Source organism: Humulus lupulus, chromosome 4 (assembly GCF_963169125.1).
Source record: "Humulus lupulus chromosome 4, drHumLupu1.1, whole genome shotgun sequence".
In the NCBI taxonomy this organism is placed as follows: domain Eukaryota; kingdom Viridiplantae; phylum Streptophyta; class Magnoliopsida; order Rosales; family Cannabaceae; genus Humulus; species Humulus lupulus.
In genome coordinates, this window is record NC_084796.1 from 189724814 (window position 1) to 189796902 (window position 72089).

General features: G+C 40.6%; 3 protein-coding genes across 4 annotated transcripts; 2 read left to right on the plus strand and 1 right to left on the minus strand.

Moving 5' to 3' along the window:
- Positions 1-25045: 25045 nt before the first annotated feature.
- LOC133831058 (DEAD-box ATP-dependent RNA helicase 57-like) lies at positions 25046-30031 on the plus strand. Its single transcript, XM_062261225.1, has 12 exons — positions 25046-25333; positions 25517-25658; positions 25758-25882; positions 25984-26075; positions 26575-26671; positions 27346-27426; positions 27497-27729; positions 28042-28236; positions 28327-28417; positions 28733-28855; positions 29300-29450; positions 29653-30031. Exons 1-12 carry the CDS (start codon positions 25253-25255, stop codon positions 29868-29870), a joined length of 1629 nt encoding a protein of 542 aa, XP_062117209.1. The 5' UTR covers positions 25046-25252; the 3' UTR covers positions 29871-30031.
- Positions 30032-30168: 137 nt separating this feature from the next.
- LOC133831057 (pentatricopeptide repeat-containing protein At3g53360, mitochondrial-like) lies at positions 30169-33035 on the minus strand. 2 transcript variants are annotated; one of them, XM_062261224.1, is made up of 2 exons: positions 30516-33035; positions 30169-30290 (listed from the first exon to the last, which is right to left on the minus strand). In XM_062261224.1, exon 1 carries the CDS (start codon positions 32945-32947, stop codon positions 30674-30676), a length of 2274 nt encoding a protein of 757 aa, XP_062117208.1. In that variant the 5' UTR covers positions 32948-33035; the 3' UTR covers positions 30169-30290; positions 30516-30673. The 2 variants fall into 2 exon arrangements, with proteins under 2 accessions (XP_062117208.1, XP_062117207.1); XM_062261223.1 differs by having other exon boundaries at positions 30496-33035.
- Positions 33036-34038: 1003 nt separating this feature from the next.
- LOC133831060 (beta-1,4-xylosyltransferase IRX9-like) lies at positions 34039-36882 on the plus strand. The gene is made up of 3 exons (XM_062261226.1): positions 34039-34943; positions 35507-35741; positions 36393-36882. The coding sequence occupies exons 1-3, from the start codon at positions 34219-34221 to the stop codon at positions 36564-36566; spliced, it is 1134 nt and encodes a 377-aa protein (XP_062117210.1). The 5' UTR covers positions 34039-34218; the 3' UTR covers positions 36567-36882.
- Positions 36883-72089: the final 35207 nt, after the last annotated feature.

A 72089-nucleotide genomic window follows, 5' to 3' on the forward strand; every position in this document is an offset into this window, starting at 1 on the left:
AAACCTTCAGTGTAAATATCACCGCTGCTAACTCCAAATCATGGGTAGGATACCGCTGCTCATACTCCTTCAGCTGTCGTGACGCATAAGCTATAACCTTCTCGTTCTGCATCAACACATAGCCCAAACCCAACCTAGATGCATCATAGTAAACAACAAACTTCCTTTCCTCCGAAGGAAGACTTAACACAGGTGCAGTAATCAGTTGCGGCTTCAATTCTTGAAAGTTGTTCTCTCACTTATCTGACCAGATGAACTTCAAATTCTTTCGTGTCAATTCTACCATCGGTGCCACTATCTTTGAGAAGCCTTCCACAAACCGCCTGTAGTAACCTACCAAACCGAGAAAATCCGAACCTCCAAGGCGTTCCTTGGCCTTGGCCAATCCCTAACCACCTCCACCTTAGATGGATCCACCTTAATCCCATCCGCTCCAACAATATGTCCAAGAAATGTCACTTTTTGTAGCCAAAACTCGCATTTCTTAAACTTGGCGTACAACTGGTGCTCTCTCAACCTCTGTAGAACCTGTCGAAGATGAAACTTGTGCTCTACCTCTGCCCGAGTACAGTAAGATTTTGTCGATGAAGACAATAACGAACTGATCCAAAAAGTCCTTGAACATCTTGTTCATTAGGTCCATGAAGGTTGCTGGGGCATTGGTCAAACCAAATAACATGACCAGAAACTCATAGTGCCCATACCGCGTTCGGAAGGCCATCTTCGGAATATCCTCATCCTTGATCCTCAACTGGTGATAACCAGATCGAAGATCAATCTTTGAGAACACCATCTTACCCTGCAGCTGATCGAACAAGTCGTCAATCCTTGGTAGTGGATACTTATTCTTGATAGTCAACTTGTTCAATTCCCTGTAGTCTATACACATTCTCAAAGTCCCATCCTTCTTCCTCACAAAAAAAACTGGAGCACCCCATGGCGAGTAACTAGGCCTGATGAACCCCAAATCCAGAAGCTCCTGTAACTGTATCTTCAACTCCTTCAGTTTTGCTGGTGTCATTCTATATGGTGCTCTTGACACTGGCTCTGTCCCTAGTGCCAACTCAATGACGAACTGAATCTCCCTGTGCAGTGGCAGCCCTGGTAAGTCCTCAGGGAATACATCTAAGAATTCACAAACCAATCTAGTCTCTCCAGGCCATGCTAGCAGTTCTCTTGTGGTTTCTACCACACTACCTAGGAAACCTATACACCCTCCCTGTAATAGGTCCCCTAGCTCTTAGCGCTGAAATCATAGGTATGCGGGGTCCACATACCGCTCCCACGAAGACAAAGGGATCATCTCCCTCTGGCTCAAACGTCACCATCTTCTTTCTACAGTCAATAGTATCCCCATATCTGACAGCCAATCCATTCCTAGAATCATATCGAAGCCCTCCATATCTAGCTCAATCAAATCTACTGAAAGTTCTCTACCGTCAACTATCACTGGCAGTGCTCTAATCCATCTCCTAGAAACTACCAGTTCCCCTGTAGGCAATATAGTCCCAAACCCCGCAGTACGATACTCACTAGGTCTACATAATCTATCAATCACCTTACTAGAAGCAAAGGAATGTGTAGCACCAGAGTCAATCAATACGGTAAAAGGAAATCCAGCACTAAAAAGCTGACCTGTCACTACCGAGGAACTAGCCTCGGCCTCTGCCTGCGTCAAGGTGAACACTCGAGCTGGAGTCAAGCTATCCACCTTCCCTTCATCTGCTTTCTTCACTGTCAGGCAGTCTTTCTTGAGGTGTCCTACCACCCCGCACACATAACAGGCCTTAGCCCGACATTCGCCCGGATGGCGTCTTCTGCACCTCGTGCACTCAAGATAGCTTCTCCATGAATCATCGCCTCCCTCACGGCCACCTTGAGTACCCCGACCTCTCCTATCAGGACCAGGAGCAGTCGAAGTATCAGGGGTCTTCCTCTTCAGATCACTGGGGCCTCCGCCCCTACCAGACCCAGAATATGAAGGCACCACCCTGCGGCCTTCCCATCTTACTGCACTCTCCCTCTAGATCTTATTCTCCGCTTCCTCAGCGGTAAGAGCCTTCTCCACAGCCTGGGCATAAGTTGTCCCCCCAGGAACTGTTGTAATCCTTACATCTCGGGCCATCATAGCATTAAGCCCTCTGATAAATTTGTCCTGCCTAGATGCATCATTAGGCACAAGATCTAGTGCGAACTTCGCAAGTCTGTCAAACTTCAGGGCATATTCTATAACTGTCATGCTGCCCTGAACTAGCCCCACAAACTCATATACCTTCGCTGCCCTGATGGCAACATTGTAATACTTCTAACTGAATAATTCCTTGAATCCTTCCCAAGTCAATGTAGTAACATCTCTGGTCTATGATGTCACTTCCCACTAGATGCGGGCATCCTCTCTCAGCATATATTTGGCACAAGCCACTCTGTCATGTCCTTCTATCCTCATGAAATCCAAGATAGTAGTAATCATAGTCATCCACTGTTCGCCCTTCAGTGGATCAAGTCCTCCCTCAAAGATTGGGGCCTGCTGCTTCCTAAATTTCTCATACAACGGCTCCTATCTATTCCCAGCCTCTACTGGCTGTACAACTGGTACCACTGCAGGTGGTACAAAAGGGGCAGCACTCCCTGATGGAGCCTGCTGTCGCAGAATTTGGATCTGCTCGTCCTGGCTCTGTAGCCGTGCTTTCATGTCTGCCATAAGTTGCTGCCAGTTCTCAGGGACTGGCGGAGGAGTCTGGCCCTGGTCATCATCTCTAGTCTCAGACCTGGTGTCGGCTAGTCGCGTAGATTTCCTTGGTGCATAGTTATCCAAGTTAATCTGCAATCAATGACTCGGCAATCAGACTATGATGACAGGGTAATAATCCTTCCATGATCCACCATTGGAACTCAAACATTCACAAACAATCAAGATATAACAGTTTATCCAAGTATTCATCCATATATTCATTCACATGCATAGAAATGCTTATAAGCATGCCTCAATATCATCACACAATAGTCAAACAGGCCCTATCAATATCCCATGCTTCCTATTATCATACAGATATCAGCATTCATTCCTTTTTAATCATTTAAGCATATAATCATGTATACACAATTACCAAACCCTGAGTAGAGCTTGTCTTTTGCGGCGAATGTACATGTCTAGCCAGTCTTCAAGAACCCTTAAACATAGGACACTCTGATACCAAGTTGTAATGCCCTCGATAGCTAAGACCGTTACACTGTGTGTTTATAAAGGTGCAAGACTTTCTAATCAAGTCATTTAGTTGGAAACGTGTTACTGAAACTATAATTGAACTAGGGTTAAAAGGTTTTGGTCACAAAAGTTACATTTCATATAATTAAACACTTTGTACATGGGATCCCAAAAGTAATAACGTTTAAGAGACAGTTTACAAAATTTTAGGATAAAAATACAGTTCCTAGCCACTCTAAGGGCAAAACAGACATTTAGGCTTTTCCCGTCCTGTAATACTCTTCAGCCGTGGCGGCCATTAGCTGACTATGTACATTCAGCCCAAAGCTCTCCAACTCAAGACTGGTCCACTTTGCCCTTGCCTTTCCCTGCACCACGTAGCACCCGTGAGCCAAGACCCAGCAAAAAAACACAATAACAGATCATAATCAACAATCAAACAATTAGATAACTCGTACAGTATAACCATATACTCAACAATCCAAACCATTCACATAACCAGGCATTCATCATATTAAGCTCATCAATTCACATTAGTAACCAATTCACATATAATAACCAGGGTCGACACCCTTAGGTCACATCCCCTAATCATCCCACTGACTCCAACCCGCTTAAACCGAGCTCAGTGAATATTAAGCTAATCTCAGCTACCAGTGGTCGAGTCGCGCCCTATGCGCAAATATTGATTCCGGCATTCTTAGGCCGTTTATCATATGTCCCATGGCATAATACCATCTATGACATCATACATATATAGGGAGCTCTTAGTCCCATCATTAACACATAACTGGGTGTAGTTTCTTACCTTTAGGTTCTGATAGCTTAATTAGTGAAACCAACCCTCAAGCACGATCCAATCCGAGCCCTAGCGTACACCTAGTCACAACCATAAATTAATATCATCATCAAACTTCAATTCCAAAACCTAGCCTCGGGACTAATCCCGAGCCCTCGGGAAGCTCTAATTCCACCAGAGCCCCCGGGAAAAAACCCTAAGAAATAACCCAAAAACCCTCTTCTGGAAAAAGGGTAGCGCTACAACGCTACAAAGAGGGCGCTATAGCACCAAAAGCAGAGCCAAAAAGCACCCAAACCACTAGGCCTAGCGCTGTAGCGCCCAAAGGCTAGTGCTACAGCGCTAGTCTCAGCACAGCCAAACCCTGGTTTTCTTCCTTCGATTTTCCCCGAGCCAAACCTCTACAAAATCCTTCCAAACTTCAAACAAACACCAAAACAAGCCTATCATAATCTATAACTCACCCCATATGACCCAACCATATGGAACTTAAGCACATGCACCCCAAAATGAAGAAAATGACATGATTGAGCTTGAAGCTCAAACTCAACAAAACACCAAAATTTTAGAATTTTAAAGCTACAATTTAATACCTTTGATGAAGAATTTTGACCTAGGTTATCTCTTGTATCCTTTCAGCTGCAAGCCCTCCACTTCCTCAAGCTTATCCCCCTTGATTCCATCCAAAACTCAAGTTTAGAAAACCATTTCAGCTAAAATCAGAAACTTAAGAAAAGAACCTTAAAACTTACCTCAATTGGACTGAATTCCAGTAGGACCTCCTAGTTTCACCAAGAACCTCAAGTGTTAAACTTGACCTAATCCTCCTCTGAACCATAGCTCCAAGAATTCACAAGAAATGGTGCAAGAAGAATAATAAACCGAGAGAGAGAATAAAGGTAACTTAGGAATTCTGTTTTCCTCTCTTTTCTTTGTCTCTTTCCCTTTTTCTTTCAGCTTCTAACATTCTCTAAACATTCCACTGAGTGTATAAAGGTTGAATATGACTTATCCTATTACTAACCAAATGACCATATTGCCCTCCCAATAAATCCTAAACCTTTAAGTCATTCTAAGGGCATTTTGGTCATTACTCCCAATTCCCGCTAATTCCTTGAGTGTTCCTAACAATTACCGCTTAAATCCCGACACCTAACTAATCACCAATTATATTCATCAATGTCAAATAGTCTCCACTATATTTCCTAAATTCCCATAAATACCCCCAGACTCACCCTGAGCCGGGTATAAATCCCCGCTGTGACTTTTCTGCTAAACCGCTCACTATGATCGCCTTGAATCACAAGCTGCAGATATATCCACATAATAATGTGGTCTCAACAATTTATCACAATGAATTACATTTATGCCCTCAACGGACCAAAATTACTAATATGCCCTTGTAACCTAATCAGGGCCTACATGCATACTAGTACACATAGTCATGCATCACATTTATCCAAGTAATCATATAAGCATGCTTAGCACATCATCATCCATTTAATCATTTAAATCACACATAATCCAGTTATGCCCCCCCCCCCAGCACACTAATCAAGGCCCTTAAGCCTTATTAGTAATTCTGGGTCGTTACATCCAAGCACTCCAGCAGCTTGATCGCGAGTGTTAAGAAAAACTCTTGTAAGTACCAGATCTCCCACATTAAACTTTCTTTCACATACTTTAGAGTTGAAATACCGGGCGACATTTTGCCGGTAAGCTGCTACTCGAAGTTGGGCTTGCTCGCGCCTTTCGTCGACCAAATCCAAAGATTCCATCAATAATTGACTATTGGAGACTTGATCGTATGCCATCCTTCGATGCGATGGCTGATCTAATTCAACAGGAAACATAGCTTCATATCCATAAGCCAAGGAAAATAGAGTATGACCTGTTTCTGTTCGATGGGATGTTCTATACGACCAGAGAACTTTAGGCAACTGCTCTGGCCATGCCCCCTTCACCTTTTCAAGCCTTTTCTTCAGAGTATCCTTTAGTGTCTTGTTGATAGCCTCAACTTGTCCATTTGCTTGTGGATGAGCTACTGAAGAAAAGCTTTTGATAAACCCACGCCATTCACAAAAATTCATGAAAAAATCACTATCAAACTGTGTGTCGTTGTCTGAGACAATTTTTCTTGGCAATCCAAACACACTATGTTCTTAACCACAAAATCCAGCACTTTTTTCGTTGTTATGGTTGCAAGTGGCTCAGCTTCGGCCCACTTCGTTAAGAATTCAACAGCAAGCACAACATACTTGACGTTGCCTTTTCCTGTGGGCAAAGACCCAATCAAATTTATTCCCCACACTGCGAATGGCCACGACCTTTGCATCTGCTTCAGCTCATTAGGGGATGCTCGCAAAATCTTGGAGAATCTTTGACACTTCGAACAAAATCCACAGAGTCTTCATTCATTGTTGGCCAGAAGTATCCTTGCCTTAGGATCTTTTTTGATAAACTCTGCCCCCCAGCGTGATCCCCGCAGAAACCTTCATGGACTTCTCGCATTAATTCTTTGGTCTTTTCTTTTGAAACACACCTTAGGAGTGGCATTTAGTACCCCCTTCTGTATAGAATTCTGTCGACCAGGATAAACCGAGCAGATTGCCTCTGGAGGGCTCTTGATTTGTTCCTATCTATTGGCAGTACTCCATGCGTCAAGTACTCAATGAAGGGTGCCATCCATGTGTCTGCTGCCTGAATTACTAGAGAGGTTTCTTCTACTTTGATGCTTGGTGCAGTCAGCCGTTCAACAGACACTATATTCAAGGTGTCAGCATCCTTTGCACTTGCTAATTTGGCCAAAGCATCAACATTTGAGTTCTAGTCGCGAGGTACTTGTTGGAGAGTATATTTTTCAAATAGCGGCAAATCCTTTTCTTTGTTCAAGTAAGCAACCATCTTCTGACCCCGGGCTTGATAATCTCTAGTAATTTGATTAACCACCAACTGGGAGTCACTATAGATTTCAAGTGACTTTATGTTCATGTCCCTGGCTAATCTTAACCCTGCGAGCAGCGCTTCGTACTCGGCTTTGTTATTGGATGCTGTGAAGTCAAATCTGATTGCGCAGTGGAATCGATGTCCTTCAGGCGTTACCAAAATCACACCTGCTCCAGCGTGGTGCTCGTTAGAAGAGCCATCTGTGAACAACTTCCAAGAGGGAGTTCGGCTATGAGGCTCAGGCTCTTCTATCTGTTCATTGTCTGGAAGCCCAGTGAGCTCTGCGACAAAGTCTGTTAGTGCTTGTCCCTTTACTGCTGCTTGTGGCGAATAAGAAATATCAAACTATCCAAGCTCAACCGCCCTTTTCAATAATCAACCAACGACTTCTGGTTTCTACAGGACTTGCCGTAGGGGCTGGTTAGTGAGTACTGCAATGGGGTGATCTTGGAAGTATGTGTAACGCCCTAGTACCCCAAGACTGTTACAGTGAACGTTGAACCGTGAATTTAACTCGCTACCTGAGTTCTTTGGTTAAAAACGTGCTTCTAGGTGTTATTAATAGGTTAAGGTGGAAAACCAATCAAAATGGAAAGGATATATTTTATTTTAAACATAAAACTATTCATGGGCCCATCAAAACATTTACAAATTATTTACAACTCAAAATGGTCATTAAAGTTTAAATTTACAACCCGCCGACCAAAGCGGCAAAAATAGGGTAAACCCCCTAGTTCCTCTAAGAACTCCTTGGCCGTGGTGGTCGAGCGGCCGCATATGTACACAGCACCTCCTAAGCTCTCCACTCAAGGTTGGGTGAGCTTATCTTTCCCTTTACCTGCACCACATAGCACCCATGAGCCAAAGCCCAGCAAGAAAACACAATATTGCATGAATATAATATCAACAGTGATCGTAATAATCATTCAGGACTTTCAGTTGTAAAAGTCACTAAAGTGGGTTCCGTTCCCATTAGCCATGTGACGATAGGGTCACCTGGGCTTTACAAATAAGTGATCCTTTCACTATCTTATCAAGATATGTGTTTGATGAACTAGTCACCAACATAACCTACCGCATGACTATAGAGTCACAACCATGGGATTTTGCTCCCTAGCCACGTGACAAACAGTCACCTAGGCCTTTGGCCCTGGCTCTAAGTAACTAGTCTTAGACTAGTCAAGCGCTTATAATTTTCATCGACCTTAGGGTCGGTCCCGAATTAATGCTCCTAGAGTCATTCAACGCTGACATCGATTAGATATAATCTTTAATCGGCTCTGCGTTCTTGACGCTTATGCTGTTTCTGACTCTCAGGTCAGTAATACGCGACCAGTGCCGATTCTGAATAGTTGGTCCCATACACAAGTAAGCAAGATTTGCTAAGCATTTCATATGCGATCAATGTTCACATTTAATAACCAACATGCCTCAACAACAACCACGCATGTCATATACACAGGGTGTAATTTTCTTACCTCTGATTCGAGCGAGAATGAGTAAAAGAACGACCCTTGAGAACGATCTAACTTTTAGTCCTTTAACGGTCACCTAGTCATAACCAAATATGGGATTCCATCAATAAAATGAATAACAAAGGTTCCTGAACCAAGATCTAGCCTTCGGGACATCGAACCCCACTAAACTGGGTAGTAGGAACGATCCCAAGGCCTCAAATTGAGTTCCCATGATCAAAACATCCATTTGGCCTCAAAAACCCTCATGAGTCGCGGCCCCAAAACTTTGAGCCGGCCCCTAGCCAAACCAGGAGCACGCGCCGTGGTGCCCCTTACCTAGTGCCGCGGCCCCCAGCACGCACAAACTTCACCTCCTACAGCATCGAGCTTGGGCCGCGACGCCCAAGAACAAGGTCGCGGCCCCCACCTAGGAACCTACCATAACTCCGTTTTTCCACATTCTAAACCATCCAAAAACATACCTAAACATCTCCAAATCCAAAAATCAAAGTTCCCAAACTTCCCAATGATCCAAAATCATCAAATCCTAAGGCTCAAACGAATCAAAAACTCATCGATACACAAAATCCAAATCAAAGCTTAGAAACTCTAAAACTCAAAACTTAAAGCTTGAATTACCTTTGATTGGGTTGTTTCTCACTAAATCCTTTGATCAAGAAGCTTCTAATCTTTCCTAGGATCGCTATGCCTCAATCCTCGCGTGATTCTGACTCCTAAAACTCAAGATTTCTTCAAAATTGCAACGAATGGTCACAAAGGTTAACGGGAGAGAGAGAAAGTGTTTTTAACGTACGGTTCTTTCTGCAGACTACTTCAGGCTTAAGTAACCTCAAATAAAACCTAATGCTTGGGGTCCCAAAAACACCCTCGGGGAAAAAATAGTCAAAACTCCCAGAATTTCCTCTTGATTTCAATAACTCCCAATATATCATCACATAAACATTCTCATTATCCAATATCCCAATAATTGACCCCGTTATGACAAAACCGCTAATTTGCAACATAGGACCGTCTCATGCCGAATAGCTCGAATATATCCCCATAATAATGGGATCTCATCCATAAATCACAATATGCATCAAAATACACAAATATGCCCTCAACGGGCCAAATTACCAAAATACCCTAATAATCAAATGTGGACCCACATGCATGCATTTAACATCATATTATAATATAATTCACATAAACATGTATATAATCATTTAATGGCATAATTAAACAATTATGGCCCTCCCCGCCAACTAATCCAGCCATTAACCCGCATTAGGGATTTTTGGGCATTATAGTATGGTCGCAGCTTTCTGGAGGCTAAAATCAAGCAGTAGGCTAATTTCTCAATGGGTGGATACCGCAGTTCTGCCCCTATTAGCCTTTTGCTTATATAATATACAACTTTTTGCACATGTTCCTCCTCTCGTACTAAGACAGCACTAGCAGCATATTCTGTGACCGCCAAATAGATGAACAAAGTTTCTTTTTCAACTGGCTTAGATAGGATCGGTGGCTGCAACATATGAGACTTTAGAGCCTGGAAAGCCTACTCACACTCTTCCGTCCACTTGAATTTTTTATTGCCCCTAAGTAGATTGAAAAATGGGACACACTTGTCTGTGGATTTAGAAATAAATCTACTTAGAGCGGCAATTCTCTCGGTTAAACTTTGAACATCTTTTATCTTTGTTGGCGATTTCATATCGACCAGGGCTTTGATCTTTTCAGGATTAGCCTCGATACCTCGTGAGTTTACTATAAATCCCAAAAACTTCCCTGATCCAACTCCGAAGGAAAACTTAAGGGGATTTAGCTTCATCTAATATTTATTCAAGACGTTGAAGCACTCTTGCAAGTCCCCAATGTGTTCTTCTGCCTTCTTCAACTTAACCAGCATATCATCAACATACACCTTCATGTTTACACCGATCAGCTCTTTAAACATGTGATTGACCAATCACTGGTAAGTCGCAGCAACGTTTTTCAAATCGAAAGGCATTACTTTGTAACAGTAAAGTCCTATATCAGTCCAAAAGCTAGTGTGATCCTCATCAGGTGGGTGCATACTGATCTAATTATATCTAGAGTACACATCCATGAATGATAGGATCTCGTGCCCTGTAGCGGTATCGACCAGCTGGTCGATTCTGGGGAGCGGGAAACAATCTTTAGGGCAAGCTTTCTTAAGGTCTGTGAAATCTACGCATGTGCTCCATTTTCCATTTGGCTTGGGAACTAGTACGGGATTAGAGACCCATGATGGATAAAATGCTACCCTGATGAATCCATTCTCCTTCAGCTTCTCGACTTCTTCCATTAGAGCCTTAGATATGTCTTTGTCGAGCAGCCTTCTTTTCTGTTGTACTGGTGAAAAACTTTTATCTATGTTCAAGACATGGCTGATAATTGACGGGTCAATTCCAACCATATCTTTATGCGACCAGGAAAAGACTTCCTGGTTCTTCTTCAAAAATTCCACCAACTTTTGTTTTGTTGTTATCTCTATATTTTTACTGACTTTCACAACCCTGGTCGGATTTGCCTCATCGAGCTGGACCTCTTTAAGGTCCTCGACTGGTCCTACTTCCTCATCACAATCCCCAAAGTGAGGATCTAAATCCCTATCCTCACTTTGGGCAACACCCTATTTGGTGACGCGTTCACCTGATTGGGCTTGTATTTCATTGGCCAACTGCAACTCTTTTCCGGTGACTTCCCTCGATCCAACCCTCTTTGCCTTAGTAATCGAGGAATTATAGCATTCCCTTGCTTCTCACTAGTTTCCCAACATGCATCCTACCCCTGCGTCAATTGGGAACTTCATGGAAAGGTGTCAGACCAAGGTTACAGTTCCAATCACACATTGTACGCGGAAGGGCAATCAACTACTATAAAAGTCGTGAGTAATGTCCTGTTCGTAGGTGCAGTTCCTGCTGTAACCAACAGCCTAATAGACCCTGTTGGTGCGAGCCCTTCGCCAGAAAAACCATAAATGGTTTGGTTGCATGGCTCCAGGTCCTTCACTGACAACTTCATTCTTTCCAGTGAAGACTTGTATAAGATGTTTACTATGCTCCCTGTGTCAACTAACACCCTCTTAACCATCATGTTGGCTATCTGGACGTCCATGACCAGAGGGTCCGAATGAGGGAATCAGACATGCTGAGCATCAAGCTCAGAGAAAGTTATTAGCTCTTCCTCTATTCGAGCTTTTTTGGGAGTTCGCTCCTCCACATTCAGCATTTTGATGTCCTGGTCGTGGCGTAAGGTCCGAGCATATTGCTCCCTTGCCTTCCCATTATCTCCTGCAAGGTGTGGGCTGCCACAGATGGTTAGCAATGTACCTGCCACAGGAGCTGGCTATAAAGGTGGCGAGCGTTGGCGTACAGGCGCCTGCTTGTTGCCTCCTTGGGCCTCTCATTAAGAACCTCCAGTGGCTCGCACGTATCAACTCAAGTGTCCTTGTTTGATGAGGAAATCAATCTCATCTTTCAACTGGTTATACTCATTAGTGTCATGACCATAGTCATTGTGGAAACGACAAAACTTCGTTGTATCTCTCTTGGAGATATCCTTCCTTATAGGCGCTGGTCGCTTGTAAGAGACATTGGAGCTGGTCGCCTGGTATACCTCCGCTCTGCTTTCAACAATGGTCGTATAGTTGGTGAACCTTGGCTCGTACCTGTTGCCCTTAGGGCGCTTGTTCTCGGATGTCGATGGCTCATCATTAGCCCTCTTTCCACCATTTTTACGGCTCCCGTTGGCGGCTTTAGCAGGGTCTTCCTTTGGTCCCTTGTCTTTCGTAGGTGACTTCCCTTCGTTGACAATTGCCTCTTCGAGCTTAATGTACCAGTCTGCTCGATCAAGGAATTCCTGGGTACTCTTCACCCCATTCTTCCTTAAACTGTTCCACAAGGGAGAGTGGCGCCTCACTCCAGCAGTAAGGGCCATCATTTTCCCTTCATCACCAACTGTTTTAGCTCTAGTTGATGCTCGCATAAAATGTTGGACATACTCCTTTAAGGATTCTCCCTCCTTCTGGCGTATCTCGACCAGCTAGTATGCTTCAGTTAGGTGCACTCGACCAGCATAGAATTGCCCATAGAATTCCTTCATGAACATCTCCCATGACACTATGCTAGTAGGAGGGAATTTAAAAAACCACTCCTGAGCGGTGTCAGATAGGGTGGCCGGAAAGATTCTGCAGCGAGCATCATCTGACACCTTCTGGATGTCCATCTGTATCTCGAACTTATTCACGTGAGATACTGGGTCCCCATATCCATCAAAGATGGGCAATACTAGCATCTTGAATTTGATGGGGGTTTCTACCACGACTATTCTTTGTATGAATGGAGTGCCTCTTCTCCGATCATACTCGATGTGGGATGTCCGGCTCCCCACCAGCTGCTGGACGCCCTGGTTTAGTGCATCGATCTGAGCTTGCACGGCGTCTGGGATCGTTGGGGCGACTAGTGCCGGAGGAGCATACTCATCGTGCCTTTCGCGCCTATCATTGAGCACATCCCTCAAGTCATCATCTCTGCGCCTTTGCTCGCTAGCGCCCAACCGATCAAAAATGTTAGGTTGCCTAGGCTGCCCCCCAGCGTTTTGGCTCGCATTCCCTTGGCCAGAATCAACTTCATCATAGTCATGGCCATCCCTGAAATGCGACTGACTGTGGCGCGATCAACTAGTCGCACTATTCCCTCCTCTTGCTGGCATCTCCCGAGCACTAGAAGGAGGCTTGCGTTGGTCGGTGGGCCCCTGGGCATTATTATGTCATGGGGGGCCCCTGACCGCAGAGCCTGATTTAGCATGCCTTCTGTTAGCAGAAGAGCGTTGTCCCCTGCTCGGAGGATTTGGTTCCTCAGCAGTTTGGCATCTAGGACTTCGGGGAAGCTGCCCAACCCTACTCTGCCTTTGATGGTGGGGATTATCATGACCAGCACGAGAAGGTGGCTGCTACTCAAGATTTTGGAATGGAATATCCTGTTGAGCAGTAGGATGTTGCTCCGGCCTCTGAGGGCTTGCCGGCTGAAGTGGAGGGCTTGGGTCTAGGCCTTGTTGTGGTGGTGCACTTGGTGGCTGATCTAGCTGAGAAGTTGGCGCAAGTCGTCCCCATGCCAACTGGATGCCTACCTCCAGGGCGACGGTGGCATCTCTTTATCGGCGGTCCATGTCAGTCTGCCTCTCATTCAACTCTTGACGTTGATGGTCAATTTCCCTTTGTTGCAACGCCATCGTCTCAGCCACATTCTCCTGATTGGCCCTCAGATTGCCCAACTCCTCTTGCAACACACTCAGTATTGTCCTCAAGGTCTCAGAATCCATCTCCTCCTCCTCAAAATCCAATTGTGGTTCATCTTCGGCCACATTTGGTGGAGGAGGTTGGGTGGATGCAGCACCAGAAGTCTGTCCCGCCTTTCTGGATGTTTTTGCCTTTTGATTTCTTTGGAAGTCTCGAATTCGAACACTCTCAATGAGAGCACCAAAATGTTGACCCTCGATTTAGTCAACGACATGGAGTTAGATAAATGATATAAAATGAGATGAAAATAAGAAAAAATTCAAATGGAAAAGTAAACGACACAAACGATTTATAGTGGTTCGGCCCCAATTGGATGGTAATGACCTACGTCCACATAGTGTTCTTATTGATGTAGGATCCCAACACTGTGATCAATGAACTAAGGGTTCACGAGTTTCACCAGCTTTAGGATGATTACAATTTCGGTGAATAGTAACACTATAACCTTCTCTCTGAATTCTCCCCCTCCAAAAGTCCCCTCCCTTGAGCCTTTTGATTCTTATTTATAGGCTTCAGGAAAGTTACATGGGCCAATGGGCCTTAATTACAATTATGACTTGCGTATCTTAGTAATAATAGAAATTACAAGATTGCATGAATAAAGGAAATAAATGGATGTCTACGACCAGGCTGGTCGCACATAAGTATGATGCTTGATAAACCAACAGTCTTCTGGTCGATGGCCAAGCAGGATACACTTACTAAAAATAGCCACGTGCCTCCCACGTGTAGACTAACCCTGCCACGTCATCAGAGGCCGTTTTTGGGTAAACAAATGCATGAAGCGGTACTGTATAACAAAATTATACCAAGCTAAAAAAACATCACATTTTTATTCTAGTATTCTTTGGATTCCCAAAAATGCCCCTATCATAAATTTCCCTATCTTTTTCTCCCATTGTCTTCTCCCTCTCTATCTCTCACATTTTCACTCTATATCTCTCAAGCTCTCGTACACAAAAAAAATAAGGCAGCTTAATCTATACAAATTTTCGAACTTGGATTTCAAGGCAAGTTGTGAATCCTTTCACGGAAAGGACTTCGTTTTGGATTTCGGATAAAAATCGTATAGGTAAGTATATATTTGTTATATGTAGTAAGGAAACTTGTTTATCAACATTGATTTTGCTATTTCAAACAGATTTGTGTATGCCTTCATGTTTTATTGTAATTTTTCACTGTCAGAATGGATTTTCGTTCCTTTCTTGGTGTTTTTTCTGGGTTTTTTGTCTGCCTCGATAGGACTCGACGATCCTCGATGGACCTCGATAAACCCCTCATATGTTTATATTATTTGTCTACCTCGATATGCCTCGATGAGACTCGATGGTCCTCGATGGACCTCGATAGAGGCATAGAACTTAATTTATGTAGTGTACGCCTCGATGGGACTTGATTGGACTTTATGGGACTCGATGGATTGACCTCGATAGTTTGATAGTTTGACCTCGATAGGTTGACCTCGATATGAATCGATTTTTTGCTGTTTGATGTTATAGTAATAATTTTTTACCTATTTTTTTGTTTTTTGATACAAATTCGTCTGTTTCCATATTTGTTGCATTCAATGGTGTTTGGGAATTGGAAAATAAGGATTGGATTTTCAGGGATGCTGAAAATCAAGTTTTGCCTTTGGAGAAGGGTGTGACGTATGAGCAACTGCTTGACATTCTGTTCGATGAGCTTGAAGTGGATAAATGTGTGCATGACTTGAAAATTGAGGTCCCGTACACATGCCTATCACAATCCGTCAAACCTACCGTTATAAAAAATGATAGGCATGTGCGTGCATTCATTGGGTTAGCATCGAAATCTGTAGAGAAGCTGATTCCTCTATGTGTGACATTGATTAAGAAGGGAGGTATAAGAAATACATCGGCCTCTCCCAGCGTTAATAAAGAAGTTTGATTTGAAGAGAACATTTCTCCTCCATGTCATGGTTTCAAAGGAACTCAAAGTGAGGTTGGAACATTTGTTCCCGAGACAAATCCAGACGTCATAATCCATGATGATATCCCGGTTAGAGATCCGCCATATTTGCATGACACGGCGGAGTACGATCCCTATGGCTATGATCCTTATATCAATGATGATCCTGTTGTTGATGCAACAGATCTTGGTTGGTCAGATATTAGGGCAGATTTGCCAACACAGAGTTAAGATGTTATGGTAGCTGAGGAGCGCAGAATAGAAGATCGACAAACACCTCGGACCAACAGTAGTCGTCCAGGTCCAAGTGGAACAAATGATAGTATTAGATGGAGTTCTCCATTGGACTTAGGTGAAGATCGTAGAACATGGAGTGCTCCCATGTTCACCAAAGAGGATATAGAGGCCTCACATCAACATCATTCCTCAACTAGCAAAGTTTCAGGAGAATTGCACCTTGGCAAGTTCTTTCAGAACAAGCTTGAATTGAAAACCAAAGCATCCATATTTGCGATGAAGAATAATTTTGAGTTTATGGTGAGGAAATCTGGGACTGATGTGTGGTACATTACCTGCAAGGATCTTGATTGTGGTTGGAGATTGAGGGGTAAGAAAAAAATGCGATCTGAAATGTTTGAGATTACTGTATACAATGAGTACACACTTGCTCACAAGAAATTCGAGATAAGGACCACCATCAAGCATCACCGTGGGTTGTTGGGCACCTAATCAAGAGGAAATTTGCTACTGATGGTACTCGGTACATGGAAAACAACATAAGGGAGGACATGAAGCACCATTTTGGGGTCGAAAAGAGCTATGAGAAGGCGTTGAGATGCAGAGAAGAGGCTTTTATGTATGTCAGAGGGACACCTGAGGAATCATACTCCAAGTTACCTAGATACCTGTGTCATTTGGAGCATAAGAACCCAGATACAATTACTGGTTTTGTAGCAGAAGATGGTCGTTTCTTATACTGCTTATTTTCCCTCGGTGTTTCTAGGCGTGGTTTCTAGTACTGTTGTCCTGTAATTTGTGTGGATGGCACATTCTTAAAGAATAAGTATGGCAGCCACATGCTCTATGTTGTTGCATTGGATGCAAACAACTAGTTATTTCCAATTGTGTTTGCATTGGTGGACAGTGAGAACCATAACTCTTGGACTTATTTCATGAGAAATTGAAGGAAGCAATAGGGGGCGTTGAGAACCTTGCTTTTTGTATTGGATAGGCATAAAATCATTAATCATGCTTTGGAGCTTGTGTTCCCAGATGCCTATCACGGTGCATGTTACCATCACATCTGTATGAATGTGGTGGCAAAATTCAAAACTGACCACTGTCAAGACATCATGGGGTGTGCAGCGTACGCATTTCGAAGAACAGAATTTCACAAGTTCTTTGACAAGATTAAGGTAATTTATTCGCCCATTGCTCAATATCTTAAGGGAATTGGTTTTGAAAGGTGGAGTAACGCTTATTTTCCTCGTAACCGATACAATATCATGACGAGTAACTACGCAGAAAGCTTTAACAATAAAACCAAGGAGGCAAGGAGCTTTCCAATTGCCACTTTTCTTGAATTCATAAGATTCACTCTTCAGTCTTGGTTTGTAGATAGACGTGAAAGAGCTGCAAAAGCAACAACTGTGTTATCACCTGAGATGGAAAATGATTTGAAGAAAATAGGTGATAAAGAAATTTTTCTGGATGTCCAAGTCCTTGGTCGTCATGAATTTCTTGTGGTCGATGGTAATGGTGATGGTAATCATGCTCTTGTTGCATGTTCCAAACCATTGTGATACCCTGTGTACATGCTTTTTCTCCAACCAGAAAAAGAAGCATAAACATTTACTCATTATGTTCCCCTTACTATAGAATCGAGGAATTGAAGGACACTTATAAAGATATTATTTACCCTGTTGGGAACGAGGATGAATGGGTAATCCCTGATCACATCAGAGATACGGTTGTCGGCGTCCCCATTGAGAAAACCCCTGTAGGAAGGCATACCCAAAACGGGTATGTTTTAAATATTTATAACTCGCAAGCGCACGGATCGTATATGAAATATAGCGTTCGTGTAAGCACGAGATCGAACCCAAAGGAGTTGTCTAAAATAAAAAATAAAACTAGTTTAAACCAAAATTAATAAATTCTAACCTAGCTCCAAAGATTGATGAGAATTTTGTATAATGAAAATAAAATAAAAGATAATAATAAAGATATTAAAGATAATATATATAACTCAATTAATAATTTTAAACAAGATAGTAAAATAAAGATTATTAAGATAATAGAATCCACAAAATATAAGTTCAATAATATTTAAAAGTACATTGATTCCCAAGTTTTAGTAATAGTAGAAATTAATCAAATCATCACTTATTCAAATTAGATATTCTATTTAAGCACAAGTTTTTATAAAAATATAGGATCTATCTTCACTTTTAAAAATTATAATTTCAAAGCATTTAGTGTAAATCAATTTAATGAAATAACAAATAAATCAATGAACATTATTTATAAGGCAAAACATAATATTTTTGTTCTAAGCATTGGATGTGTACAATTTAATGACACATCTTACACAAAGAATATTATGTTTTTGCACTAATGAAGAACAAAGTGTAAATATGTGCTAACAATCCAAAATACATGATATTTAAGATGAAAGAAGATATTTGAACAAGAAAAATCCATAAACTTTGTTGCACAAAATGGAAAATCAACATACAAAATAAACACTATCTAGTTGCATATTGTTTCATCATCACCTTAATAATCTTAAAAAGATTAGAAACTCATAACTAAAATAGCAAATACAAACTAAAAATTACAAACATAAATAGGAAAATTTGGAGGAGAAACGCACAAATTTTTCCTCTAAAAACTCATAGGAAAAATGACCAAAAAGAAGAAAAAGATTAAGAGAATTGAGAGGTTTTGAAAGTGTAGAACTTGTGGTATGGTAACCCTCTCTCAAAATTAACTACTCCCAAATGGTCTTGAAAATTCCCTATTTATAGCCAAAATGAGAGTATTAAAATAATTAATTTAAATTAATTATAATATGGCAAATATGGGTAAATTGTAGGTTGTAATGATATTTTTTGGGTAAAATGTGTAGAAAGTAGGGTAAAAATGTGGCATTTTTAGACAAAGGGGACAAAGGTACATTGTTGGGCTCAAGACACAAAGGGAGCTGGCTGGAACCGTGGGCTGGCTGGGCAGAGTTCAGTTGAGGCGTGGTGGAGCTTCGGGAGTGCCAGGAGCTGTTTTGGGCCTGGGCCCGTGGAGCTTTGGGTGTTGGGAGCTTGAGGAGGCGTGGCTGGGTTTTGTGTTGGGCCGAAAGTTGGCTGGAGGGAGAGCTTTGAGGAGGCACGACTGGGGCACGTGAAGGTGGCAGCAGGTGCACGAATGGAGGTTGTTGGATTGCTGGCTGGTGATGCAAACGGGCCATTGGTGGGAAGGTTGGCCCAATCGTGGCTTGCTGCTAGGAGCTGAACCGAATGGCTGGGAGAGGATGAAGGGAACAACTAGGTTGGAGGAGAGATCGTGGGCTTCAGCTGGGCTTGGAGCTTGAGGTGCAGATTGGGCCTAAGTTGCTGGTGGCATTGGCTTGGCATGCTGATGGTATTTCAATAATACCATTTTTCCTTTCTTTTCTTGTTTTCTATCTTTTTTTCCAAACAAAAAAATACCACAAATTCCTTAACAAAATAAACATAAAATAAATCATAATAAAATATTTTCACTATAAAACAAATCAAGTTAATTCTTTGAAAATATTAATTATAACTTAATTTATATTTAACATTTAAATTCAATATTACAACATTTCTTTTTACCTCAAATTAAACAATAATAATTCAAGTAATTAACTACAACTTTTTACAACAAAATAATTATAAAAACACACAAAAATATAGAAAATCAAAATAAACCTAATAAATTCAAAATTACTTAAAAACTTAATAAATTAATTAAAAACTCAAGAATTAAGCAACAATTAGCACATAAAAAGTGGTAAAATAACTCTATTTTGTAGAGTTATCAAAGACCCAGGAAGCCAAAAGTGGGTAGGCGAAAGACAAACCGCTATGCTTCACGCGGGAAAAAGATCGTCATGCCACGTAAGTGTAGCAGATGTGGTGGTAGTGGGCACAATAAGAAGTCATGTAAGGCTAGGATTTAAAAATTTGTGTTATGTAATTATTCAATTGATTTTGCTGCATTTATTATATTTAGTACTTCTTCTAATACTTTGTTGGTTTTGATCTAAATATATGCATTTATTATTATGACTCTATCGAGGCCTATCGAGGCATATTTGGTTAGTATTATTTTTTAGCTATCGAGGCAGTTCGTTTGACCCATCGAGTTTTGTCGAGGCATACACATTATGTGAATTTAGTAGTTTTTTATTTCATAACTTTTTCAAAAAATAATGTTTGATAAAAAAAACTGTTGACTGCGTTTTTAGCCAACGACGTGAGAACGTCAAATACGACAAACCTTCAAGAGAATGTAAACGACAACAGACGGTATAAACAAGAAAAGTAAATAACACACAGGATTTTTATAGTGGTTCAGCCCCGATTGTCGGTAATAGCCTAATCCACTTAGAGTTGTGATTTATAGACCTATACTCAAGATCAGATGGACTGAGCCAACTGAGTTTCTTCAGTATAGATTGTGAAAATACAAGAGTTCTCTCAAATATCAGCGCTTTCTCTCTCTAGAATACTCAGACCCAATTTTCTCTCTCTAGAATACTCAGACCCAACTTTCTCTCTCTAGAAAGAAGAAGCAGAAGAACCCCTCTCTCATCCCATAAGCCCTCTATTTATAGGTCTGGGATCCTTAACTGACATCCCCTTTCGATAGGGATATTTTATTATTCATCTTATATTTATATTACAATAAATGTTTAAAATACAACTGATTCCTCAATTTGAGTGAGGAATGAGAGATTCTAGGGTGCCTAGACCAATTCTTGCTAGAGTCATTCTAGGGACTTTGACGTAGTCTCACATGCATGTTGATTACTCCTTCAAGCTTTTCTTGGACCAAGGTGATACAAGCTTGGCTCTCCTCGGACCAAGGTGGTCCGAGCCAACTCCCTTGTTTCTCTCCTCGGACAAGTCCGAGCATACCTCTTCCATTCAAGGTCCCTTCGGACCTTGTGACCTTCTCCTCGGACCAAGGTGGTCCGAGGCATCCTCCTTGGCATCTCACCTTGGACAAGTCTGAGGCACTCTCCTTGGCATCTCACCTTGGACAAGTCTGAGGCACTCTCCTTGTCAAAATCTAAGTCTCCATTCTTGACTTGCATGGGACTCCTCCTCCTTAGCTACTTACCTTGGACACGTTCGAGCCAACACTTAGGAAACCTTAGGAGGTTTACTTTGGACACACCCTTGGGGTCTCCTAGGATCACTCTCTTGGGGCCTCCTAGGACCACATCCTCCTTGGGGTCTCCTAGGACCACATCCTCCTTGGGGTCTCCTAGGACCACTTTCTTGAGTTCTCCTCGGACCTCATCCTTAGCTCTCCTAGGATACACTCCCCTTAGCTCTCCTAGGATGCACTCCCCTTTGCCTCCTAGGATGCATTCTCCTTAGCCTCCTAGGACCAAGGTGCACTTGGCTTGGTTATGACATCTTTCAAGCAGTCCAAATTCTTTGTCAGTCTACCGGGTCACTTTATCACAACTCTGAGGAGTCAATGTATTTATTGACTATTAACGTGTCTTTTACTGACCATGCACTGCCATTTTTCACATTTATTGCCACGTCCTTGATCTCCAATTTTTGGGTATAACAAAAACAATATACAAAACTAACTATATGATATACTATACAAGAGGTGTATCAAGAAAATGTAAAGAGCATCACGGGGACAAATTCTGATAGAATATGTCCCACACCACTTGGTCCTGAAATGTTGGATGTTCTCATTGATAACGATATCGAGTGGTAGCCTGGCAACCAAATGCTCAATATGTTTGATGGCAAACATACCACAATCCCCACTGCATATAATCGATTTTGTGTCAATAGAAGACAAAAATAACTTTAATATTCAGATTTCAAAATACACTAATTAAATAGGGGAATACCTTGTCTTAGTCTGAGGACACTCCTCAGGAGGAATACGACAATATGAAAAAGGCTTTGCGTTCTGCTCAGGATATGTATGGAGGTCGTCATGGTCGTCAAACATGCCAAAACACCACAACAACGAAGGCAACAATAAGCACCAAGGCTTGATCACTTCCTCCAATAGAGTCGGACTAAGCATGCTATGGTTGGAATCATAAATGTTGATGCACCACGTTGGAATGGAGACTTCAATGGCAATCCAATGTGCGACTTTCTCGACGTGCAAGGAAAAATATATTTCACTCATATTTTGCCAGGATACGAGGAATTGATTATCATCACCCTTCAACATTTTCAGCACATCGTCGTCCCATGTATACTTAGTGCCGGTCTCTCTGAAATGATTCCAATGACCTAGGCACACTTGGGGGAAGGTGGTGTTCATGATCGCAACATCTTGCCGAAATGCAGCATGATAAAAGTGGCGTCGGCGGCGTAGCATGTGCAAAGCGGCATCAATATGCTGAAAAAACATGAAAATTTGTTAGTACCATCAATATATTTTAAGATTGAATTGAAAACATAAATGTAATTTACATACCGAATCCCAAAGTCAAGTCTAGATTGTGTGCAACTGCAAGAACCATGCCACACTGTGTGTCCCAGTATGGACGTTTCGATCTCTCTTGTTGTCGATCTTCTCGATGATCCACTTATGGAAGCTCTTCTCCTGCTGCGGGTCACACTTCCTCAAAGGTTCAGCAACTAGCCCCTGTTTATCTACTCTCATCCTCTTCGTTGGGTCGGTGAAGTCATCAAAACGCTTGGGCCTGCGTTTCTTCCTGACAACTTCAAGGCTAGCTGCCTCCTCAGGTTGTAATACTCATACACTGGGACTGTCGACATCACTGGCAACTACAGATGTCTGGGCCTGTGGAGTGGAGGGTGGATCACCGGGCTCATAGTCCTCAGGCAAGATATCAGACTCTGTATCTGATTTTACGTGGGTGGATCGACCTGAGACCACTGAAAGCAGCTGCGCCAACTGAGCCATGATCGTAGTTTGATTCTAAAGTAAGGTTGCCTGGCCCTCCTTAACCCTCTTGAGCCTCTGCATCAATTGCTCATAATCAAGCTGGGCAACCTGACTAGAGGAAGGTGCACAGGCTTGTGAAGTGCCCTCCTCAACCCTCGGGACATCCTCGTAAAAAATGGAGGCTTCCTTTGCAACCTCTGCCAGCTTCTCTGCCTCCTTCTCAGGCACTACTTCCTCCGCTGCAATCCCAGCCTCCCCCACAGTTGATTCCAACTCAGGGAATAACCTGGAATCAACTTGGGAGGCTATTGTAGTAGACTACCTCACCGGGACGTGACTTCAGCATGGAAAATACCACTAACTGCATTGTTGAATAACATGTGTCAGAAAAACTTTAATAAAATAAATCGTTAATCAATTAATTTGTGACATTTAACAAGATAAAATGGAACTTACTCGACGATTGTCAAATATAGGAACAAACTGAGCTGTCGAAATAATGATATTGGTCTTCGTAGCCCAGCTAAGCATCCTTGGAATCTGATTCCCACTGTTCTCACCGAACTTACTCCCGAGAGTTGGCATGGCCTCAAAAGCCCAGCAAAGAAGTACGAGTGCATAGCCATTGGAACTATACTTCGCCTCCTTCTGTTTTTTGCTCGAACCCTCTTTCTTCTTTGCCTCGTAATGCTTCAATTGCTTCTGCATGTCCTTGTGAACTCCTCTAATAACCTTCTTGAAGGACAACTTCCCCCACGGATACTTGAAAAAGTAGTCAAGATCCTCAACCATCTTCAGGGAATCACCCCATATCGTCGTTGTCTTCTCTGGGGCATTCAGTACCCCCCCTATCAAATAGCACAAACCCATCTTAAATGCATCTTCTGGGTTTGTCGAGGCCTTCAAAGCATCTTCCAACTGACCGAAACTAACCTTCGAATCACCATTACAGTATTCATGGATGATCCGATCACTTGAAAGATGCTTTCTCAACTCGTCTGGGGACGGGGTGTTCCCAAAATTCAGCCCAGTGACTAGGGCAAACTCTGCAATCCCAAATTGCAAAGAATGTTGCCCAGTAGAAGTGGCCCTCTTCAGCCTTCTTGCTTTCCACCTTTCACAACATAAGCTGATGCAGCAGAACCCCAAAAAAACTAAACGACTTGGCCTTGAAGAACTGTCCCAACGGGCATGCCTGTGCCTGTTCAATTAGATCGTGCCTCTTAAATTGCTCTATAAGGGTTTCTAAGTAAGCACTACCCCTATAGGTTACACGACCAGGAAAGTGCTTCTCCAATGACACAATCAATTCAGGCATCTGAAAAAAAAAACAAAAAAAAAATGTTAAAAATGTAAAACAATCTGGTAACTATCGAGTCCTATTGAGACAGGTGCTAAAATCAGCCATATGCCTAATATCATTGAGTCCTATCGAGGCAGATGCTAAAATTAGCCATATGCCAAATATCATCGAGTCTTATCGAGGCAGGTGCTAAAATTAGCCACAAGTCTAATATCATCGAGTCTTATCGAGGTATATGCTAAAAAATTTCTATATGCCTAAAATATCATCGAGTCCTATCGAGTCTCATCGAGGCCTATCGAGGTACAATCAAATCCAGAACCTAACATATACTATCGATTTCTATCAATGTGCATAAAAAATCTCGAAAAAAAACCCAGATTTCTTCATTCCCCAGCCCCGATTTATCCTATGAACAAAAAATTAACAAATAAAGCAGACCTAGACAATTTATTGCATAATAAATAAGTAAATCCCTCACATTTTTCTATTTCGGGGTTGTTTCGTTGATCTCTTGGGTTTTCTCGCCTACCCGCCTACTCCGGTCGAGATTTCTTGCCACTGATGTGCGGTCGTGGTCATGGAAGACAATGCCTACAGATTCGACAGTGAATGCGAAAGGAGAGTGAGCAATTTTGAGGATTTTGATATCGGAACCGAGAGAGTGAGGGAGAGAATAGAGAGCGTCCGAGAGAGTAGAGTGAGAAAGCGGGAAACAAATGACAAGGGTATTTTTGGAACTAAGGAAAATACTAAGATAAAATGTACATATATATAGTAGAAGAGTATCTTTGTTATGGTACCACTATTTAATGCACTAAAAGTCAAATTTCCCCATTTAAATTAACCCTAGATTGTCTCTTGATGTAAACGACGTGTCGTTCAATAAGATTTGGTACTTGTGTTGGGAGTAAGAACAGGGTTTAAGCGCAGGGTCTAAGAACGCTCTCACAAAACACAGATTTCAGTTTCACCATCGTCGCCATCAACCTTTTCCTTCCTTCCACTGCAATTCAATCCTAGTCTGTTGCTTTTTTGATAATCACACACACACACACACACACACACAAATATATATATATATATATATATATATATAACGGTACACGGTGTGAGAAGGAGACGACATTCATCGTCTTCAACTATGGAAAAAGGCACTTCTTTTTTGTTCGCTGGAATCCATTTTAATAAGAAGAAATTCTCCAGAGACTTTTCCAGATTCCAGGTACCATTTTATTTAAATTGGGTATTTGCTTTCGTTTTTCTTCTGCATGGTCTGGGTAGTTTTCAAAATTTCTAGTTTCGTTTCAACAAAACACAATCTGGGTATTTCTGTTTGGTTCTCGGGAAAGCTTCATATAATTCTTTCTGATACTAAAATCTAGTGTTGTAATTTTGGGTTGTTTAGGAGAAGAGGGAAAATGATGAATTGGTTGAGAATTTGAGCTTGAACGAAAATAGAGAATTAGAAGAAGATGAAGAAGAGAAAGTAGAGGAGAAAGTACGTGTGAAGAAGAGGAAGAGAAAGGCAGTTGGTTCTGGACCTTCTGGTAGTTATTGGTTTTGCCATTGTTTATTGTTCAATATGTGTGCAATTAAAAGGTATAATAAGCTTTACTTTGAAAATTGTCTTAATAATGCTAAAACAGAATCTGTGGAGGGATTCAACATTTTCAAGAGTTCAAAATCAGTTGAAGCTATCGTGAAAGAAGAGAATGAGAAAACTGAGAAAAAACTCTCCCAAGAGAAAAAGAAATTTTATCAGCAACAAGAGGTTCTTTCAGCTTTCCCTCTTCTTTTTTTTTTTAAAGAAGATTTTGTTTTTGTGTTGGTGCTTTTTTGGTTTCTGCTTTAACATCTTTGGTATTTTCTCAGCGGGATGCACTTTTCAGGAAGGAGCATAACATCCACGTTTCTGGGAATAATATCCCATCTCCACTTACAGATTTCGCAGAGTTAAGCTCGAGGTATGTCATTTTGCTTAGGGGTCTGTTGTTTAAAAAATTGTAAACATATTCTGAGTTGTCTATATTTGTGCTCTTGAGAAACTCTTTTGCACTATGTAGTTTCCCTCTAGCAATTCACAAGTGATTACTTAATGGTTTGGTTATTCTTGTATTTTTTTTATAAGACCTGGAGATCAACTTTTTATGTGTACTGTATTCTTCCTGGATTTTCTGTTATGCTTGGTTCTGTCCAAATGGCCATGATTTCCCCTTATCCCGTAAATGCTGAAGAAAATCAGAGAATTTAGTTGTTCACAATTTCATTTTGTGGCATTTGAGTTCTTCCTCTTTGCTGTATTTGTCATCTTTCTTTGCTTTGCTTTCAAAATACATTGTTGTCTGCTTGAACCTGAAGCTTTTTTTCCTCCTTTCTGAAAGCTGCTGATTCTTAATTCTAGTTGATGTTAATCTCCTGTTGTTATTAATTAAAACTAAGAATCTATCTTGATTGCTCTTATAGATATGGATGTGAGGCGAAATTATTACGTAATTTGGCAGAACTTGGAATTAAAGAGCCAACACCAATCCAAAGGCAGGCTATACCAATCCTCTTATCTGTATGGACTTCCATTTAAGCTATCTTATGGTCTTTATTTTCTTTCACTTTGTATTTATTTCTTTTGTTGTGATTGAAACGAGAAAAAAAAATTATTAATTCAATTTCAACCAATCAGAATTGACCATGAAATATTTAGTTTCAGCTGCACTATTTTGTATATATATATATAGAAATTCTACAATAGGGTCGCCACTTTTGCCCCTACTGCGATAGGGGCGATTCTATTTTCGGCACGTGGAGAAATTATAATTAAATTTTTTTTATATGATGATGTACTATGTAGTTATAGTAGACATCCCACCAATTTTCGGGAAATTTTGAATAATTTATTATGCTAAAAAATAGAGTCCAAAATAAAAAGTTTCACATGAATAAAAAAACCAGGCATGCATGACTGACTGACGGTTTGAACTATATTTTTGGCATCTCAAAAACTAGTGAGATGTCTATTATAACTACAATGTACACTGTTATATAAAAAAAATTGGGTTATAATTTCTGAACGTGTCGAAAACAAACGTTTCTATCGGTAGGGGCATAAGTATTGTCCTTATTATAGGAGAAGTATTGTCCTTATTATAGAATTCTCCTATATATATAAAATATGAATAAAATCAAATCACCATAATTTTTTTACACTACATGATGTTAGTTCTGATCATTTTTTCTTAGGGACGGGAATGCTTTGCCTGTGCTCCAACTGGGTCTGGCAAAACCTTGGCTTTTGTTTGTCCCATGCTTATGAAACTTAAGGTATTCTGTTAGTGAATTGAATTATGTTTGGTTCTTGAATTTTGCTGATTTTCTCTTTCCGTGTAACCAGCCTGCTTCTAAAGATGGTGTTGGAGCTGTAATACTTTGCCCTACACGTGAATTGGCATCTCAAACAATTAGAGAGTGTAAAAAGTTTGCCGAGGGAAGTAAATTTCGTATAAAGCTGATGACTAAACAGCTTATACGAAAAGCTGACTTATCAAAGTTCTCTTGTGATATACTAGTATCCACTCCACTTCGGTTAAAGTTGGCTATTCGAAAGAAAAAGTTGAATTTAAGCAGGCAAGTAATTATTTTCAATGTTTTGAACTTATAAATGATGAGAGCAACATGAAAAAAATTATGTTAGCTTGCTGCAATTTATATCTATTCGGTAGTCAAATAACAATGGTATAGCAATAATAGATATCTATATTTTAAGATCACTTAGATTTTGCTGTTATTTGTAATAGGTGAATTCTGTTATTCCCACTTCATAATTATATCTTTTAAAAGTTGCGAAATCTCAATTTTAGTGATCAATGCAATGGTGTTAGATGAATACCGAGCATTTAAGGATTTGCAATGAACTCATGAATTTCTGGTGTTATGCAGGGTTCAATATCTTGTATTGGATGAATCTGATAAGCTATTTGAGCTTGGCTTGCTAAAGCAGATTGATTGCATAGTCAAAGCATGCTCAAATCCTTCAATAGTACGCTCATTGTTTAGTGCTACTTTACCTGATTTTGTCGAGGAGCTTGCACGTACAATAATGCATGATGCTGTTCGAGTTATTATTGGCAGAAAGTAAGCTTCATGAATCTATTGCAAACCAGAGTTTGACATGTGTTACATGTTGACAAATAAACTGATGTATATCATTTTGATTCTAAACAGGAATACGGCTTCCGAAAATGTCAAGCAAAAGTTGGTTTTTGCTGGAAGTGAAGAAGGGAAACTTTTAGCACTTCGTCAAAGCTTTGCAGAGGTACATTTTGCAGATATGCACCACAGGAAGAATTTTTGCTATAATTTTCTATGTTTGACTAAGATGTGGAAGCTTTCTTTCTCTCTCTCCCCCTCATAGAGGATAATAAGACCAAGGAGATAAAATATGGAAATTATTTTCATTATGATTTGAAGAGTCTGGTTAATAATAGCATATGGTTTCCATTGGGAGAAATGAATCAACATGCTTGTTTGTTGTGCAATATTATTATTATATCACATCAGTATTTTCAATTGGAGCATCTTAATATTCTTCCAACTCATCCTTTATTGTTTTTCTTGTACTTGTCAGTAGAGTCTGAATCCGCCTGTGTTAATCTTCGTCCAAAGCAAGGACAGAGCTAAGGAACTGTATGGAGAACTGTTAGTTGACAACATTAGAGTTGATGTCATCCATTCTGATCTGACACAGGAACAGGCAAGTTCTTGTTATCTTTTACATACATTAGTTCAATTGATTATGGCAAAGAAAAAAAAATTCTAGTGATACCTACAGGATCCTTTTCTCCTTCATAATTCTCACCAATCACCATCCGATTTAAGCAATTTGACAGAAATTGAAACAAAATCCAGAATAATCGAGTTGGGTAACTTTTGGACACTCTTTATTATGTCATTGTTGAAGTTGCTTTTCTTAATATTACTGTAGTGGTAATGGGAAAGTGCCTAAGAATTGGGATTTTGAACATGGTAGAGTTTTGTATGGAAATATTTAGGACTACATCCGTGTGCTAGGTCATTTGGAACTTTATTTTTCTTTTGTGAACTCTCTATGGAGTTGTGCTCATGTGCTCAAGTAACTGCTTTTGAGTTTATTTTTTACATGAACTACAACAAACTACTGTTGTTAAATGGCATACAGCGAGACAGTGCTGTTGATAACTTCAGAGCTGGCAAAACATGGGTTTTAATCGCCACTGATGTTATTGCCCGAGGTATGGATTTCAAAGCAATCAACTGCGTGATCAATTATGATTTTCCAGATTCTACTTCTGCATACATTCACAGGATTGGTATGTCATTCAAACTCTTCTAGCATGTGTTTGAGACCCTAATCATGAAATATAGAATTGAACTTTTAATTTATTGTTTTCAAAGGTGCCTTGCAAATTTATATTCCATACCACATTAGTATTATTAAAAAAAACTGCTTGCCCCTGGTTTCTTTGAAATGAACCTAACCTCTGAGACCATGTTTGCTATTGTTCTATGAAGGTCGATCTGGCCGAGCAGGAAGGAGTGGGCAAGCCATTACTTTATACACAGAGGAGGACATTCCATTTTTGCGAAACATAGCCAACGAGATGAAAAGCTCTGGCTCTGTGTTTCCATCTTGGGCTCTTGGCTTGCAGAAAAAGAAGTGGAAGAAACACCGGCCTCGAAGAGATACAATCTCAACAACCCCTCAAGATAAGGGAGAAAAAAAGAAATAAACAATAAGTTTTCCCAGTTATCAGTTTTAGACTACATTGTATCTGTTTTAATTTATTTGGCTATAGGCTACAAAATTTTGCACACCTGAAATGTTCTAGGATGATTATTGCTGTGTTTTGGTCTAATGCTCAATATCAAGCTGGTTTACTTTTGAATGAAATTTCTGCGGTTATACCAATAATAATGTGATTGAATACAACATGCTTCCATATTCTTTTGAAGTAAATGAACAAAAGAATTGTAATCTCAACTTGTTTTGAACAGCTTTAACATACTAAACAGCAAGTGATTCCTTGAATTAGATAGTAGACTTACTCCACTGAGGATTTTGAACCAATTCCTTTAGTGATTGAACATTTTCTGACCATGGTTGCAGCAAACATTGAACCCCTTGAACGAATTCCAGATCAGGTAAGCACCTGAGGAAAGGGGAAAAAAATGAATAAACATCTCTAAAGATAGATAACTATCTAATCTATTTCTGTTTTAACTCGGTTTGAACTCATATGAATCAAGCAAACTTCGAGCATCCAATTGGGTTGGGTTCATTGACAATTTCACATTAGAACATATCAAAAGACAGCCAAATTTGGACTAAATGTACATAAATTATCATTTGAACACCTCAAAATCAAGAAGCAAACCCGAGATGATCATAGCCAGAGGCAAGAGGCAGTTTAGTTTCCTTGAGGCTGGTACTCAGTCAGTGCACAAGTGGCTTTGGGCTTTCAGTGAAATTCGAAAGGGTATGCATATTCATTCCACAGAATCAACCAGGAAAACCTCTTTTGTTATAAAAAGCCTATGTCTCGAGTGGATCACAACCTTCATCCAACATCTGGAACCACAACTCCTCAAGCTTTTCATATACTTTGTCCCTCTCTGGATGGAAAGTATCATCAGCCAAAAAGACATGGGTTCTACCCTTAACTTCAATCCAGCTCTGACCTGGAACTTTTCTCACCCCCCTTTCTTTCATCAAGCTCCTTAATCTAGATACTTCTGCCCAATGGCCAGAAGAAGCGTGTATGTTGCAAAGTAACACATGAGCAGCAGAATTAGAGGGATCGATTTTTATAATGTTCTCTGCTGCCCATTTTCCTATATCAGTATTCCCATGAGTTTTGCAGGCAGCTAAGAGAGTCTTCCACACCACAATGTCAGGCTCGAATGCCATTTGCTGGATGAAGTCCTCTGCTTCGTGTAAGCGTCCAGCACGAGCAAGCAAGTCCACCATACAAGAACAGTGCTCTCTTGTTGGTACAATCCCATGTTCAATTTCAATTGTTCTATAGATTTTTTGTCCTTCTTCTACTAGTCCAACGTGACTGCAAGCAGTAAGGACCCCTACAAATGTAACTTCGTTTGGCTTTACTCGCAAACTTTTCATTTTTCTGAAGAGTTCAAGAGCTTCCTTTCCATATCCAAACTGAGCATAACCCACAATCAAACTACTCCATGAGACTACATCAGGACTTTCCATTAAGATAAAGAGCTTTGTAGCAGTTCCAAGTGAACCACACTTTGTATACATGTCAATCAATCCATTGGAGACAGAAGCATTTAGTACAAGCCCACTTTTCATAGAAAAGCAATGAACTTGATTCCCTACCTCCAGAGATGCAATTACAGCACAACCTGTAATTACATTACTTAAAGTGATATGATCAGGTCTCATTTGAGAACAAAGCATCAGTCTAAACAATCTGAAAACCTCTCCAGCTTCATTGTGCTGTGTGCACGCTGTTAAAATGGCATTCCAAGATACCAAATCAGCACTGCTTTCTATATCTTCAAAAACTTTAAAGGCATCATAGAGAGCTGAACACTTTGCATACATAGACAGCAAAGTGTTGTGCACAGGAACATTTGAATCAAAACCCATTTTAATTGTATAAGAGTGGACTTGCCTACCCTGCTGGATTGTCCAGGAGCTTATGCAAGCAGAAAACAATGACAGAACAGTCACATCATTGGGTTTAAGCCCTATACATCTCATCTTATTAAAATGTGATATGCCTTCATTAGTGTCTCCACTATTCGCAAACCCTGAGATTATCGCATTCCAAGAAACTAAATCTGGCCTGTCTATATTATTGAAAGCAGTTTTTGCAGACTCTAAGAAGCCACATTTCGCATACATATCACAAAGTGAGCATCCCGCAAAAATATCTCTTCCTAAACCAAATTTTATACACATCCCATGAATCTGTCTCCCATATTCAGGCACAGAGAGGCTGCTACAAGCGCTGAAAGCACTTCCAAAAAAGAACTCATTCGGCTGGTAAGCACCCTGGCATAACATTTCCTTGAAATGAAGCAAAGCTTCTAACTCATAGCCAAGTTGAGAAAATCCTGCAATAATCGAACCCCATGATATCAAATCCTTTGTTACAATACGTGAAAACACAAGGGAAGCATCAGCAATCAGACCAACTTTAGTGTACATTGCAATAAGAGCATTTTGCGCGATAAGTTGATCACCACTTTCTGATTTAACAACATGAGCATGCAATTGCTTCCCCAACCAAGCATCACTACGCCCTGAACAAGCTTTCACTACACTCCCAAACGTGAACTGATCAGGCATATGTCCTAACCTTCGCATTTGACAATACAATTCAATAGCATCATTATATTGACCATTTTGTGAGCACCCAGATATGACTGAAGTCCAAGAAATAACATTTCGTTGAGGCATTACGTCGAATACCTTCATGGCATCCTTAACTGACCCACATTTCCCATACATATTCAAAATACGATTCTGAAGAACGATGTCCTGTTGAAAATTCGACGTCAAAATAAGATTATTATGGATTCTCTTACCATGTTCGAGAGACCTTAGAGAAGAGCAAGCAGAGACCAAGTGAGAGTAAGCACTGGGGCATATCCTAAAAGATGTAGTTTTCTCTATCAAGTCAAACACCTCAAGAGCTTCTTTGTAACGTTTTTGCAAGCACAAGTGCTTCATATACTCATTGCTAGACTGTTCAGTTCTCAAGTTGGGTAAGTTCCATGGATGAAAACTTGGCTTGTTATGAGGTTTGAGCTTGGTTATCATCATGGCTGTCATATTACTCAGGTTTGAGTAATGTACAAGACAATATATGTATATGCATGTGTGTGTGTATTTTGCTCAGATTTTTACTTGAAAAACTAACGAGGAGAATGAATGCCTCTCTTTTCAAAGACTTTCATATATCCAACTATTCTACTATAAACGACATGTCGTTTTCTTGTCATGTTCTAGAATAGTGTGTGTATCCACTATATAGCTCATGTTCGAGCTTTACAAAAGAGTAGCTGTTACTCCACATCAGGACAGATGAAGAAAGGAGAAAAAAAAAAAGTTACCTTGCAAAGTTTTGTTCTTTGAAATTAAAATTTGTGTTGAGAAGAAATTGAAATTGAATCAAAATAAATAAATAAATAAACTTGTGTTATGTTACAAACCAGTACTAATTAAAATAAGGTGTAATCGTGCAATTGTTTGCTTAAAATGTTCGAAAGTTAGTTGTATATGACATGATTAGAGAGAGACAGAGAGAATCCTTCATTTTTATTTTATTTTATTTTTCTTGAGTTTAAACTTATGAATCATCCATTAAAAAGAAACCCATATCAATAATCATCATAAAAAAAAGGTATAATTCCCCAAAAGAGCCCTTGATGTGCAAGTTAATTTCACACTTTTTTTTGGTATAAAAATAGGACCCCACTCAAAAACAAAAATGTCCATGTGATACATACATATATAAGTCTCTCTACACATTATTTTACTTTATTATAAGTCATGTCTTGATTCACGACCAAATTAATCAGCAATTGTTGTCCTCAATTGTCAATGTAATTTTTTTTAATCACCATAATAATTGTATCATGGAGGAGAAGTTAAGACCTCAATATCTTTTTGTTTATTATTATTATTATTATTATTATTATTAAACTACACTTACTGACTTCACACCCCCAAAAATTAAACCAATGAGAATTATATTTAATATTAATTAGTTGATGGGTTTCAATCCCCAACAAACAATATATTGATACCAATCACCAAACTCATCAAAGCTTTCACTACCATTTTCCTTTGACTTAAAGGGACAACAAAGCCCAAAACCATACAAACAAAAACACACACACACCAATCCAATTTGAGTTTCCAAGTACCAATCGCATACCCTCCTCTCCTTACTTTATATATAAAATATATATTCAAATAAGGTTGTCACCTTTCTATCTCTCTCTCTCTCTCTCTCTATTTATATACTATGATACCCAGATTCTGATTTAACAAGTTTTCATATCAAAAACTTGAATTTTGAGGAGAAAGAAAGGTAAGGTATGGGGTCAGTTGAAAGATCAAAAAAGAGAGTCCATGTATGGAAAAAAGCCATAGTTCATTTCTGTTTATGCTTTGTTATGGGGTTCTTCACTGGCTTTTTCCCAACCGGTAAGTCTTCACTTTTCTCCTACGACAATTTCAACTATGTCGTTTCTTCATCAACAAGTAATAAGCAAGAGTTCTCCCCTCAGCCTATTGAAACAACCTCTCACCGAGAAACGACAATTCGTTTTACCACTACTACTGGGTCTACTACTACTAATGTTAATGTTTCAGAAGAAGCAATTGTTCCCATGCCTCATGAGCGTCCCCAAAGAATGAAATTATCAGAACAAGAAGAGGAAGAAGAGAAACGACAACTACCACCACCAAGAAAGCTAGTGATAATAGTGACACCAACAAGCACAAACGACAACAAGTTTCAAGGGGTGCTTTTGAGAAGGCTGGCTAACTCTCTACGCTTGGCTAAACCACCATTGCTTTGGATTGTCGTTGAGGGACAAAGTGAGTCAAACGACGTGTCGCAGATACTAAGGAAGACAGGTATTATGTATAGACATTTGGTGTTCAAAGAGAATTTCACTGACATTGAAGCCGAGCTTGATCATCAAAGGAATGTTGCTCTCAAACACATTGAACATCATAAGCTTAGTGGGATTGTTCACTTTGCTTCCCTTTCCAATGTTTATGATCTTGAATTCTTCGATGAGCTTCGAAAAATTGAGTAAGCAAATCTTTAATCTCTCTTTGTTCTTCTTAATTTCAAAATTTTCTTGTTTTAAAAAAAATAAATAAGCAAAATCTTTTTGAATGTTGCTTGAGATAGTGTTTTTTCTTTAATATTTGTTGTGCCTACTATCTTTGATTCCCAAAGGTTGTTTGATTTGTACAAGTAGACAAGAAGAATTAGTTCAATGATTTTGCCTCTTAACCACTTTAGATTATTATTATTATTATTATTATTATTATTATTATTATTATTATTATTATTATTATTATTATTATTATTATTATTAAATTATAGAATAAATAAAATACAGATCACGATAGGTAGTTTTAATATATATGGTTGTGATATGATTGTATTGCTAAAATTTTACTTAAAGACTCATGGTATGTTTCATATGTCATAATTGTATCACCATTATATATGGTACTATTTTAGTGTCTTTAATGTGTTCCAAGTAGGCTTTAGATGTCTCCTATTTAAATATAAATAATATAAATATAAATATATATATATAATGATGTAAATAGTACTTATTTTGGGGACTTAAATGTATGTAGAGCTTTTGGGACATGGCCAATGGCATTACTAGCAGCAAACAGGCAGAAGGTGATGATAGAAGGACCTGTATGTGATTCTTCACAAGTCATGGGATGGCATCTAAGAAAAATGAATAATGAAACTGATGATGACTCCAAACCTCCGATTCAAATTTCAAGTTTTGGCTTCAATAGCTCTATCCTTTGGGACCCCGAAAGATGGGGTCGTACTTCCCCCGTTCAAACCACATCTCAGGTATTTAAATATACGAATATATGTATTGTTATGTATATTTTAAGGTGTCCAATATTACATGATGAAAAATATTAATTAATTTGTATAATTTAATATTGAGTCCCAATATTAAATTGCACTTATCACTATATGCCGCAGTATATAGGTGGACCATGTGTCTCGTAACAATATTCTTAATATAAATACATATATATTAAGTTTGAAAACTCAAAATTGTTAATCAATTGTTTTGTTAATTATTTACGTGGAAATACAACAATTTCATTTTCTAAACCGAACATGATATAAAAATGTTCCATACCATAAAAATTAACATATAACTTCATTAATTATTTGTTAAAGTATAGATCTTGAATTTATACTTTAATATTTTTTTTAATACCAAACCTAATATTTGTATGTTTTTCCACCTTTATGGTTAGCAAGTAAGGTTGAGCAGAGGTTTGGCCAACCTACAAATATTATATAATAAGATTTGACAGACTTGCAAACATTAGTTAATTATTATTATTATTATTATTATTAGGTGAGACTATAATGAAATTTTTTAACTTAGTTAACTAATTAAGTTTATTCTTCTGCAAAAGAGTTAATTAGATGTACTTAATTATTATTTAACTAATTATTTATTTATCATTATTTCTGAAATAGGATTCAATCAAATTTGTGAAGCAAGTGGTTCTTGAAGATGAGACTGAAATAAAGGGTATCCCACCAGATGGGTGCTCTAAGATCATGCTTTGGCGTCTTAATTTTCCATTTCAATCATCACCAAATAATGTTGTTCCACCTCTAAGTACAGCAATTGATAATAGTCAAAGATAAAAATAATTAAAAATTGAGATACCCAAAAGTAATTGTTACAATGTCAAATTTACAAAAAAAAAAAAATTTATATAAATACCCGAGGATATGATTTTTCTTTCCCTTATACTTTTTCTTTTTTTAATTTTGTAATTTTATTGATTCATATTTTTCTTTTACAATTGAAGTTTTGTAATGACTTGTAACACAATGATTGTTCAAATATGTAGCATAAAATAATGAGGAATTTATCTTTATCACCTTTTTTTGTAGAAATAATATCATTTGTATGCTCTTTTTATTTTTTATTTTTTTTATGTTACGTGTTTAGTATATATTTGGTATAGGTTCTCTATTTAATTCAAAACTTATATTTTTAAAAATTCAAGATTTTATTTTAGAAAGAAAATAAAAATATAATACCATAAAAAATAATAAAAAGAACTTAAAAAATTCATTTTATGTTTGATATATGTTTCGTGTTTGATTCAAAAATTGTGTTTTGAAAAAAAAAAAACCAACAATAAGATGAGAAATTAAAAATTAATATAATGTGAAATCCCTAAAATAATTCACCAAAAACTATTATTTTACTAACTATTCTTTAATGGGATAATTTGAGAGTACTAGTTTTAAGATTAATTAACCAAAATTAGCCACTAAATACATTTAGTTTAATATTACTTTTTTTTATTATCACATTTCTCATAGTACCACTTCAAAAATATAGTTTAGTTATGAGTGTTTGAGCAAAAAAAATGCTATAGCAGGAATAGTAACTAAAATACTAGTATAATTTAAAAAAATAAAAATATGACTAGAAATGAGAGAGAGAATTTAAAATGGAAATCCTTACTAATTTTTTGTTCTCTTTTTCTTTAATAGAGATATCATATTAGAACTGGGCTGGGTACATTTGAATTCTGGACTTGGCCCAATAAGCCTTGCATGTGTTAAACTTGGCAAACGAAAGTTTTCATAACTATGCACCATTATAATATTTACAAATATACCTGATTTTAAATGATTTAAATTGACATTAGACTCCATAATTTACTCTCCTAATATAACAACTTTCCTAAAATATCTTAAATTTATTATTAATTGATTTATTAAGTTTTTTTTACTTAATTTGAAATACAGAGAATCATATATATATATCACACGTACGTTTCTATTATTATTATTATTATTATTATTATTATTATGTTACTTGTATTTAACTACCAAATAGTATTTTATTTTTAAAAAAATTAAAATTTTAGAAACATTACACATGTACAAATGAATATGGATATCATATAAATTTTTTTGGTGTCCATATACTTTCGAATACATTCCAACTAGTATATCTCTTATATATAAAAAAATGTATAGATAAAGACTTTTTTGGTTGGGTTTCTTTTATTAATTTTAATGAAATATTATAAATATTTAACGGAATTTAATTTTAAAACTAATTAAAAATATATATTTATTAATTATATTAATATAAATTCAAATATTATAAAATATCATTATTATAATAATATTTAATATAATATTAATGTTACACCTAAATTTTGAGATTAAATAAATAGTCTTGAAATGTAGGCTTGTAAATAGTAAGCTCGAGAATAACAAGTGTTAGCAGTACACTTGTACAAATTGACAAACAATTTTAGATCTGCCATCAGCGTTCGAGCATGAGTTGCAGGCTCAAAGATACCAACATTCTCCGAGGGATGAGTTTGATCGACTCAGTGAGAGAGGGGGAGGTAACAACTGGAATGGTGATCTCGAAGTTTGGTTGATCTCGAAAGCGCATTAAAGTGATGATCGAGCTCGATGGCGCATTATCACACGGAAAAGCTGTTAGGAAATCTCTATTTCTTTGGAATTCGTTAAAACTGTGTGGTAAATCCCTATTTTCACGGGATAATTATTTAATTAATGCATTTGATTTGTATTATTAATTTAGATATTTATTTGAGTTTAAATATTTGATTGTAACTTCCTTGAATTGGGGGAAAGATATTCCTACAATCAGGTTTATAAATAGCATGGATTAGGTCATTTGTACACACGCACAATTTAGTACTAAGGAGAGACTGCCAAATTGCTTTCATCCAAAGCTTTTACAAAGTGTTCCTAATAATAGTGACTCATGGACGTAGGAAGATTTTAACTGCTGAACCATGTTAAAAATTTATGGTTTCTTTATTGCTCTACATAATTAAGTTGACAAAAAACGTCATCAATAATTTGGTACTTTCATTGAGAGCAGTAAGCAATTCTTTGTATTGTTTAGTAAAAACTTCTTGCACAACATCAATGACCGCCTTGGACATCCTCAGAACTAGTATATTTATATATATTACTAGAAAATATAGTCACACTCGCGCGATCATTTATAATAACTAAAAACTATATATAGTTAGAGTTCTTTTATATTTGTATAGTTAATTATATTTTTGTAGCTGTTAAATATTTGTGATAAATGAGTGACATAATAAAAAGTATGATGTTGTGTTTTGATAATCATTTATTTTCTAAAAGACTTTTTGATGCTTTTAAAAGTTGAATAAATGAAATACATTATTATTGTTAGATCCTTTTAAATAGTGTCGAAGCAAAAAAAATATTTCACTGGAGCTAATTCTGAATAAAAGAATTTAGGGAGGTATTATTATTATTATTATTTAAAATTTAATATTATCATTTTTTTTTACTAATTTAACATAAAGAAATACAAAGGTAACAAAAAATTAAGCAGTATCCCATAAATCATAAAGGCGCTTTATATACCATTTGTTGTCCGTATTTTTGCCTCCGACATGTGACAACTCATAATGACTGGCTCGGACGGTCATAGACGTCTTCAGAGTATGTTACTCCCCGATGACTCTACTTGAGGCGAAGATCCTTTTAGGTGAGGTCACCTGTCTCTGCCGGTGGGTAGGCCATGGATACCTTAAAGGTAGATTACTCTCCGAGATTTGCCCTCGGAGCCGGAGGTTCTCTAGCTCAAGTAATTAAGACGAGGGCTCTCCTTCCCCCAGTTGTCTCCCAGGTCCGAGGTTTCGGTTCTCAGACCTAAGATAAGGTGCCACGTGCCAGCCAATGCAGGTTTACAACATTAGAGGGGCACTTGACAACCTTTTAGGCGATTCGCCTACTGTGTTGTCGATTGTACGACACGAAAATTTGCACTCCCACTACGCCGTCTGACACGGAAATACGTACAGCATGCCCTGACAGTACTAGGGGCATGTTCCCCATAAAGTAAGTACCTTTCTGCAGTGGGCCCCGCAGATCTCGCTTGGGCTGTGGTCTCTATTCAATGCAACCCAATGCATTGAATTGATATTAATCCCCCAATAACGGGAACAATGTATATTAATTACGAATGATTAGTATTAATTACCCTAGCTTCTATAAATAGAGCTAGGAGTCTCATTATAAAGGGTGGGTTTTCGATAGAGAGAAAACACCTTGTACTCAGAGCAATCTAAATGCTGCTTGAGAATACACCATTGGAACTTGCCTCAACAAGCTTCCAATCCACTTAATACCAGAGACTCGTGGACTAGGGTTCTTTTATAACCTATACCACGTAAAAACCTTTATGTTCTTGATTGTTCATTTCTTTAATCTCTAGATTAAGGTTGATCACGAAAAAGGCAGTCAACATTTTGGTGCTTTCGTTGAGAGCCTGAAGAAAGCATTTGTGTAATGCCCTGGATAACCAAGACCGTTACACTATGTGTTTTAAAATAGTGCAAGACTTGCTAATCATGTCGTTTGAACAATAATGTGATCCTAAGGTCAATTATCAGGTTAGGTTTAAAAGATTTTGAACATAAACGGTTAATTTTCATTAAAATATATGTTTGGTACATGGGATCCCAAAAACAGGGTTTAAGAGACAATTTACAATTTCCAAAAATTATATACAACCAGTGGCCACTCTAATAGAAAAATACACATTTTAGGCTCTATCCCTATATTTTTCCTCGGCCGTGGTGGACGAGCAGCTGACAATGTACACCTTGCCCCCAGAGCTCTCAAACTCATGGTTGGTCCAGCTTACAATTGCCTTTACCTGCACCACACAGCACCCGTGAGCCAAGGCCCAGCAAGAAAACCATAACAACAAATACATAATCAGTAATTACAACCAATCAATCAAAAGGCAGGTATCCATAAATTTAATAGGTCATAGGTATCAAACTAATAACAGTAAACATGTACGTTCAGCAATAAATCTCAATCAATATGCAAATGCTCAGGGTCAGCACCCTTAGGCTGAGCCCTCTATTTACTTTACTGACTCCGGCTTGCTTAAGCCCAGTCTAGTGTTTATCTAGCTGACCCCGTCTCATAGTGGTCGAGCCGCGTTCTGCGTGCAAGACATCAGCCCCGGCTCTCTTAGGCCGATCATTTCATGTTCGCATAACAATATCATAGTTATACAACACATATACTTAGATACAGGGAATCTTAGTCCCAACACAACCACGCAAGGGTGCAGTTTTCTTACCTCGAATCCCAAGTGGAGGATGCAGAATGGTATCAAGCACGATTCTCAGTCCCGAGCCTTGGCGATAAACCTAGTCACAGTGGCCAATGGGTAATTATCAATTTCTAATCCAAATAAATACTTAGGAGATAAAAACTAGCCTTCAGAACCTCGATTTCTACTAAACCAGGCAGTAGAAATCATCCCAAACACTTAGGTTCGAACCCCCGAGCCTCACCAATTCTAGAAACCATCTTAAGGAAATAACCCCTAGGCGGGCTGCGACCTGACCCTAAGGGCCGTGACGCACCCCCAAGTCAGAAACCAAATCCTCAAGGGAGGCGGGCCGCGACTTGCCCCCTAGGGTTGTAGCGTGCCTTCAAGTCAGAGAGCCACCCAGGGCCCTCTGGGCATGCGGGCCGTGGCGTCCCAGAGGTGGGTCGCGGCGCCCCCCTACGAACCCAGACTTTCTAGGTTTTCTTCCCAACATTTCCAGCCAAAAACCTCAATAATTCAACCCAATAACATTTCCCACTTCCAACCAAATTGCAAGAGCAAGTCCATGACTCCTTACCATAAATTCTAAGCATATTAAAACACTATCAAAACTACCAGCAATTCACCAATTAACTTCTACATCAAGAACTCAACCCAATTGACCACATAACCTGAATTCCCAACTAAAACTAGGCAAAGTTCTTACCTCACTTGCTGCTGAATCCTCTCAAGTTTCCAGCCTCCTACCAGCCTCAACATCAAACCTCAAGCTCCAGGTTCCAGCCAAACGCACTGGTTTCCAAAGCTTCAATTCATCCAAATTCCTTCAAGAGCGAAAGAGATATAGGAAAAATCATATAGAAGGAAATGAGAGAGAGAGAGAGAGAGAGAGAGTATGAGGCTTCCTTTGTGTCTAGTGTAGAATTAGTGGGTTCAAACATCTTCTAGGACCTTAGCTGATATTATCCTTAACTAATAAAATGACTAAAATGTCATCCCTTGTATTACTTAGCTCTTTAATTGCTCTAAGGGTAAAATAGTCATTTCCCCCCAGTTCCCGCTAATTCCTCAAGTGTTCCCCAATATTTACCAATTTATCGTGTCATCTAATTAATTACCAAATATTTATTCCATATCTAACAAATCCCAAAATATTTTATAAATTCCCAAAAATACTCCCAGCCTCCCCTTGAGCCGGGTATTAAACCCTGCTGTGAATTTTTCGCTAAACTTCTGACTGGGACCGTCTCGAGCCATATAATGCAAATATATCCACATAATAATGTGGTCTCAACAATTTATCACATATAATCGCATTCATGCCCTTAACATGCCAAAATTACAAATATTCCCTTAAAGTTATAAAGGGCCCACATGCATATTTAGTACTCGTAAACATGCATATAACATACTCATATAATCATATTAATCATGCATGCCACATAATCATGTATTTAACCAATTAAACTTACATATAAACCAATTATGCCCTCCCGACACACTAATCAAGGCCCTAAGACTTATTAGCGATTTTGGGTCGTTACAATTTGGAACAATTATAACTATGGTGACTACTCAAAAGAAACATTACAGATGACATGATCCCTCCTACCAGAGTCAAAGGAGGGGAACCCAGTAGACAGCCACCTCAGGACGTGCTTGAGATGGTACAGGACTACGACGAAGACGCCAAGTACGACGACGAAGATGACGGCATCGACCAGGGGTATTATTGGGAAGAATACCCTCAGCCCATGGAGGTGGACGAGATGCTGGAGGTGGTGATGCTTCGTGAGTAGGTGGCCACCCAACAACAAAAGATCGATGCGTAAGAGGGTAACATCACCGCCCTACAGGAGATGGTGCTTGCCATGAAGGCCACTCTTGCAGCCCAGGGGCTGTGAGGGGACCCCAATGGAAATGCACCAGTTGGGCACCCAACTAGTGTGCCACCTGCGTACTCCATTGGAGTGCCACCTGTTAATGCAGCTAGAGTGCCTCCCGAGCACCCGGCTATAGAGGTGCGAGATTCGAAAGCTTGGGTGCTCGCCGGGCACCCAGCAAGAGTTGGAACCCTGATGCCACCATAAGATCGTGGTAAAGGAAAGGCTAATGATAATCTTGCTCCAAAGCAGAAGAGGGCTCGTCAGGATCACGAGGGCCACCAAGTTCCTCAGCAGGCTGGTAAGGGTAATGGCCCAGGGGTCCGAGGACACTGCCAGACTATCAGCGCCCGTGGAGCTCGGGCATTCCACCTTGACGCGCTCATACGGACCGCCCGAGGCTTGGAGCTGGTGTCCCTTCGGGACCTAACCAGCCTCGAAGGAATAACGGTCCAGGGATCTGCCCAAGGAATGCCCCGCAGAACCGAGAATGTGGTATCAATATCTTGGTAAATGAGAATGCTGAGTCCGACGGAGAAACCGAAGTGGTTTGTCCCGAGGATAATGGTGTGTTTCGAGGTTAGGCTGACTTGTGAGACAACCTCAATGCCTGAAGATGCAATAAGGCAGGGGGACATGAGCCCACCGAGAGAGGTCTATGAGACCTCCGAGATAATCTCAATGCCTAAAGAAGAGATAACCTAGCTCAGAGCATCAACCAAGATTGTGACCCGCTCCGAACGGAGTTGGAAAGTCTGAAACCGATCATGCTCAGAATGCCTAGGTGGCAAGGCCACAAATCTGACTCGGAAGACGAAGAAGTGGAGCCATGTGCTCCTCACATTGTTGAAGCCCCTCTACCACAAGGCTTCAAGATGCCGACCATACCACCCTATGATGGTGGCTGGGACCCCACATACTACGTGTCTAAATTCAACATGTTAATGTCGGTGCATCGCATCTCCGATGACGCTAAATGTCATGTGTTCCCGATCACCCTGACGGGACTAGCAGATGAATGGTTCAAAAAGCTCCGACCAGGGTCCATTCAATCATGACATCAGTTATCGTCTACCTTTTGAAAATAATTCATAGGAGTTCGGAAGGTAAGCTTTGAGGTTAATGCCTAGGCCAATATAAAGCAAGGGCCCTTCGAGACTTTAAAGGCATACATCAAACGCTTCAAGGAGGAAGCGGTGAGAACCAAAAGGGTTGATGATGGCCAGCAATTGATGGCATTACAAGCTGGCATCCACACAGGGTCCCCGCTTTGGGATGACCTCCAACGGAGGGGATGCCAACGTCTTGACGACTTCATTCGTCGAGCACAAGAATATATCAGCTGGGAGGATGCCCAGATTGGGGCATTCGGAGCACCCTCCATTTTCCCTACTTCGGTTGCACTTGGCCCCGTGGCTTCAGGAATCCAATATTCCCCCTTTTCTCTCGTCCAACGGGGCTTGAGGGGAGTCCAACCCAGCCAAAATGCTCCATCTTCCGGTTATCGCACCATGCCCGCTCCTGGATTTAGTATGGCTCCAGCAGAGTATGGGGCAGTGTCCACTGGATATAGTGCTTTTCAGCCTACATTCAGTGTTGGAGTTGCTGCCCCTTCCCAGCTTGCCGAATCCAGTCGAGCTCCCGGTAGTAGTAGATGCGAGGGGAAAGGCAAGGGCCGGAAGCCCAAGGGAAGTGGAACCGCACAGGGCGAGCAAAGAGTCACATCTAGTGAGAAGTATGTCTCGCAATATTCCAAGTACACCGACTTGGTAGACTCCCGAGAGAATATCTTCGTGGCCATTGCATAACACGTTCATTACAAGAAGCCGCAACCCATCCAGAGAGACAGGAAAAGGTGGGACCCTGGGAAATTTTGTCGCTTCCACACGACATAGGGCACCACACCAATGAGTGCCGCCAGCTCAAGGATGAGATTGAAAATCTCATCAAAATGGGACACCTCCACCAATATGCTAAGAGTGGAGCGCGTCAGGCACAACCTTTCGTGGCAGGACTGCTGGTACCACCTGTTGCCCCATAGGTCCTAGCAGTTTCTCTTGTAGTTCCCCAACATCCAGTGGCGCAAGGACCTCCTCCGGTGAACGGGCGGGTAGAAACCATCTTAGAAGGGCCCCACTTGGGTGGCACCTCACGAAGCTTGCAGAACAGGTATGCACGAGCTTTGAATCAAGATGATTAGGTAATGGCTTTGGCCCAATTACCTGCCCAAATGCCACGAATGACTGACCAAGTCATAACATTCTCTGAAGATGATGTTCGGAGAATGAATTTCCCACATCACGACCTGTTGGTGATTGAGAGCCAAATCTCCAACAAGATGGTGGCACATATTCTAGTAGATAATGGGAGTTCGGTGAATATCCTGTTTAAGTCAACCTTCGAGAAGATAAGGCTGACCATGGTAGACTTGTCCCCGTGTGCCTCGATACTCTACGGATTCGCGGGAGAGGCCCTCATCCCATAGATAAAGCTCCCTGTAATGCTTGGAGAGGTGCCTCTCCAGGCCTTCAAATACTGCACCTTTGTGGTGGTAGACTGTTCCTTGGCATACAACGCCATCTTAGGATGACCTGCACTGGTGGAGTTTGGAGCCATCACCTCCATCCGTCATCTATGCATGAAGTTCCCCACAGAGGCAGGAATTGGTACGCTCTGCGGGGACTAGAAAGAGGCGAGACAGTGTTACAATGTCTCCCTCAAAACTCCCATGACGGTGGTGGAGGAAGTCCCCGAGAAGCCCGAGGCATCGAAAGTACAAGCTGTCCAGGAGATCGGGCCTGATGAGTTGGACCCGAGGGTTCAAGAATATAGGTCCATTGATAGAGGAGGTGGATGAGATAGTTCTTGATGCCTCCACCCCTGATAGAAAAATAAAATTTGGGGCAAGCTTGAAAACGGAAGTCCTAGAGGCATTGGTGGGCTTCCTCCGAGAAAATCAAGACGTGTTCGCAAGGTCACATTATCCTCAGACTGATGGTAAATCAGAGAGAGTTATTCATTATTGGAGAGACACTTTATGAAACGTTGTATAGCAAGAAATATTTATCACCCGTTCATTGGAATGAGATGGGTGAGATGTTATATCAGGATCCTGAGGTAGTTCAGGGGACCATTGAAATTATTAGAGGTTAGAGCTTGGATGCTCACTTCTCAGAGTAAATGGAGAAGTTATGTTGATTTAAGATGCAGGAACATGGAGTTCCAAGTAGAAAGATTGTATCTTCTTTAAAGTATCACCATGGAAAAGGGGTGAGGAGATAAGGGCAAGTTGAGCCCTAGATTAATATGACCATTTGAATTCTTGATAGGATTGGTTAGGTTGCCTTTGGATTGGCTTTAGTTTAGGCACTGTCAGTTGTACACAGTGTATTTCATATTTCCATGTTGAGGACATGGGTTAGAAGAGACTCATATGTTGAGTTATAAGAATATGAAGATTGAGGCTAAGTTATCCTGCGAGGAGTAGCCAGTTTAGATCTTAACAGAAAGAATAAGGTTCTGAGAAGCAAAATTGTACCTTGGGTTAAGGTATGATTCAGAAACAGTGAGGTTGAGGGAACGACCTGGGAAACTGGAATCAGTTGTGCGAAATTCTTATTCCGGGCAGTTCAGATAAATTTTGAGGACGAAATTTCTGTAAGGAGGGGATAGTTTTAATGCCCCAAAATCCCTAATAAGGTTTAGGACCTTGATTAGGAGGCCGGGAGGGCCATAATTGATTTATTATGCCATTAAATGATTATATGCATGTTTAAGTGAATTATATTATTATATGATGATAAAGGCATGCATATGGGTCCATTTTTAATTATAAGGGAATTTTGGTAATTTGGCCCGTTGAGGGCATAATTGTGTATTTCCATGCATATTGGTGAATGGTGAGTGAGATCACATCATAATGTGGATTTGTTCGAGCCATTCGGCATGAGACGATTTTTGAATGCAAGTTATCGGTCTGGTCATAACGGGGTTAATTTCAGGGCTCGGGGTGAGTCTCGGGGTAATTTGAGGATTACAACATTTCTGGGAGTTAAAGGGTAATGGGATATGATTTATTAGCATTTGAGGATATCGAGAATAACGGGAATTGGAGGGTGTTAATTATGATTAACGAGATAGGTGGGAAATGATAGTTTTACCCTTGGTTGCCTTAAGAGGATTTTAAATGACCTAAGGGTATTTTAGTCTTTTCACCCTAAGGGATATATATATATATAAGCCATCAGAAGCTTAGAAGGCTGTAGAAAATAGAGCACTTCATCTTCCTCTCTTGATCTTCTTCTTCTTCTTTTCTTCTTGAATTTTGAAGCTCTTTTTGAGGAACCACGCTTTGATGACCTAGAGTTATGTTCTACCATTGAAGAGGATGTGATACTGAGATTGAGGTAAATTTACAGCCATTAAAACTCTGGTTCTTGCCCTGTTTTCGTTTTGCTTTTTCAGCTAGATTTTTGAGTTGGATAATGGGAATTAATGGGAGTTTTTGGCAAAGATTACTTGGGTTATGAGGCCTAGGACTTGTGTATATGGTTTTTGGGTTCATTTGGGAGTTTAATTGAGGTTTGGAAGCTGGTTTTGAAGGTTGGAAATGGTGGAGTCGAAGGAGGGAAAAACCAAGGTTGGAAACCTTAGTTGTAGCGCTACAGCGCTAGCCAGGGGGCCTTCAGCTCCGCCAATAGCGCTGGGGCGCTAGGGGGGTAGCACTGTAGCACTACCTGCTTTTCCAGATTCCTGTTTTGGGCACTTTTGAGGGTTTTTGGCTCGGGGTTTCATTTCCTAAGGCTCAGGATCGAATCTACTCACCGTTTGGGTACGATTCGGGGTCCCAGGATTGAGGTTTAGGTCAAGACCCTTTCATTGTTGATTTCATTAATTGGAGGTTATATTTGGTTATGACTAGGTGACCGCTAAGGAATCAAATGATTGATCATTCTCAAGGGTCGTTCATTTGTTATTTCTCGCTCGAACCAGAGGTAAGAAAATTGCACCCAGTATGTGATGCAAGTGATGTATGAGAAACATGTGATTAGGGAATGACATGAATGTTGAATATGAGATTGTTCAGAGCTTGATCATAATTATGCTAGTGATTGTTAAGTAAGCATGATGAATGCCCTACTTTTGGATATTTGACATATGATATATGTCTGATTGCATTGCTTACTTGTGCATGGCACTGACTCATTAGTCAGAATCGGCAATGGTATCAGTATTAACTGTGAAGCTGTGACTCATTAGTCAAGTTCGGCAGTAGTACTGAGCACTGGTCGTATGTTATTGGCTTAAGAGTCAAGAATGGTCTTAGCGTGTTTAATGCAAGCCGAAAAGATTAGATCTAATCAACATCAACATTGAATGACTCATCATGAGCATTAATGCTGGATCGACCTCAAGTTCGATGAAAACTAAAAGCACTTGTCTAGCCTATGGCTAGTCACTTAGAGCCAGGGCCAGAAGGCCCAGGTGACTGCATTGTTACATGGCTATAGGTGTTGAGCCCACGTAGAGACTCACTCATCAGTCACTCATCTGGTTTAAGTTAGTGACTTACTCATCAGTCACTCATCTAGTTTAAGCAAGTGACTCACTCATCAGTCACTCATCTGATTAGGGCTATAAGCCCCATCATGGTTAACAGAATCTCAAAGTGTTAAATCACTCATCTGATTAGGGTTATACGCTCCAGCATGGTTATCAGAACCTCAAAGTGTTAAATCACTCATCTGATTAGGGCTATACGCTCCAGCATGGTTATCCGAACCTCAAAGTGTTAAATCACTCATCTGATTAGGATTAACTTGATAGTCATCCTTGCAAGAGGGCAGGATCCACAACCATCATTGTTTGGAATTATTTGCATGCATGAATAGGGCTATTATTGCTAGGCATGCAGATTATGATTTAGTAACATGTTATTACTGTTCATGAGCATATTGAGTTTTCTTGCTGAGCCTCAACTCACAGGTGCTATGTGGTGCGGTAAAGGCAAAAGAAAGCTAGACCATCCTTGAGTTGGAGAGCTTAGGTGACAATGTGTACATATGCAGCTGCTTGACCGCCACAGTCGATGGTTTAAAGAGGAACTAGGGTTAAACCCTATTTTTCCGCTTAGGTCGGCTGGTTGTAAATAACCTTTAAATTATATTTTTAGGATCCCAATGTATACAGTAAACATTTTAGTGAAACATTGTGTCTTAACCAAAAATTTTAACCCTAAATCGCTAATTATACTTAGTTACACAATTATGGGCAAATGACTCGATTAACGAGCTTAGCACTGTTTAAAATGCACACCATAACGGTCCCTGGAGTTTAGGGCGTTACAAACTTGGTATCAGAGCGAGCCAAGGTTAAGGGTTCCTGAAGACAAGCTGGGCATGTACACTCGTCATCAAAGATAGCTTCACTCAAGGAATGGTAACTATTTCTGTAGTTATGTGCTTAACTGCTTAAATAGAATGTAAATGCTTTACCTGCACATTGTATTAGGGAGCATGAGATTTTGATAGAGCCTGGCTCTTGACTATATGATTACATGCTCCATGAATATATATAAATGTGATATTTGCATGTTGGAGTTGGAGGCATGGTAGGTATGTTGGAGGAGAAGGGATTATGATTGATGTACAAATGCTATAGGCATGGTTTTTACCACTGTAGTGGGTTTGTGAATGTAAAGTGGGTTTGTGAGTGTAAAGTGGTTTGTGAATGTAGTGTGGTAAGATTGTTCCCATGGGGGAAAGTTCTTGAGATGCTCATCATATTTAATGGGTCAAGCTATTGACTGCAGATTCAATCAGAAGGTATGTATCCAAGGTAGATAATGAGACCTGATGGTGGTTATACAGAGGCTGGGAGTTTTAGCCAGGGGTTGAGCTCTTCATTTTCCCCTCAGAATTTCCAGCAAATGTTTACAGATTTGCAATTAAGATTGCAGAGGCAAGAGCAAGAGAATAGGTGTTTGAAGCAACAACGGAACCCGTCGGGGAACACCTCTTCCTTTGTTATGCCAGGAGTGGCACCAGTTTTGGCTCAGCCTAGGGTTGAGAACAGATGGGAATTTCTTTGTGGAAGATTCCAGGAGTATTACTGTAACGACCCGAATTCGCTAATAAGGCTTAAGGGCCTTGATTAGTGTGCCTGGAGGGCATAATGGAGACTATGTGTGGTTTTAATGATTTAGATGCATGATTATGATTTAAAGCATGTTATATGATTACTTGAATATTTGAGATGCATGACTATGTGTGTTAGTATGCATATAGGCCCAGATTATGTTAGAAGGGCATAATCGTAATTTTGGCCATTATGGGCATAACTGCTTTGATATATGTGATAAATGTCGAGACCACATTATTATGTGGATATATATGTGATTTGTGACTCGAGACGATCCTAGTGAGCAAAGTAGCGGAAAAGTCATAGCGGGGATTTATACCCGACTCGGGGTGAGCTTAGGGGTATAAATGGGAATTTAGTGGATGAACTGGAGTCCATTTTGACATTGAGGAATACCATTGGTGATTAATTAGGTATCGGAAGTTAAGCGGGAACTAATAGAGACACTCGAGGAATTAGCAGGAATTGGGTAAAATGACTAAAATGCCCTTAAGTGGACTAAAGGATTAGAATTAATAGGGAGGGCATAATGGTCATTTGGCTCTTAAGGATGGGTATTACTGGGGCTTTATGTTAGTGGGATTTGTAGAATATTACAGAAGTTTGAAAAAGAAGGAAAAGGAAGGGAAAAGAAAGAGGGAAAAACAGAGAGAGTTTCTCTGAGTCGGTTCAGGCTTTCTTCATCTGTTTCTTGAGGACTTTTTGGAGTAAAGCTCAGAGGAGAGCTGGGATTTACTAGGCATCAAGGATCCTAACCTAAGACTGAGAAATTGATAGAGGTTTAGCAAGGGTTCATCAACACTTGAGGTAAGGTTCTAGAGTTCATCCATTTCTGTTTCTGGTTTTTGAGTTGTGGTATTTAAGTTGAATTGAATGAAAATTTGGGGAATTCAGGCTTAAGGCTGAGGAGTGGCAAGCCAAGGAAGCCCATGGATAGCTTGTGGGCGAAATCCTATCAAAGGTATGAATTCTAAGCTCTAACTCTGATGTTCAGCTGGTTTCTGTTGGGTTTTAGAGCTTAGGAGTGGCTATGGTGAAATTTGAGTTTGTGGATGCATGTGCTTGGGTTTTAGGTGTTTGGGGTGCTTGGGATGAGTGGAGTGTGTTCATGAGGTTGTTTTTAAGTTTGGGTAAGAGTTGGAAGAGGTTTGGTTGAGGTTGGTTCGAGAAAATCGCAGAAGAGAAATTTTGGTGTTGGGCTGTCTGTGACTAGCGCTACAGTGCTAGCCTTTGGGCGATGTAGCGCTAGGCCATGTTGCTGAAGGGTTTTTGGCTTCTGTCTGTAGCGCTGTAGCGCCCTCCCAAGAGCACTGTAGTGCTACCCTGCCTTCTGAAGGGGATTTTAGGGTTATTTGCAAGGGTTTTTGACCTAAGGTTTGGGGTTTGGTTCCACCACCTTGTTTGGTGGAACTAGGACTTCCCGGGGGCTCGGGATTGGCCCCGGGGCTAGGTTTTGAACTTGGGGATTGATAATGACCTTGGCCATGATTGTGTTTAGGTGAGCGCTAGGGCTCGAGGGGGATCGTGCTCAAGGAGTCGAGGGATCAAAGCTATTGAATTGAAAGGTAAGAAAACTGCACCCGGTTGTATGATTGTGATGGGACTAAGTGCTCCCGAGAATTGTGTCATGTCAATGTTGGTATTACGCCATGGGACATGTAAAGGCGGCCTAAGAGTGTCGTACATGATATTAGCGCACGGGGCGCAGATTGGCCACTGGTAGCCAAGAACAGCGGGATAACAGAGGGAGCAGCCTGAGGGCGCGAGCCCAGGTTATCATTTGTGAACTGTACATGTTATGAATTGATATGTCTAGTATGTGGAATATTTGATTACTCTGATTGAGTATATGGTTGAAGTTATGTAATACAATGTAAGATATTGACTTGACTGCTAAATGCTTATGCTCTGTTGTTGTTGTGTTTTTTTGCTGGGCCTTGGCTCACGGGTGCTACGTGGTGCAGGTAAAGGCAAGGGCAAGTTGGACCAAGCGTGAGGTGGAGAGCTCCGAGGTGAAATGTACATAGCCAGCTGCTCAATCACCACATTCGAGGAGTGGACCAGAACAGGGATTACCTAACTGCTTGTTTTGCCTTAGTATGGCTGGTTAATGTATCTGAGTCTTACAACTTTTGTAAACGATCTTTAAACTTGTATTTTTGGGATCCCGTGTAAACAGATAATGTTTCTTAATGAAAAATGTGGCTTTTGAGACCAAAACGCTTTTAACCCTAGTTCCTTTATAGCTTATGTAACACGATTTTAATTGGATGACTTGATTAGCAAGTCTGGCACTTTATAAACACACAGTGTAACGGTCTTGGCTATCCAGGGCGTTACAATTACCCTCTAGTCTTTGAGGGAGGCCTAGATCCATTCAGAGTTGAGCAATGGATAGGAATGACTAGTTCCATTCTTGATAGTATGGGCCTGGTAGGTCACAATGGGGTGATTTGTGCTACATATGTATTGCGGGATGATGCCCGTACATGGTGGGAAGTAGTATCCTAGACGCGAGATACAGTTGTGATGGACTAGAAAGAATTTAGGCAGCTATTTAATGAAAGGTATTACTGTGATGCAGCCAAGACTGTTAAGATGAATGAGTTTATGAACCTAGTTCAGGGAAATGCAATTGTAACCGAGTATGTTATCAGATTTGATGGGTTGGCCAAGTTTTCTTTTGATATGGTACCCACAGATGTAGCTCGGAAGGAAAGGTTTATCCAAGGATTGAATCCCAAGATAACTCAGGGCATTAGAGTTGCCCCAGTGCATGAAATCTCTACCTACGCTCAGGTGGTAAGGAAGGCCCTTGCTGTTGAAAGCACATGAATTCAGATTGAGAAGAAGAGTGTTGAAGAGAACGGAGCTCAGATAGTGGTACCTCTATTTATTGGAGCGAGTAAGAATAAGAACTAGAAGACTTACCCAGAATGCACTCGGTGTAAGAGGCGTCATCTGGGAGAATGCTGAGAAAGGGCATGTTTCTTATGTAGAATGTTTGGGCATTGTAAGAAGAATTGCCCAAAGCGAAGGAAAGATGAGAAAAAAAGGATGGACAACTCGACTCCAGCTTGAGTGTTCATTCCAAAGGAGTCAGATTTGGAGACTGAGATTAAGGCTGGTTCCTCAGGGATGGCAGGCCAGCTTTCTAGTTTTGATTTTTGTATTATGCTGATTGGTTTTGGTACCATGTTGTTTCTTTGCTTGTTGCATATAGAGAGGCATATAGATGATATGCAGATTGCATGGTTATGTTATGATGGGAATGTGATACTGTATTGGTGATTTAAGAGATGAGTTAGGTTATGATGGAAATGACTCATCAGTGGTTTTGATAGAGTTGGTCATGACTGACTTCGAGATGATCCTCGATATGGATTGGTTAGTCAAGTGTCAGACAATGCTAGATTTCAAGGAAAAGATAGTAACTCTTGGGTTTGAGAGTGGGAAGCCCTTATGGTAGTTGGCACTGTGCATGGATTTTGTATACTGATGACATCTATATTCAGAGCTAGAGATCTATTGCAGGAGGATGCATAGAACTTTTAGCTAGTGTGGTGGATACCACTTAGGTTGTGCCAGTGGGACTAGGACAGACTGGATTAGTTTATAAGTTCTTGGATGTGTCTCCAAGGGATTTGTCAAGATTACATTTACATAAAGAGATAATGGTGATTTGGATTGGTGTCAGGGATGAAATCAGGTCTAGGGCACAGTATTGAACGAATTCAGAAAAGTGGTAAGACCTAAAGGCTCAATTATTGGATAAGGTGGTATTCTCCAAGGTGGATCTTTGATCTGGTTAGTACCAGCTGAAGGTTGGGGAGAAGGATATGCAGAAGACGGACTATTGTATCAGATAAGGGCACTGAGAGTGCTGAGTTATGATTTGAGAGTTTGATTAATGCCAAGTTGTTTTTATGGATCAGATGAATAGAGTTTCAAGAATTATCTGAATTGGATTTGTGATCGTCTTGAACGATGGTATTGTGATATATTCTTGGTTGGAAATTTTCCAAGGTCAAGGAATGTCTTAGGGGTAGGAGTTTCCTTGGATAGGAAAGATATTATATGTGTTTTGGGAAAGAGTTCTGAGTCTTCTTGTAGATCAGAATCAGTTTGCATGTTGTTATGACACCTCAGTGACAAGGAAAAGTGATTGCCTATGCATCATGTTGGTTAAAGGATCTGACCAGAACTAGAGTAGAGTTTTTGGTGGCCCAGGTGGCTAGCGGTATACTTGAGTTTACTCTTGTAGAGAAAATCTAAAGGAAGATAGCTAAGTGGAGCACATATAGGAAGATTGAGAGGAAAGTTTTAGCTAGATTAGATAAGGATTTTACAGTGTCAGGTATGAATTTATTGAGGTATAGAGATCAGATTTGGAATCCGATGGACACTGGGATTAATTGGGAGATTCTAGATGAATCTCATACTACTCTCTTTTTCTCTTCATCCAGGCAACATGAAGATGTAACAGAGTTTGGAAGCTTTATATTGATGGTCTGGGATGGAGAGGGACATGACAGAATACATGGCAAAGTTCTTAACCTAATAAGCAGGTCAAGACAGAGTATCAGAAACCAGTAAGGCCATTGTAGCCTTTGAGTATTCTATAATGGAAATAAGGAAACATCGCAATGGGTTTCGCGGTGGGGCTGCCAAAGATAGTGGGCTAGCGTGATTTGGATTGGGTCATTATGGACCAGTATTTAAAGTGAGATCACTTCCATCAGTAAGGACAAGTAACACAGTTGATCAATATTCAGATCTTTGTGAGAGAGAGATCGTGCGCCTTCATGCAATTCAAGGTCTATCTTATCAGATGAGGACTCTGTTTTTACTTCCAGGTCTTGGGAGGGTTAAGGAAGGCAATGGGTATATAGATGGAATTTAGTGCAATTCATTATCCTCAGACTGATGGTATATCAGAGAGAGTTATTCAGTATTGGAGAGGCATTTTATGAAACATTGTATAGTAAGAAATGTTTATCACCCGTTCATTAGAATGAGATGGGTGAGATGTTATATCTGGATCCTGAGACAGTCCAGGGGACCATTGAGATTATTAGAGGTTAGAGCTTGGATTCTCACTTCTCAGAGTAAATGGAAAAGTTATGTTGATTTAAGATGCAGGAACATGGAGTTCCAAGTAGAAAATTGTATCTTCTTTAAAGTATCACCATGGAAAGGGGTGAGGAGATAAGGGTGTTGGATTAGCTTATACAGGATCTTTATTTATTTTAAGGTATATCTAATATTAAACAAATTAATACAAGATAGCCTAAAACATGTTTCTAAAATTGAATTCAAAGAGAAACAAAGAATAGAATACTTATAGTATACGCAGCGGAATTAAAGAGTATTTCCTTCAGTTTCTCTAACTCCTGTATCCTCTCTGTCGCAGAGTATTATCAAATAACTGAACCGATCTTCTATTTTCTTTACAATCTTCCAATGTATCCTTAGAACCACGTAGACTAGTGTGGGCAATTCTCAACACATAAGATAGATATAGAGAGAAGAAGAGAAAATAACAAAGAGGCTTAGAAAATGACTTGTGTTTAGAGAGAATCTAAAACTATCAGAAAATCTGACTTGTGACTTATGTTTTGACTTCTCTCTAAACACTCATTTTATAGACTCAATTAGGCAATTTAATTTAATTAAAAAATCAATAAAATAATAGCAATTTTAAAGCCCTAGGTCGAAATTATCATGGGCTATAGGCCCGTGAACTTTCCCATTTGATTATAAGCCCATTGGACTTAAAATCAAGGCTTGTATTATTTTCTATTGATTTAATTAATTAAATAATTATTTAAATCATTTATCAAATTAATTATTTATAATTTGAACCTTGATTTAAATTTATTTATTAATTTAGATACAAATTTATCTTAATTAATAAATCTGCCATAATTTCTCTTTTCTTCTCAAAATTACACAACTCTGTGAAACTATCCAAAATTGACCTGGTCAACTTTGATAATTCTAATTGATGATTAAATCAATTAATTGAGACTATCTAGATGATTTTATCCAAGGTACAACGGGGACCATGGGCCTATGAAATCAAGCTCCAATAAGTTATCATAAATCTAACAAATAAATTTACTAACTTATTAATTCCTCGTGACTCCACTATAGACTCAGAATTGCACTCTTGAATTCATAGAATGCTCTATAATAAATATATATACGATATTAATTATCCATTGTTACAGCCATAATTGTCACTCAATCCTCTATAGACGGTCTACAATGAGATAGGACTAAAATACTGTTTTACCCCTCATTGTATTTTATCCTTAAAACACTTAGTTCCTTGTAAATGATATTTCAGTAAACTAATTTAATTACTGAAATGAGATCTCTATCATTTAACACCTTGAACCAAACTAAAAGGAAACCATCGTTTCACTTCTCCATCGGAAGCTATAGATGTTCATATCTATGATTAACACTCCCACTCAATTATACTACCGAGTTCCCAAGATGTAAGTATGGGCTAGTCCGTAGGGTAAGCTGGTAACGAACAAGTCAAAGAACTCAAACAATACAATCAGTTAGAATACTAACCATTCAGAATTGAGATTGAATTGACCTATGGTCAACTATATGATATGACTAGAATAGATAATAACGGTATGTTTACTTATCTTATCAACTGTCAATATCGGTCCTGTCCGATGTAACATATACATCCGATCTTATCTACTTTGCTAATGTTCTGTTAAGAACATAACACTTTAATGTGTAAGTAGATCATATCATAGATTGGTAAGTCAGTGTAAATCCTGTGCACTGACTAATCTTAGGACTAACTTATTTTGAACATATAATCATATTTATATTCCACTGTGATTACGTCACTATAAATAAGATTAGCTATATGCTCGGGATTTAATAGAAGCTTATATTAAACAAATAATCATGAAAATAAAACATGTGAGCAAAGTGATTAACCAAGTCAAAAAATGATTTCTATTCTTTTATTGATAATAAAATGAGATTACAAAGAATTTGAGTTTTAATTAAGGCATAAAACCCCAACAAAGGGCAAGTTGAGCCCTAGATTAATATGATTGTTTGAATTCTGGATAGGATTGCTTAGGTTGCCTTTGGATTGGCTTTAGTTTTGGCACTGTTAGTTGTACACAGTGTATTTTATATTTCCATGTTGCGGACATGGGTTAGAAGAGACTCATATGTTGAGTTCTAAGAATCTGAAGATTGAGGCTAAGTTATCCTGTGAGGAGTAGCCAGTTCAGATCTTAACATAAAGAATAAGGTTCTAAGAAGTAAAATTGTACCTTGGGTTAAGGTATGATTCAGAAATAGTGAGGTCGAGGGAACGACCTGGGAAATTGGAATCAGTTGTGTAGAATTCTTATTCTGGGCAGTTCAGATAAATTTCGAGGACAAAATTTCTGTAAGGAGGGGATAGTTGTAATGCCCCAAAATCCCCAATAAGGTTTAGGACCTTGATTAGGAGGCCAGGGGGGGGGGGAATAATTGATTTATTATGCCATTAAATGATTATATGCATGTTTATGTGAATTATATTATTATATGATGATAAATGTGTTGGATTAGCTTATACATGATCTTTATTTATTTTCATGTAGATCTAATATTAAACAAATTAATACGAGATAACCTAAAACATGTTTCTAAAATTGAATTCAAAGATAAAAAAAGAATAGAATACTTAAAGTATACGCAGCGGAATGAAAGAGTCCTTCCTTCAGTTTCTCTAACTCTTGTATCCTCTCTGTCGCAGAGTATTATCAAGAAACTGAACCGATCTTCTATTTTCTTCACAATCTTCCAATGTATCCTTAGAATCACCTAGACTAGTGTGGGTAATTCTCAACACATGAGATAGATAAAGAGAAGAAGAAGAGAAAATAATCAAAGAGGCTTAGAAAATGACTTGTGTTTAGAGAGAATCTAAAACTATCAGAAAACCAGTGATTAAACTTCTGTTTTGACTTCTCTCTAAGCGCTCCTTTTATAGACTCAATTAGGCCATTTAATTTAATTAAAAAAATCAATAAAATAATAGCCATTTTAAAGCCCTAGGTCGAAATTATCATGGGCTTTAGGCCCGTGAAATTTCCCATTTGATTATAAGCCCATTGGACTTAAAATCAAGGCCTGCATTATTTTCTATTGATTTAATTATTTAAATCATTTATCAAATTAATTATTTATAATTTGAACCTTGATTTAAACTTATTTATTAATTTAGATACCAATTTATCTTAATTAATAAATCTTCCATAATTTCTCTTTTCTTCTCAAAATTACACAACTCTGTGAAACTATCCAAAATTGACCTGATCAACTTTGATAATTCTAATTGATAATTAAATCAATTAATTGAGACTATCTAGATGATTTTATCCAAGGTACAATGGGGACCATGAGCATATGAAATCAAGCTCTAATAAGTTATCATAAATCTAACAAATAAATTTACTAACTTATTAATTTCTCGTGACTCCACTATAGACTCGGAATTGCACTCTTGAATTCATAGAACACTCTATAACAAATACAGATACGCTATTAATTATCCATTGTTACAACCATAATTGTAACTCAATCCTCTATAGACGGTCTACAATGAGATAGGACTAAAATACCGTTTTACCCCTCATTGTATCTTTTTAGTAAAAGATTGGGCCGAGTTTAATTTTAATTCAAAATTCAATTTAAGAATAAGAACAAAGAACAGAAAGTAATTGCTGGATTACAACATATCCATTGCTTCAAATTCAAATTTGATTTCCTTCCAAACTTCACAAGCAGCAGCTAGTTCAGGACTCCATTTACAAGCCTCACGAATAATTTCAATACCCTCACGAGCAAGTTCACGTCCCTCATTATGAGCTTGTACACATGCTTCTAGAGCTACTCAATTAGCGACAAACTACTATGAAAGAAAAGTAAGGAAGTCCTTTTCTTGACTTGGCCTGCATGCATTATACCTAAACCCTTTTTAAAGAACTTTATTTCAATCTCAACAAAGAAATGAAAGCAGAACTCTTTGCTTGTTGTCCTCTTACTTTTTTAGCCTGCCTAACACTTAGTTCCTTGTAAATGATATTTCAGCAAACTAATTTAATTACTGAAATGAGATCTCTATCATTTAACACCTTGAACCAAACTAAAAGGAAACCATCGTTTCACTTCTTCATCAGAAGCTATAGATGTTCACATCTATGATTAACCCTCCCACTCAATTATACTACCGAGTTCCCAAGATGTAAGTATGGGCTAGTCCGTAGGGTAAGCTGGTAATGAACAAGTTAAAGAACTCAAATAATACAATCAGTTAGAATACTAACCACTCAGAATCGAGATTGAATTGACCTATGGTCAACTATATGATATGACTAGAATAGATAATAACAGTATGTTTACTTATCTTATCAACTGTCAATATCGGTCCTGTCCGATGTAACAAATACATTCGATCTTATCTACTTTGCTAATGTTCTAGAAAGAACATAACACTATAATGTGCAAGTAGATCATATCGTAGATTGGCAAGTCAGCGTAAATCCGGTGCACTGACTTAATCATAGGACTAACTTATTTTGAACATATAATCTGTTGACCCTTGAATTAGCCAACGACATGGAGTCAAATATACGACAAAATATGGAACGACGCTCGAAAAGATAATCTATTGGAAAGGGAAAAAACACCAAGGAATTATAGTGGTTCGGCCCCAAAGATTGGTAACAACCTACATCCACTTAGTGTATTGTTATTATTGAACTTGAAAGCCGTGATAAAAAAACTAGGGTTCTTTGAGTTTCACAAACCTTGGAAGGATTACAATAGAATGATGAACAATCACTATAGCTATTTCTCTCTCAATATCAAGCAAAAAAGCTAATGAATCAAAAAGTCCTTTTCTTGAGCTATTTCATGCATATTTATAGGCTCAAGGAGGGTTACACATGCTAACGTGTCCTATCTTTCCTTAATAATCGCGTATCAAGGATAATTATGAAGAAATATTCAAATGCAGTTAATATTAGATTACAACTTAAGAACGAAATAAATCGGGCTTCACGATCAGCCTGGTTGTATCAAAAAATTAATGCTCACAATGAGGTGTGCTCCTGGTCGAGGGCCGAACAACACCTTTGTCCTTCAATTCTGCCACATGTCAATCCACATGTAAGAATTCTTTGCCACATCATCAAAAACCATTTTTGGGTAAACATTTGCCCCCCCCAAGTTTACTTATTGCGACCAGCAATAAGTAAACTTAGGAAACTGACTCTTCGAATACCCCACGAAATCTGTCAGAACTGCCCATGCTTTCTCGAAAAAGGTGACCAATCATGTCTAATCAGGTCCTTTCAGTTTCCCAAGAATGTGTCCGACGGCTATCACGCTTCTCCACTCCTTGAAAAATTCCCCTTAATGATTACCTTGGTAACCGCTCCTCGGCTAGTATAAATGACCCTTCATAATCATTTTTCACATTTTACATACTTTTGCCTTCCTGAAGAACATTGAAGAACTCGTGTTCCAGAGCCCAGAAATTTTCAAACATCTACACGCAGATGTTCAATAGCTTTCACCTTCGGATTTCAACCTTTACCTGAGTAAATTTCACGAACTTTCTTGCCTTTTGGGTTTCCATACGAAACTGTCTTATGCTTGCTTTCATCTCTGAATCATTTCGTGTTCTTGGCTGAAAATGTATGGGGATTGTTTGCATGTTGACAGATGATTGATAGGGTAGTAAAATATTGTTCCGTAGGAGTAAGGAGCCAGTTTGGTAGTCGAGATTGTAGATTTAGGGCGTAAAATTGAAGTAAAAATTCGATTTTTAAGCTAGGTGAAAAACTGGGTTTTTCCCGCCCCTTCGGAGTCGAAAAAGCTTTTTCCTAAAAAAAATTTTACTTCCACTTTTCAATCTGTTTTTCAAACTGCTCGTATAGAACTTAGTGTTTCTGTTAGAATGCTGCTGGTCGTATACACGAGAAACGTTATTCCAACTTTCAACACAAGCTTTTAAGCTTTATGTCTTATCTCCCCCTTTCTCTGTTCGCAACTTTCATGCAAGATCCGTGGGGAGGAGAAAGACCCATCGATGATGACTTATTGGCCCACCTGCTTGAGGACGAGGAGCAACCGTCATCGCTAATACCTGACATTCCCTTTTCTCGTGCCACTTCAAACACTCCATTTATCCTTATTCAAAATATGGCTCGAGCAAAAACTACAGTCCAGAAAAAGAAAACCCCCAATCCTTCAAATCAGCCTGCTCCTTGGGCTGAAATTCCCTCGACCAGTGGTCAAGCAGAAAATACTCCTGATCCCAATATCCAAACTCATGCCCAGCTCCGAAATTCCATTCAACCAGATGTTGAATGGTATGTTGTTTCTGAAAGCCGGGTGACGATCAGGATGATCGCCAACTATATTAGGAAATATGGACTCTCGGGGGTGACATTAGTTCGACCCAACCAAGACCAACGGGCGAACTTGCCCGGAGGCGCCTTCAGTGCCTGGTCGAGATACCATATTGAGGCAGGGACTACCTTGCCTCTTCATCCATTCTTCCAAGGGGTGGCCAACTACTTCGGGGTCGCCCCTTTCCAAATAACCCCCAACGGGTATAGAATGCTTACAGCACTCTATATCCTATATAGCCACAAAAAATGGCCTGTGCCCCATGAGGTTAATTACTTGTTCGACCTCAAGTCTAACCCCAACCAAGAAGGTACGGGGTTCTTTCATTTTTGTCATCAAGTAACAGGGCGCACCTTCCTGATCGACACCACCCACATATCAAACGTGGGGAGGTACCACCAGGAGTACTTCCTCACGATTGACTTGGTCGCGAACAACCTGGCCTTCACTCAAGGAGGTAACGCCTTTGTACCACTGGTCGTTAATCTTTCTTTAATTTTTTCTCTACATTTTCTTATATTTTTAGTGCCTTTCAGGCCCATGGTTGCGACCAGATCCCACTCTAGACATGGAGTTAAGATCAGCCCTCTTGGCAAGTATGACTGACGTGGAAAAAAAAGTCAAGCATCTGGTCACAGAGGCTAACCTTAGGCTAGTCGGCCTTTTGGCCCCTCATCAGGATGTGAGGGAGTCAACAGCAGGGAGTGCTACTGGCGGAGAGGTTCCCAAGCAGCACCTAGCCGTGGAACAACCTCTTCTGAGGAGGGCCACTGGAGTAACAATCAGGGAACCTTTCGGCACTCCGCGGGCTGCTGCTCGCCCTGCCTCAAAGGGAAAAGGAAAAAAGAAGGCCACTGAACCCCCCGCTCCCATCGACGAATCTTCAGATGAGAACGGTACTGATCTTTCACTCTTAGATAGTTTGCCAATTCCCTGTCACTTATTTGACGGGGATGGTAACTTTAGGTATACTCCAATCTTAAGTTCAAATTTCTTCCATGTAGTAAGTAGTTCAGTAAGTAATGTAGCGACCAGTAGTTGTAGCGCGGGTACTTTACTTATAATCTCTTCACTTTCATTTTCAGCCCCGTATAAATATCTTGTCTCATTGCTCGTGTTGTTTCCTTTTGTGCAGATATGTCATCTGAAGACGTGTTCGAGCATTACAAGGCAGCTGCTGCATCTTCTGGCAAGAAGAAGGACAGCAAGAGGTCTCGAGGGGAGAGCAGTAAAACCGCCTCTAAGAAGGCTCGAATTGAGGACCCTCCAGCCACCGTCCCTTCGAAGGAGAACACACCATCTCCATTGCAACTCGAGCAGCCGGCCTCAACTCCTTTGGTCGACCAACATTCCACTCCTTCAACACCTGTTAACCAGCAGCCTACTCCTCAGGTCCCTACTAGCCAAACACAGCGCACTCAGCCCGAAGGCTCCCTGTCCAGCATCGTGGTCAGCTCAGCCAGGGAGAGGATATACAAGCTCTCCAAACACAAACGCAGTCAAGAGTCTATTACCAAAACCATTTCCATGGAGCCTGACTAAATACTCAACCGAGGGCTGAACGAAATAGTTAGCGTAAGCTACCTCCTGATGCTGAATAATTTATTTTTGATTCTCTGCCATCACCTTATCCTTTTTTATTTGATTACAGGGATTACTGACCATGACCGCTGGCTGGTGCCATGCTCGGGCGATGGTGTCCCGGGCCTAAATTTTTGACACCAAGCTTGCTGAGGCTAAGAAAGCGCTCGAAGAGAAAAACGCTGAGTTGCTTGAGAAGAACAATGAGCTAACCAAATAGAACGATGAGTTGCTTGAGAAGAGTACGAAGCTGTCTAAGCAAAAAGAGGAACTGCTCGAGCAAAAAACCACTCTGACCGAGGAGCTGCTGGAGGTTCGGGACGGCTTGAAGAAATCCAACGAAGACAAAGAAAAGTTCAGGGAAAGCGCCAAACTCAACTACCAACAAGCCGCAGAACTCGAGCTTGATTTGATCGCGAGCAGGCAGGAGACGAAGGAGCTGGAAAAGCATGTGAAGGAGCTTGAGGAAGCTGAAACTAGGAACTTGGAGAAGTACAAGGAAGCCACTCATCTTTGCTTCTACGAGTTCTGGAAGCACAACTGAGAGGCTAACTTCAACTATCTGTCTGAACGCCTGAGGCAGAATCTAATGTCTTAGTGTGCCATTCGCCTGGAGGAAGAAGAGAGGGCTAAAGTACCTGCTTCCCCGGAGATCTCTCTGGCAACATGGATAGATGGTGCAGACAACAAAGTTGGCGCAGCTGTCGACCAGGACATTCCTCAAGACCTTCCAGCCCCTTAGTCTTTTTCCTTTTTTTCTTTTGATATTTTAATTACACGACCTACTGGTTGTGATGTAAAGACATTAATTTTTTATTGCTGCGCAGGCAGCTATTTTCCTTTTAATCAGACAATTACATCTGAGCAGTACTGCTCGCGGTGTAAAGTAATCCATTTTTGATATTATAATGTGTACGCCCTACATATCCGCGCACTATTGGCGAGCTAGAAAATGGCCTAATTCGATCTGCCACGTGTAAATCATCCACCTGAAGCTGTTTCTTACGGACCTCCATCCATCCAGCCCGAGCTGATTAGAGAGGTAATTGCTACTCGGAGGCATCATGTCAGCAGTTTGAGTGTCACAAGCTGGCGCCACATTAAGCTCGGAATGTGGCAGAGATCTGACACCCGAATCCTTGTAAAGTCAACCACGCAATATAAACGTGCATATATCAGACATCACGTGTCTATTCTATCCCTGAATTCTCGGACACGCAGTATAAACATGCGTATTCAGACACCCCACGCCTGATTTGGGCCATGCGGCCCATTATCCCTCCTTAACTATTGATTAGACCTCACTTCACTGCAAGATTTAGGAATTTATCATCAGCGTCACAGAGATGACGTGAAGGGTAAAGAGATCACGGGATGACCCCATTGCCAACCCAGATATCTTCTTCCTATAAATACCAAGACTCTGGGTAGTGCAAGGGGTTGGAAGAATTTTTGTAAAGAAACACTCTGTAAGAAATAGTCAAGAGATATCAATAATATCGACTGGTGGACTAGAGGGATTTTAACCCTCGAACCACCTAAAAAGAAAGGGAGTGACCATCTTTCTATCACTATTAGTTTCCCAAAGTCTAAATTGTAATTCTTTTCATATTACGGTTCACCAATTAGCACTAATTCGTCCTATTTATTCGTATAATTACCTGTTGGCGAAGAACTGCGCCAATAGTTTGGTGCTTTCATTGAGAGGATTTAGATTGGTGCTATCACAAAAACCTAATCATGGTGGTTACTCGTTCGAGGCACGGTAACGAGGTGGATCAACATGATGGGCAGGAGGCCCACCATGCCTCCATATCCGATGAATCAAACCCCAAGGTCTAGTAGCGATCGGGAAAGCAGCCGATGGGCCAGAACGATACCGGGAGTTCGGCGCCCCGACCGCCAAATCTGAACCTGGGTTTCCTGACGGCGATAGAGATGGAGAACATACAGTTGAGGGGTCAACTATCCAGAGCAAGTAAGCAAATCGAAGAAGTCTTAGCCCGGCTACCCCCTCTTATAACCGACGTTAACATCAGAAAGAGGCAAAGTGGAACTCACAAGTCCCGCAGGGATAATCGGCCCAGACCCAGTCAATTGGTCAGAACCTCAACCCCGTGTTCTGCACCCATGTCACACCATAACCAGGAAACTATGTTTGAGGAGTTTCCCAGGACCAATCAGCAATTCAGCCGATCAGTCCCAACCTCGACTCCTAGCTCGATTCCACCGTCGAATGCGCCTAGAAGGGCTCGTGGAAGCTCGCGGAGGAGATCCAAGGAAGGCTCGCACAGACAACCTGCTCCGGTCAGCCCTCCCGTGTCGCGGTCAGACCGCCAGGCGCAGGATGCTGGAGATGGTAGAGTAGAGCGGCCGGTCGGATGGGACTAGGATCGCTTCACCAGTTAGGCATCCCCCGTCGCCGATAAGATACCCGTCTCCTCCCTGTCCAGTTTGAGACATTTCGACACATGGGAGCAGCAAAAGAAATCCTCCTCCCGCTGATCCTTCCCATCGCCCCCGAGCACGGGGGGAGGTCCCGGATCCTCACCCCCAGCAGCGGGCTCCAAGCTTTTCCAATGAGAGCTACTGGACCGAGAGCCACCGAAGTGGAAGATCCGATGGAGACCTGTGTAATCGCTTAAGTTCGGCGCAAAGCCCTCGTCCCACCTCGAGGGCCGACCTTCAAGATCGCCTCAACTCGCAGAGGGGGAATCCGGCCAGAAATGAAAGTCATGCTCGCCAAGAGGGTGGTCATTCCAAAGTACGTGACAATGGGAATGTCCCACCTAACCATGCTCAAGCTTGGAGGGACAATAACCTGCCTAACGCGTACAATGGAACTGGAGCTATTGAACAGCCCTAGAACAACCAAGGGATTAAGGACCAGACCCTAGAACGTTTAGCTCAAAAGGAGGAGCTAATGAAGAAGCTCTTGTCAGAAAAGGAGAAGGACGAGTATGACTCGGGGGACGAACTCGAGCTTTTTTCCTCCAACATAGCAGCCACAACGTACCCGCCGGGTTTCCAGATGCCCCACCTATCTAAATTCGATTGATACGGAGACCCGTTGGATCATTTGGGTATGTTCAATACCCTGATGATGGCCCATAATATCAGACCCGAGTTGAGGTGTTTGATATTCCCTTCCACCCTGACCGGGCCAGCTAGGCAGTGGTTCAAGCAGTGTAAAAAGCATTCCATCAGCTCGTGGAAGAATTTTTCTGCTGACTTCAAGAGGGCATTTCGAGCTTCTCAAGCTGCCCGCGTCAAAGCTGACACCCTGGTGAACGTGAAGCAATAGCGCGGGGAACCTTTGAAAGCTTACCTGAGCAGGTTCGCAAACGTTGCAGCTCGAGCCAGGGACGCAGACGATAGTTCCAAGCTTATGGCCTTGAGGACTGGAATCCTCGTTGGAGGCGAGCTATGGAAAGAGATACAGAGAAGAGGTGTCAGCACCATGGATGAATTCCCGAACAAGGTCCAGGAATGGATAAACCTGGAAGAGGCGCAAGCATCGGTCGCGGGAACTAGCCAAACTTTTGATTAGCCCGTTGGAGTGGAAACGGATGTCGTAAAAATGACTCAAACCGTTACCCAGAATAAACAAGGGGGTGGAGGCAAGAGAAAAGGGAGCGGCGAGGGCGGCCAGCACAGTCTGAAGAAGAACAAGCTCATGGAAAAGTTTAAACCAGTGTACGCGACCTATATCGAGCTCACAAACACTAGGGAACACATTTTCCTAGAAAATTCTACCCACCTCCCCTGGAAAAAGCCGGAACCTTTGAAACATTAGAAGGCTAAGAGGGACCCTTCCAAGTTCTGTCGATTCCACAACGACATTGGCCACAACACTAACGATTGTAGGCATTTGAAGGATGAGATCGAGACACTCATCAGAGCCGGACCTTTGGCTCAGTATGCGTGGAACTGGGTTCCTACTAGTCAGCCAGCCCCGGAAGCTCCGGTAAATCAGCCCGGGCCACGGATAAGTCAGAATACCCCTCCTCCTATAATAGGTGGAGAGATATCCACAATCTCTAGAGGCCCCCATTTGGACGGCACAAGCAGAGGTGCCTAGAAGAGATATGTCAATGAGTTGAAGGCTCATAATGGAGTGGAATTCATCCCGGAGCAGCATCTACCCAAACAGCAACGATTGGAGAGGCAACCAATCATTTTTACCGAGGAGGACACTGGTCACGTCCAATTCCCCCATAATGATCCTCTAGTCATAACCGCCCAACTCGCCAACTGGAGAGTTAGAAGGATACTAGTCGATAATGGGAGTTCGATGAACCTGCTGTTTCGGTCTACACTGAAGAAAATGGGATTGTTTGTCACCGAACTGAAGGCCACCTCCATGATGCTGTATGATTTTCCGGAGAAGGGTTGGAAACAATAGGAATAATCAAGCTAGTAATAACCTTAGGAGAGGGACCCCGAACTGTCTCTAAGCTCCTCGAGTCCGTGGTCATCGACTGTCCCACCGCCTACAACACTATTATGGGCTGACCTACGTTGATGGAATTTGAGGCCATAACTTCTATCTGCCATCTCGCAGTCAAATTCCCCTCCTCTACGGGGATATGTACGGTCCGAGGTGATCAGCTCGCTGCCAGGGAATACTATAGCATTTCCATGAAGGGAAAATCATGACCCGGGCAGCGGACGATGACCATTCAAAGCGGACATGAGGAATCTTAGGAAGTAGGACCTATTCCTGGGATAGAGCCAATAGGGAATGTATCACCTTGAATGATGATATCGACCCTAGATTAGGCGAAGATAGATCTGAGCTCCAGGCCATCGAAGAGGTGAACATCGATCCGAAACACTCCTTGAAGGTGGTGAAGCTCGGGAAAAACCTGTGTAATGAGAGAAAGGAGGAGTTGCTGAGGTTCCTACAAGAGAATCTAGATGTGGTCGCTTGATCTCATGAAGACATGATAGGGATCAGCCCAAGCGTCATCATGCACACCCTCAACTTGGACAAAAACATGCCTGCGAAGTCCCAGAAACAAAGGCGCCTGGGCACGACCCGAGCTGAGGCCTTAGAAGAGGAAGTAGCTCGACTGCTAAGGTGCGGTTTTATTCACGAGGCAAAATACCCGATCTGGCTTGCCAATCCTTTTTTGGTCCCGAAGCCCAACGGGAAGTGGCGGATCTGCATCGACTTTTCCGATTTGAATAAAGCCTACCCCAAAGATTGCTTCCCCTTGCCGAGAATTGACCAATTGGTAGATGCCACTGCGGGGCATGAGCTCATGTCCTTTATGGATGCATACTCGGGCTATAACCAGATCGCCATGAATCCTGTGGACCAGGAACACACTAGCTTCATGACTCCAACTAACGTCTATTGTTACAAGGTCATGCCCTTTAGGCTAAAGAATGCAGGAGCTACATATCAGAGATTGGTCAACAGGATGTTTGCTAATCAGATCGGGAAAAACATGGAAGTGTATGTTGACAACATATTGGTCAAGTCAAAAACTGCCAATAACCATGTCCTTGATCTGAAGGAGTGTTTTAAGATTTTAAGATAGTACGGTATGAGGCTGAATCCCCAAAAGTGTACCTTCGGGGTCGCGTCAGGAAAATTTCTAGGTTTCATAGTCAACACCAGAGGAATAGAGGCGAACCCCGACAAAATCAGGTCGTTACTCGAAATGCCATCACCCCGGTCATGAAAAGACGTCCAAAGTCTAACAGGAAGGGTGGCAGCCCTTAATCGGTTCATTTCCAAATCAACCGACAAGTGTTTGCCATTCTATAACCTGCTCCGGGGAAATAAAAAGTTTGAGTGGACCGAAGAGTGTGAGTGGGCCTTCCTCGACCTAAAATCACATTTAGCTGAGCCACCCGTGTTATCTAAACCAACGGCAGGAGAGCCTCTTTTTCTTTACCTAGCTGTAACGGAAGACGCAGCCAGCGCCGTGCTGGTTCGTGAGGAGGACCGGTCTCAAAAGCCGGTCTACTACATTAGCAAGAGGCTCCTCAGAGCCGAGTCTAGATATCCGATGATGGAAAAGATGGTGTTCTGCCTTATCACGGCCTCCAGAAAGCTCAGGCCGTATTTCCAGTCCCATTCAATCCACGTCATAACCGATCAACCTTTAAGGCAGGTTTTGCAGAAACCTGAGGCATCGGGGCGTCTTTTGAAGTGGGCTATCGAGTTCAGCCAATTTTAGATACTGTACGTGCCACGAACTACGATAAAAAGCCAAGCTCTTGCTGATTTTGTAGCAGAATGTGCAAGATTCCAAGAAGAGCCAGTGGAAGAACCGGTACGAGCCTCGTGGAAAGTCTTTATGGATGGTTCGTCTAACGAGAACAGATTCGGAGCTAGAGTCATTTTGATATCCCTGGAGGGACATCGTTTCCACTCTGCGTTGCGGTTCAGATTCGAAGCATCCAACAATGAGGCCGAGTACGAGGCTTTATTGGCTGGGCTAAGGGTGGCCCAGGAGCTGAAGGCCAGCTCCATCCAGTGCTATAGCGATTCCCAGCTCGTGGTAAATTAGGTATTAGGAGAATACCAAGCGCGGGAAACCAAGATGGCGGCCTACCTGGCCAAGGTAAAAAAGGGGTTGTCTGCATTTGAGCACAACCTAGTTGAACAGATACCTCAGGAGCAAAATGCCAATGCTGACGCCTTAGCAAAGCTCGCCACCTCCGGGGAGGCCTAAACCTTGGGCCTGGTACCGGTGGAATTCTTGGAAAGGCCAAGCATAGAGGAAACCGGGAGAGAGGTCGAGATGATCGACGCCAGGTCGACCTGGATGACTCCCATAGTCGAGTACCTCACAACAGGAAAGCTACCTGAAGAGCGAAATAGTGCGAGGAGGATACTTTACCAAGCTCCAAGGTATGCAATGGTAGATGGGACGTTGTACCGGCGTGGTCTTTCTTTACCTCTTCTATGGTGTGTTCTGCTAGGCGAAGCAAAAACTATCCTACAGAAGGTACATGAAGGATTTTGTGGGGATCACGCTGGGGGGAAAAGCTTGGCCTTGAAGATATTGAGGCAAGGATATTATTGGCCCACTCTGTCAAGGGACTCGATTTCCTACGTACAAAGATGTGACAAGTGCCAGCGGTTCTCAACGATCGCCCGAGCTCCACCTGTTGAGCTGAGGATGATCTCGTCCCCGTGGCCGTTTGCAGTCTGGGGAATTGATTTAGTTGGTGCCCTGCCCACGAGAAAAGGAGGAGTTCACTATGCGGTGGTGGCTATTGACTACTTCACGAAATGGGCAGAAGCGGAGCCCCTGGCAACGATTACATCAAAGAGGGTCCTCGAATTTGTGGTTAAGAATATTGTTTGCCGATTCGGGCTGCCGAAGAAGATCGTGTCGGATAACGGAACCCAGTTTGATAGCGACCTCTTCACCGAATTCTGCGAAAGGCACGACATAATTAAAAGTCTTTCCTCCGTGGCCTACCCCCAGGCTAATGGACAGGTCGAGGTTGTGAACAAGACACTAAAATCAAACCTTAAGAAAAGGTTGGATGAAGCCAAGGGAGTTTGGCCGGAACAACTCCCCCAGGTGCTATGGGCGTACCAGACCTCGCACCAAACTTTGACGGGTCACACTCTTTTCTCCATGACTTTCGGGAGCGAGGCCGACCTTCCTGTCGAAACAAAGATAGCCTCACATAGAGTCCGGGCGTTTGACCAAGATCAGAATGACAAATTGCTCAGTGCGTCCCTCGACCTAATTGACGAAAAACGAGAAGCTTCGCAGCTGCAGCTCGCGCATTATCAACAAAAGATCACTCGTTATTTCAACTCAAAGGTCAAAAGATGCATCTTTAACTTAAGTGACCTGGTGCTCCGAAGAGTCTTCTTAGTCGGTAAGGATCCCAAGGACGGAGTTTTGGGACCAAACTGGGAAGGACCCTATTAGATAATAGAGGTTGTGAAGGAAGGGACCTTTAAACTAGCTCGGCCTAATGGAGAAGCAGTCCCACGGACATGGAATGCTATACACCTAAAGAAATATTATCAATAGTCATACTTTTGTAAGGCTTAATTATGAAAGCCACCTTGTTTTATTAAAAAATGAGAAGTACTTTTGTATATCGTTGTATATTTCCGTGTGCGTGTGATGTTAGAAGAGCGTGTTCCAAGTAACCAAGAAAGATCCCTTTCTATTTACTTGGGGGGCATATACCCTGGATACAACCAGGTCCTAAAACTTAGAAGTTGGTTAAATTGACTAACTAGTGTTTTTCCTAAAGAACACGAGGTGTTGATAAAACTAACGCGAACTAAGTTTTCAAATAAATGCCCTGGATACAACCAAGTCCTAAAACTTAGAAGTTGGTTAAATTGACTAACCAATATTTTTCCTAAAGAACACGAGGTGTCGATAAAAATAACATGAACTAAGTTTTTAAATAAATGTCCTGGATACGACCAGGTCCTAAAACTTAGAAGTTGGTTAAATTGACTAACCAGTGTTTTTCCTAAAGAACACGAGGTGTCGATAAAACTAACGCAAACTAAGTTTTTAAATAAATGTCATGGATACGACCAAGTCCTAAAATTTAGAAGTTAGTTAAATTGACTAACCAGTGTTTTTTCTAAAGAACACAAAGGGTCAATAAAACTAACACGAACTAAGTTTTTAAATAAATGTCCTTGATACGACCAGGTCCTAAAGCTTAGAAGTTAGTTAAATTGACTAACAAGTGTTTTTCCTAAAGAACACGAGGTGTCGATAAAACTAACGCGAAGTAAGTTTTTAAATAAATATCCTGGGTACGACCAGGTCCTAAAACTTAGAAGTTCGTTAAAATTAACTGGCAATGTTTTGTAGTTTCGAAGAAAAAGTCAATAAACTAACGCGAGCTAGGTTTTTACCAATCACATCATATTAAAAAGAAAAATAAATGATGAAATTCAGGGTAACTGAAATCAATTGTCTCGAGGAGGAAAAACCTCGTGATAAATTATTACAGGAAAATAAAAGAAAA

Coding starts and splice junctions, on each gene's coding strand:
- LOC133831058 (XM_062261225.1), top strand. CDS start 25,253: ATGGAAAAAGGCACTTCTTTTTTGTTCGCTGGAATCCATTTTAATAAG. Junction 27,730..28,041: donor AAAAAGTTGAATTTAAGCAG/GCAAGTAATTAT, acceptor GGTGTTATGCAG/GGTTCAATATCTTGTATTGG. Junction 28,237..28,326: donor CGAGTTATTATTGGCAGAAA/GTAAGCTTCATG, acceptor GATTCTAAACAG/GAATACGGCTTCCGAAAATG.
- LOC133831057 (XM_062261224.1), bottom strand. CDS start 32,947: ATGACAGCCATGATGATAACCAAGCTCAAACCTCATAACAAGCCAAGT.
- LOC133831060 (XM_062261226.1), top strand. CDS start 34,219: ATGGGGTCAGTTGAAAGATCAAAAAAGAGAGTCCATGTATGGAAAAAA. Junction 34,944..35,506: donor GATGAGCTTCGAAAAATTGA/GTAAGCAAATCT, acceptor AAATGTATGTAG/AGCTTTTGGGACATGGCCAA. Junction 35,742..36,392: donor CCGTTCAAACCACATCTCAG/GTATTTAAATAT, acceptor TTTCTGAAATAG/GATTCAATCAAATTTGTGAA.